At 47.3% G+C, this 70,882-nt stretch overlaps 3 protein-coding genes across 5 annotated transcripts; 2 read left to right on the forward strand and 1 right to left on the reverse strand.

Annotated features, from left to right (window-relative positions):
• Positions 1-6,821: 6,821 nt before the first annotated feature.
• Positions 6,822-8,875, forward strand: LOC136751903 (CD9 antigen-like). The gene is made up of 4 exons (XM_066707654.1): positions 6,822-6,941; positions 7,658-7,750; positions 8,087-8,170; positions 8,759-8,875. The coding sequence occupies exons 1-4, from the start codon at positions 6,849-6,851 to the stop codon at positions 8,873-8,875; spliced, it is 387 nt and encodes a 128-aa protein (XP_066563751.1). The 5' UTR covers positions 6,822-6,848.
• Positions 8,876-12,609: 3,734 nt separating this feature from the next.
• On the reverse strand, positions 12,610-17,667 carry LOC136751627 (uncharacterized). The gene is made up of 10 exons (XM_066707384.1): positions 15,249-17,667; positions 14,942-15,064; positions 14,670-14,839; positions 14,396-14,496; positions 14,153-14,277; positions 13,488-13,668; positions 13,250-13,385; positions 13,058-13,133; positions 12,775-12,886; positions 12,610-12,668 (listed from the first exon to the last, which is right to left on the reverse strand). The coding sequence occupies exons 1-9, from the start codon at positions 17,272-17,274 to the stop codon at positions 12,789-12,791; spliced, it is 3,036 nt and encodes a 1,011-aa protein (XP_066563481.1). The 5' UTR covers positions 17,275-17,667; the 3' UTR covers positions 12,610-12,668; positions 12,775-12,788.
• A 1,465-nt stretch (positions 17,668-19,132) lies between these two features.
• rbfox2 (RNA binding fox-1 homolog 2) lies at positions 19,133-44,312 on the forward strand. 3 transcript variants are annotated; one of them, XM_066707385.1, is made up of 13 exons: positions 19,133-20,723; positions 27,618-27,671; positions 33,273-33,482; positions 33,614-33,766; positions 33,881-33,934; positions 35,165-35,257; positions 42,453-42,540; positions 42,664-42,717; positions 42,818-42,941; positions 43,241-43,280; positions 43,382-43,491; positions 43,590-43,668; positions 43,786-44,312. In XM_066707385.1, exons 1-13 carry the CDS (start codon positions 20,493-20,495, stop codon positions 43,828-43,830), a joined length of 1,335 nt encoding a protein of 444 aa, XP_066563482.1. In that variant the 5' UTR covers positions 19,133-20,492; the 3' UTR covers positions 43,831-44,312. The 3 variants fall into 3 exon arrangements, with proteins under 3 accessions (XP_066563482.1, XP_066563484.1, XP_066563483.1); XM_066707387.1 differs by having other exon boundaries at positions 33,617-33,766; positions 43,400-43,491; XM_066707386.1 differs by having other exon boundaries at positions 19,134-20,723; positions 43,400-43,491.
• The last annotated feature ends 26,570 nt before the right edge of the window (positions 44,313-70,882 follow it).

Here is a 70,882-nt window from a genome sequence, read left to right on the forward strand (position 1 = left end):
TATTTTTCTCAGTTTCCCAATGAAGATCTACAGTCGATCGCTGCTTCCATAATGTTTCCACTATTACTTTCTTTCTCCCATTTTTTTCTTTAAAATAATTCTAACCTGTTAAAGGCTCTCTGGACTGTCTCTCTGCTTAGTTCCACCCTCAAGCAGAGGTAAATGATCCAATCAGTGAAGAGAGGTTTTGGAAAACAACTCTGTTAGGACAGAATTGGTCCAGGGGCAGAACGTATATGATGCTTCTGATTGGTTATTTGCCTTTAGTAGGCAGGACATACATGACGCTTCATCAAATAATTAACATGCAGTAGTTCAACATAAAAACTCTTGTTGCTGTGCATGTGATTCATCCATCTTCCAAAAACGTTTAATCCTATAGTGGAGTCACGGTGAGCTGGAGCTCAACCTGGGACACACGGCACAGAGCGAAACAACACTCTGAATGGAACACCAGTCATTGCTGCCCATGTTTGATTTTAGTATTAAAACAGGTTGTACATTTTTTATTTTCATACAGCTCATTGTCTTTCATGTGTTTCAGCTTCTCATTCAATATTTTAGATAAGGAATATATATAAGCCATAATAATACATGTATTGACCTTGCTAACTGTCAACATACACAAGTCAACATATAAAACGTAGCATGTCTACTATATATGTTGCATTTTATCTTGTATGTGACAATCGTATGTTTTATATTGTAGCGTAAGGTACACTTAAAAAAATTTAAATTAAAGAAGTGAATTTATAGTATCACCTTATCACGAATCCTGGAATCTTGTAGAACTCAATTTCTGTAATAATTGGACGCAGACACCAATTCCAAAGATATAAATTGTCAAATTTATTCAAAACAAAGACTAAATGTAGCACTACACTAATTATACAAAAAGGGAAAAACTAATTAAAATTCAACTCTAGATCAACAAATCAAAGACAAATCACTTCCGTGACCAAATCAAAGACCATGGGATCGCATATGATAACACAAATCGTTAAACAAAAAAGGTTATAAACACATTGACTACAATACCGGTTAGTAAGACGAAGGTGAGTCTCTCATTAGTATTGTTAGTCAGACATTAAATAACTACGCAGGTTAGTATTTATGTCAGGTAACTTCTCGTTATATATATATCAGTCTCATTTACGTTTAGGTGCCGAGAAAGATCCTATCATTACTTGTTACCACAATTTCCCTTAACTGATTATTATTCAATGATTAAGGATAGGCAGGGCCACCACTAATCTAATGTCTATTAACTTGTGTCAATTTCAGACTAAACAGTTAAACAGGAATGAGAAGATATTTCTCGGCGTTGACAGATTTTATTTCTAAAATTATCAACAAAACAGTTTAATGCAACACACATTTATATTTAAGAAAACTAAATGATATTACACATTCTAGAGTTATGAATCACAGATTAACATTTCTAATTGATTTCTCAAATGTCATGAATCATGAACTCCAAACTGTTAAACTTATCTGAACTTCGTCGCAGAGAGGCCTCTCTGTCTTCGGGCTCAGATAACAGCACACGGCACGAGGTCCGTGTGGTTGGAACAAAGGCAGTCCGGTTCGGCTTTGTCCAAGAACTTCCACTCAGTCGATGCACCTGGAAGTTGGGGTTTCGCGAAACAGAGTCTTTTCCAAACAGATTTTCCACTGGTTTGAAGGCTCCAAGGTTGTGCACAAAATCTTCTTTGTAAGCAGGTTTCCACCGTAGTTACTTGAAGACAAAGTCTTTGAGGAAAGCAGGGCCCTGTTTGTTCCAAGGGTCAAGTTTCTTAAGACTCAAATAGCTATTTAAATGACTGACACTTTCATATACAGTCGACTTAGTCAATTGTCCAGCTGTAAAACTCCACTGATCAGGTGGGCACAGGCGGGCAGCGCAGTCTGTAAAGTTCTTTATTTAATAAAGTCCTTTAAAAGAATTCTTCGTACGGCTCAATCTCCTTCTCCCAGTTTTACTCTTCTGTTGCCGGCAAAGACTTGGTTGGTTTCTGGTTCCGGTTCTGGCAACAGAGCTACAGGTTGAGCTGTGGCAGCGAGTTACTGGTTCAGGTGAGAGAGAGAGAGAGAGAGAGTGCGCTGTTCTTTATAGTCTGTCAGATCAATAGGTGATTGGTTCTTGAGTTTTTGAGATTGGATTTCGGTTTCAGCCCCCAGTGTCCTATTGGAGGGGGGCTTGATTTATGACTGATGTCAATCCATGCCATCTTTTGGAAATGCCGGTTGGCCCGGGTTCGTAGCTCTATGTCGGGATTTCGGCTCTCGTCCACTTCAAAGAGTTTTTATCACCTACAGGCCCCTTTCTCCAGACATCTCATAGCAGGATTCCAAACTATTTGGCCTCTTCTCGGTGCCATCCTCCCCAAAACTGTCACTTTGATGTAAACCAGTTCCAAGCTGATGAGTTAAGGAAATCTGATAACTTTGGGGGGGAGAGGTCTTCTTTAGATCAGTGCTTCAGCTCAGAGCTAAAATGCTCTTATCAAAATACACCCAACATAACGCTACAATATGTTACAATGACAGCATATATTTTCCATACATGGAGTTTTTTATATGGGATATACGGATGAAGTACAGAACGAATTCTGTGAATGCCATTCAATGCGATCATTGTCATCAAACCGACCACATGTGTGGTTTATGGGGACCAAACCCACTTTCACTCCAGTAAATCTGGTAAATATTCTTCTTGTCAAAATCATTGGTCATCTTCGATTATTACTACAGCTCCCACATCGTCTTTGATGCATCTTACAAAAGTGAACATCCTAAGTGACAAAACAGTCAAATTACCATTTTAACAATGATCTTTGGCAATGTTTAATTATTTTTAAATACCATTACATAGAGGTAAGATAACATACCTTAGTTTTAGTGGAGATGAACCAACCAGAAAATGTCACGATCTCTCGCGCAGCTGTTCAAATCTGTAAATTGTGGGAAAAGTAGCACACGCAGACACATGAGAAGGCAGCGGTTTTGGCACTTCAAGAAAGTATGTTTAACAAAATTAATGATTACATTTTTAACTAAAAAGTATAGGGTATTGTTTTAAAACGTAAATCCTTTAGCTTTATTTCATGCTATTTTAACTGTATAGTGTGATTTCTATTCACTATTGAGGATAAATTCATCACCATATGACACTTCAAAAGGAGGAATGTTAGTAATTACAAATTTGTTTTGGTAGTATTTCCTTTTTAATCTTGTTTTATTATATAATTATTATTATTGTTTTTCTTGTTATTGATGATTGTCCAGAGAATGTAAACACAAATATATATGTATCAGCAGAACTGAAAAATGGAAAGGCCTTCCAAATATAAATATTTAGAACCTGGAGCAGGTGGCACAGTTCCTGCATGATATTGCTTCTTCATCACAAGTGTATATGATATGCATTATATATTAATTGCTATTTACAAATTACAAATACATTAACCCACTGCCCCTAAATTAACAAATTGGATAATGTTATTAGTGTTATAGAAGTAATGTGTTTTGCACTTATTTGACAAGCTGAGGATGAAACTATCTGCGCAGGTAGTGGGAGATTCTGACAGACTCTCAGGAAACTGTTATTCTGCGGCAGTGGTTCTCAATCCTGGTCCTGGCAGGTCTTTGTTCCAACTGACCTCTCAATTACTTATTTGAACCCTTAATTGTTGTAATTTGATTACATTTGAATCTTTACAAGTTGGTTCCTTAATAATATAATAATTCCCTCATACACATTTAAACTTAACTTAAAACCCCTACTGTACATATTTTACACATACATGCTGGAACAGAAGACAGAACAACTTACAGCCACAATGAACGATTTGCTTATGAAGTAAACATACTGACCAATGAAATTATAATATTCTTGAAAATGTTTGATGTAGAGCAAAGACAAAATATTGCCAGCAGTGTCTCTCACATTAAGATGTGTTCAGAATTTGAAAGATCACAACTTGTACTGAGGGCAAAAGATATTGTTTGTACGTGTATTTTCAATTGTCTTTGACAAAATGCATATATCTGCAAATTCCCTAGTGTATATGAAAGGGACTAAAAAGTGGAACATATAAAAAGGGGCTGGGGGGAAGTTGGGGGGTCATTCGTTTAGGTATCTAGACTGAAGCTAGTATTAAATATAGGAATACAAAAAGGTTTGTTTTGGTATTTTTATTTACATTTTTAGATTTGTTTATGTTTGTTATGTTAACCAATCATAGACATAAGAGAAAGTGTACATTTAAAATTGTAATAATTTTATAATTAAATATTATATTGTGATATTAAATAGATACAATTCCACAACCTGTACACTGATTTGTATTTCATAATGGTGACCAGCTTTTATATATGTGTATATATATACACCGATCAGCCATAACATTATGAGCACTGACAAGTGAAGTGAATAACACTGATAATCTCGTTATCATGGCACCTATCAGTGGGTGGGATATATTAGGCAGCAAGTGAACATTTTGTCCTCAAAGTTGATGTGTTAGAAGCAGGAAAAATGGGCAGCGTAAGGATCTGAGCGACTTTGACAAGGGCCAAATTCTGATGGCTAGACAACTGGGTCAGAGCATCTCCAAAACTGCAGCTCTTGTGGGGTATTCCCAGTCTGCTGTGGTCAGTACCTATCAAAAGTGGTCCAAGGAAGGAAAAGCGGTGAACCGGCGACAGGGTCATGGGTGGCCAAGGCTCATTGATGTACGTGGGGAGCGAAGGCTGGCCCGTGTGATCCGATCCAACAGACGAGCTACTGTAGCTCAAATTGCTGAAAAAGTTAATGCTGGTTCTGATAGAAAGGTGTCAGAACACACAGTGCATCACAGTAGGTTGCGTTTGGGGCTGCGTAGCCGCAGACCGGTCAGGGTGCCCATGCTGACCCCTGTCCACTGCCGAAAGCACCTACAATGGGCACGTGAGCATCAGAACTGGACCACGGAGCAATGGAAGAAGGTGGCCTGGTCTGATGAATCACAAGTTCAAGGTGATGACTTGGCCTCCAAATTCCCCAGATCTCAATCCAATCGAGCATCTGTGGGATGTGCTGGATAAACAAGTCCGATCCATGGAGGCCCCACCTCGCAACTTACAGGACTTAAAGGATCTGCTGCTAACGTCTTGGTGCCAGATACCACAGCACACCTTCAGAGGTCTAGTGGAGTCCATGCCTCGACGGGTCAGGGCTGTTTTGGTGGCAAAAGGGGGACCTACAGAATATTAGGCAGGTGATCATAATCTTATGGCTGATCGGTGTATATGAATGTAACTTAAAAACATCCGTGCACTACAGCATCTGGTCTAAATAATTAATAAGTGAGAGTGTGGCTACAAAATTTAATTATCTTTATATTACAAAACGAACCCGCAACTACAGATGTCTACTACTGTACAGCTAACTCTGTTCGCCAACACAAATATTATAATTAGGCTTAAAAGGTTCTCAGTTGCTAAACATACAGAGCTTGAAGTAAGTTAGTTCCTAATTTGCCTTACCTTAACTTGATGTTATTTATTGTATGCCGTTTTAACATTTCAGTCGACTTCTGCAATTTAGACAACTACACAAACGTATTGGAATAACCAATCACAGCTCTGTGTTCAGCATAAAGCGTTCCCCCATAGGCCTAGGAGCCAATCACAACTCACATTCAACACAGAACTCACCCCCACGTGTTGCGTCAATCAAGACCAGAAGTCTATAAACAATATCGCGGGAGTCCTGCGGGCTTTGGGACATTAGTTTGGTAGTCCACCCCTGGCTCGTTACTTTCACTTTGGGTAGTGCGCCTCATTGTTGAGCGCACAGCAAGGATAGTAGTCATTGTAGCTGCAATCAGTTTTAGATTCATATATTTTAAGCTACAACGTATTGCAAACTTTTTTCCCCTGACCATGGAGGCCCCGGCCCAGTTTAACCCCTGGGGACAGTGTGTGGACGGCCTGAGGGACAGTGTGGGTCCACTGCTGCGGGGAAGATCAGCGAGATCTATGAGATCAGTGCATCAGTGCATTGCTGCCACATGAAGAAAACAAAATATAAGTTTTATTTTGGGGTGTGTTGTTGTCATGAAGCAACATGCCCCCACAATTCATGTGGCAGCAATACGCTTCTGTAATTTACTATGATGTATGTTACTTTTATTTATTGAAATGTACTTAATTATACTCACTGCTTAATTAGTATTTATTATTTGTATTACTACTTATGATCTATTATTCATGTATATTGTTGCACTCTTGCGAAATAACCAGTCAAGGGTGGATTCAAGGAAGCTGTATTTTAACAATTAAAAGCTGCAGCTGCAATCTGTAAGGAATAGAGAGCATGAACAAGAGCAGCGTACCTTAAGCCCGGCTCAGTTTCAGGAACAGAGTGTGCGCTGCTCTCTGCCTGGGTTTTTTATATCAGACACAACAAAGTAACAAACTGGGGTCACTGACACGGAAGGGAGCACTCAGACAGGAAGGGGAAAAACACAAACTCTGCCAGCCTAGGGCTCAAGTTGAAGAGTCTCTTTTGCCAGTTTGTTACAATATTATTAATTCATCTTTTGTTCTAGTGATGTTTAATATCTATATATTTTGTTAACACATTTATAGAAAATAAAGTAATCCTGTTTATACATCATATCATACATGCTTTGGCAATACAAACGTGTCATGCCAATGAAGCTTACTTTGAATTGAATTTGAGACAGAGGTGGAAGGCGAAGGAGAGGGGATAGGGAGATGAGGTGGGGGGGTGCAGTATCAATTCACAACCTGATGTCTTTGTGTCCCTCTCCTCTGACTCTCTGTAGGTGGGGAAGCAGATGTCTGGGTTCTACAGCACCGTCTACCTGCAGTACGTGAACAAGAACGGGGACGCCAGCATGGCCATCACCCTCAAGATCTTCCACAATGCGGTAGGGTGTCCTTAACGAGCCCCGTCCCTGTCTTAACGAGCCCTTACCCTGCCTTAATGAGTCCTTAACTTTACCAGGTAAAACATCATCCAGTGAATCTTCTTCTACTTTGCCTGAACCACCAGTTTCTTGAAAGGAAATGTCCAGAACATCCTGTTGATTTTTTTGTTCAAGTCTTTACAGATGTCAGTCATTTATGAACTACCAATAGCTGTTCAGAAAGGCTTAAAGTGGGCGAACCCTCTCACCATATCACAGTTCATGTTTGACACAATTTTAACAGATCTCTCCCTCCCTCCCTCTCTCTCTCTCTCTCTCTCTCTCTCTCTCTCTCTCTCAGATGGGGTGCTGTGGTGTGGCGGGGGGGGTGCTGGAGCCCTTTGTCCAGGAGACCTGCCCAGACCTGCCCTGGCGGCATTGATCACACTTCTCTCTCTGGAGACGACCATGGTCTCACTTTCTCTGTCTGAAAACTACCTCCCTCTGTCTCTGTCTCTCCGTCTCTCTCTCTGTCTGTCTCTCTCTGTCTCTGTCTGTCTCTCTCTCTCCATCTCTCTGTCTGTCTCTCTCTGTCTCTGTCTCTCTCTGTCTCTCTCTCTCTCTCTCTCTCTCTCTCTCTCTCTCTCTCTCTCTCTCTCTCTCTCTCTCTCTCTCTCTCTCTCTCTCTCTCTCTCTCTCTCTCTCTCTCTCTCTCTCTCTCTCTCTCTCTCCCTCAGATGGGGTGCTGTGGTGTGGCGGGGGGGGTGCTGGAGCCCTTTGTCCAGGAGACCTGCCCAGAGGCCAGCTTCTTTAAGAAGTTTGGTATCCCTGTGAGTCTCTCTCTGTCTATTTTCAGTTTTAATTTAAGAAGCTTTATTGGCATGACAAACAAATTGCTGTTGCCAAAGCAATTGAACATGCATACATGTATGGAAAATAATGAAAATAATAAACACAATGCCTTATAAAATCTATTAAAATACAGGAAAAAAGAAAAGGACAATATAAATGATATTTTATGCATAGAAAAAAAATAAGGAAGAGAGATAGTAATCTTACGATAGATAAACAATTCACTTTTCATTTTTTGTTTTCTCTCTCTCTCTCTGTGTCTCAGTGCACCATTAGTTGAGTGTGTGTATTAACCTCTCCCTCTCTCCTCTCAGCCCTGCCCTCCGGTCATTGAGAGTTTCTTCCAGGACAAGGCACCCCTGGTGATGGGCTGGTTCCTTGGCATCGCTGCACTCATGGTGAGAGAGAGGGAGGGAGGAGAGGGGAAGTAGGGAGAATGTGTGTGTCACTCTTTCTTGCACTCTTTCACTCTCTCCTACCTGCTCTCCTCCCCACCTCTCTCCCACTCTCCTCCTCCACTCCCATTACCACTACTGCTGGTATTATTATTATTATTATTTATTTATTAGCAGACACCCTTATCCAGGGTGACTTACAAAATATAACTGCAATATAAAGTTCAAAAATACAGTATTATTACCCCCCGCTGTCTGTCAGGCTCAGTGCTGTGACTGATTGTTTATTAACCTTTCTTTCTTTCTCTCAAATTCAAGACCCTCTATTGACATGACCAGTGAAAGTGTTGACAAAGCAGTGATGATGGCTGTCAAAAACAATACACCCAAATAACGACAATATAGTGATATTATCTCTTTTTCCCCCCCATCTCTCTCTAGGTGTGTGTCTATTAACCCCTCTCTCTCTAGGTGTGTGCGCTGTTGTGTATGGGGTGTGAGTGTGGGTCTGGCTGTATTAACCTCTCCCTCTCAACAGCTGTGCACTCTGTGTGTGTGTGTGTGTATTAATCCCTCTCCCTCTCCCCCCAGGTGTGTGCTGTGGTGTGCAGTTCAGTCCTGGCCTCTGTGATCAAGAAAGGTCGGGACACCCCACCTCCCACTCCAATGTCTAAAGAGACTCCTCTTCTCAGCCCTCCCCCGTCCTAAACACCGGTACATACTATATTTGTTCAACCTTGTCTGCTCTGTGTGCATGCCTGCCTGCCTCTCGCTCTCTTCCTCTATTTTGTGGAGCACCTATGGGAGCCCCTGACCATGAGACAGCTGTGTCAGAGTTCAGCTCCAATCTGCAGCACAGTACATTAGCAGAGAGCCTTGATCCCCCCAAAACAATCCTCCCCTCTAGGTACCAATTTAAGGGATCCATTAACCAATCAAGGGAGGCCAATTTAACCAATTAAATGGGGAAGCTGCCTGTAAGATATTCTATGGTACAGCATGAGCTCATCACACATGGAGATCGTGGTATAGAGGTGTTCAGTTGTTTAAGGATTGGCTGAAAACCAAGCTTTACAAAATCCTCTTACAAGTGGTGACTCATACGGGGAAAGACGGGTATAAGTCACAGGCTGCTCTAAGAATATTGATGTGCATGCATTAGACAGACAGAACAGACAGTACCCGCTGTAAACGCGACTTTTGAATTAAAAAGACGACCCTTGTGTAACGCTGTCGTCGGCATGCTCAGGATTGTATAAACTATCATTGACCTTAGGAATGTGTTTTATTGTGAATTCAGCTCTAGGGAGGTAAACCACATAAGGTGTGGGAGAGTAATTTAAGCGTCACCTTTTGTAAACAGACAGTTATGGAACATCTTCGATGAATCAAGACTGAATTAAACAAGTGTTATGCCTCCGCTCATTGTGATTGTTCTGAGGTGGTGATTCGTGTGGGTGGAGTTCTAGATGCACTGCAGCTGACAATCGATCCTTTGAGGGCTGAGCCTGCGTGGATGAAAAAGTTACATGTGCTCCACCTGTCTCAGAGCTCTTGGACTAAGAGAGCTCCCTCAAATGATGCCTAGACAATGTTTACAATGTTTGCAGTATTTTGCTCTTCTTGGAGAGTGCTTTTTTTGGTCGTAACATAAACGACAGCACTTTCACTATCTACTTCATTGCTACATTTAGAGTCCTGTTTACATAAGCTATCACAGGAGAAAGTTAAAAAGAAACCACTGAAATGATCTGCTCTTTGTGGGCTGGCTTGTGCGTTAACATCTTAAATCATTCTATAGAACTGGAACACAAAAATTGAAAATGAAGTGAAGAGAAGTCTGCGCTGCTTTTACAAAATGCAGAGATGAAAATTCAAATGCAGACAGTGTGCAATAATGCTGTTATCGCAACTGCTGCCTGTTTTGACAGAACAGTGCAAATCTGAGGAGGCTTTGAGGAACAAGAATTGCTTTCTACAAAAAAATCTAAATGATTGCCAAGCAGCCCTCAGACGCACTGCAACCAGTGTTTCTCTGAGTAGTCGTACACGATGCTAACAATTAGTCAAAAACTTAAATGCCTGTGCAGTGAAACACCTGTTGCAATCAAGCAGCACAGCCCCCCTCACTTATAAAATCTGGAAAGTATAGGGAGGGGGAGCGATGCTGACAATACACTCAGTGCTGTTGAACCTCAGACAACTAAGCGTCTGACTAAGGATTTGGGTCCAATTACTCTAGAAACAGACAAGAGGAATTAATTATTACACACTCTCTATGGGTTTCTGGATAACACAGTAGACATATGATGAACAGTTTAAGAAATCCCTTTCACAAAGATTATACCGTGATTTGAAAGCAATTTTGGGCATCTCAATTGATGTGACCCACGATTGACCAGATTTGTTCCCTAAAATTTGCAGAGCACAGGTTTTGATGAAAGAAGGGGCTTGGAAATCTATTCAAATTGATAACAAAGAGAAGGGAAGCCCATGAAAAGTTTAGGGTCCTCATGCTTTGTTCAACACAGCACCTGAGTATGGGCATAGTCCCACTCATGACCCTAAGTGGGAACAAAAACAAAACTCTGGTTTGAAGTGCAATGTAGAAATGGACACGCTGCAAACCAAGCCAATACTACACAGAATTTGAACATACAAGCAGACACCCCGAGGGGTGGCACCTGCCTTAACCCCTCCCTCATCCGATGAGCAAAAGGCAGCACCAACTCCTCGTCTGTTTCCCCAGATAGAGTTACAAAGCCTGCACAAAGTGCAGCAACTGCGCAGTGATCCCAGATGGAAAGCAGCCCCTGCGCAACAGGCAGCTCTACCAGGATGGATGGAACAGGCCGGCCTTAAGAGCTGTTGCTGACGGAGGCCCATAGCAATGCCACTCTACTGTCCCGTGTCCCAGCTGACAGTAAGGTGTTCACAGTGCTGGACATTTCCAATGCATTTTGGAGTGTTCCACTTGCTCAAGATTGCCAATACAAATTTGCTTTCACTTTTGACACTCCACAATACACATGGACTCGCCAAAACACAAGGCTATAGTATAATTCTCAGACCATTTTTGAAAGCAGATGGCTGAGGCTATAAAAGGTTTTTCCAGACCTGTGTGCCTTGTCCAGTACATGAATGATCTACTGCTTACTACAACTACAGAGGAAGAATATGTTCAGCTCTTTGATACTTTTAAGCTTCATTTGCCAAGCAGGTTTGAAAATCAATATGTGATGTTACTGGATCTGTAATTATTAAACCTGATTTGTGAATTATTAGCAGGGGGCCCCCAACTGTTACATTAGTCCAGTAGTGTGGCTTCGATCGACCGCCTTCCCTGCCATCGCACTCTGAATCATCAGAAGAGGGGTTGGGTTAATAGGGCTTTTCCTTGATTGGGCTGATCTGCCCCCACGTTTGGGCTGGGCCATTCTGCCCTCAATGTGGGGTATAAACACCACGGATCAAGTGACCATTGCCTCAGTTTTAGCCTGAAGGTAGTCAGCATTTCTCTCATAGCACAGGGTTGCTAGGGGAAGGGTTCCCTCATCCCCTCTGTCAAGATTACACTGCATTCTGATTGGATGGGGGACAGGGAGATCGCAGCATGCAGGCTGGTGCCACCTTGCCAGAGACCATGTGATCACTGCAAACGAGGTGTCATTAGGTCACACCAGCAGCGGAGAGAATTGGTTTGGAATGCAGGTCACTGTATCAAACCCCCACAATGCTCAAGAGTCTGAACCACCTCCAATCTGAGGGTTTGAGAGGAGACCGATTTGCACATAGTGCAGAATAGAGACAGAGGCTTACAGATTGCAAAGTTTGAAGTCACTATTCTTCTTTATACAAACACATACATCTCCACTTCCTAAAATATTGCCTTTTGCCCTTTGTTATATAAACCAATCACTGTCACAGTTGCAGACGTGTAGGCTTTACTTGATCACCATCCCTTGGATCATTACACAACCACATCCCTAGATGTATAAATAGGAAAGACACATTGACTATATCCAGGCTATGAAATGTAGACTGCACTTAGGTAGTTGCATTTATTGGATGTTGGTACTTAGCATGAGATACAATAGTCATCATGGAAAGATTACTGCCTCCCATAAAATTCAACATCCCATCTTGAGTCTCTATATTGATCACAAAGCTAAACCATCACAGGTTACTTACACATTCATGACAAAGCAATACTTATGACACGTTTGTGGACGGGTTAAATTTGTATATTCCCTCCCCAATGTTGAGGACTGCTGCCATTCCAGTCACAACACCATTATTAACCAGCAGATGTCATCAAGGAGAGCATGCATCAAGCACTGTGAAGCAATTGTACAAGGGGGAAAAATAAAAATAAAACTGGTTTTAAAGTAGACCCACCCTGGGGTCACAGCAGTGATGGATACAGGCAGAGACACCAGGAGCAGAGTTTCAAGCTTTTATTTAGTACATTTTCAGATCTCAGACAAGACCCCTGGCTGACCTGCAGAGAGAGAAGCACAGCCCATTAGACTGGACACTACAGTCCCACACCATGGGCACAGTACTGCACTGCACAAACTAGGAGGCCATGGGGTTTTAAACTGTACCTCTGACACAGATGCTATTGAGGTGGGGTGCCCACAGGCATGAGGAAGGGGCCCTGGTGCACTGCGATGTCCCCCGGCAGCAGCTTGGAGCCTGGCACAGCTATTCTCGATCCTACACACAAAGCACAGCGGCGGACAGTTACTGCACGGACAGGAGATGCCAGCCCCATTAACTGCATGGACTAGTTCCGCAGCCTGTCCACCAGAGGGCAGGCCAAGGCCACATCCAGACCCAGATCATTCTTTTAATAAAGTAACACACACAATCAGGGTGGAGACTCACGCTGGGGGTTGAAGCACTTGGCGTCACAGCTCTTCATGCTGGGGGAGCACACCTCTGTGGAGCACATGATGTACATCTGGGAGGGAGGGGGGGAAAGGGGGTTAATGCACAGCACACACACTGGCCTGTACAGTGAGTGTTTGCCCCAGAGACACCGGGTCAGTCCAGCTCCTGTGTCGGGTCAAACCCCACCTGTTCCTGCAGGTAGGCTCCCGTGTCGGGGTTGATGAACTGGAAGGTCTCCACTTTGAAGCGCTTGTAGAACTGAGGCCGGTCCCAGGCCTGGGCCAGAGGCTGCACCGCGGAGGGGTCCAGGTCATTGGGACAGCTGGACAGCAGGGGAGGGCGGGGGGCAGGTCAGTACTGGGCAGGTCCAGGTTCAGCAAGCGACGAGTACTGGGTTGTGTGTAGGAGTACGGAACAAACTCACCCGTCATACAGCAGGACCCAGGCTGCCTGCGCAGAGGGGGGGTAGGCCAGGCAGTAGTGCACCAGCAGCACCAGGCTGGGCTCGGGGGGGGCCACCAAGTGCACCTCCATGTACAGGGGGCTCTTCAGGCTGAGGCGCAGGGGCAGGGCTGACTGGGGGTAGTAGGCACTGTAACTGCAGTCTGTCAGGGGGGGGGGGGGGAGGAAGCAGAGATGGAAGAGCCCAGTTTAATATTGCCCCCCCTCAAATATAAAAATCAGTAACTGAAGGCCAGTGTGCCAGCAGAGACCAAACACTTCCCCCCCCCCCCCCCCCCAACTAACGAACCTGGAGCAGCACCTGAAATGCAGCCCAGAGGCTCAGCCTGCAGTGGGAATCAATGTTTTAGGAGTCCAACATTCTGCACAGCTGCCTTTTAAAATGTCAAGAGTTTAAGTGCGGGTCTCCCAATTACTGTAGCTCAACCTCAGTCACCAGAGTAGTGAGCAAAATCAGTCTGGTGGTTTAACCCTTAAGAGAAGCTGGGGGGTGGTCCAGAACCAGGATGTATGCGTCGATTAGCTTAATTACAAAAGTTGGAGTTCTGCATCAAGGTGCATTACTGAACTTCTATAATGCCTGTGTAACCTTGGCAGACCCCATATCCAGGGGGACAAATACTGCACCTGTGGCCACCCGGAGCTGGACGCGCAGGCTGCCAGTGGCAACGGCCTTGGGGGGGGGCAGGTCTTTGACCAGGAAGGCAGCGGAGGAGAGGGAGCCATGGTGATGAGAGCATTGCACCTCTGAGCTGAGAGGGGAAGGGGTGAACACTGGAGTCAGTACAGACTGCAAGGGGGACGGGGAGAGATTGGGGTAGAAGTTCACACCCCTGAGCCACAATAATGTCCAGCAGCAGTCCGTCTTACCTGTAGGGCTGGTCTCTGCTGATGAGGCCATAGCGGGCCCGGGAGGTGACCAGCGTCTTGCTGCGCACACTCAGGGAGTAGGTCCTAGTCTGGCCGGACAACTGGAGGGACAATTTAGGGTCAGTCAAAGTGTGCACAAAGATCGGCTTCAAACCGAGCCATCATTAGTCCGGTTCCAACAAACTGGTCAACCTGACAGTCCTCAACCTCTAGCCCAGCACATCCGCATCCCCCCCCCCCCCCAATCCAACCCCACCCCAGGACCCCGGCTCACCGTGACATTGGCTCCGCAGTCCTTCATGTTGATGTGAAACAGGGCGAAGGATGACGTGACCTTGGCAGGTGAGCAGCCCCTGGGTCCAGCCACCAGCGAGCGGGGGTCCACTGCAGGGACCACATCGTCCCACCGAACCAGGAACACAGCTCGTCCGTCCCTCGTACACGCTGAGGGAGAGCACGCATGGATCAACTGCAGCTTCTTGTACAGCAGCCCCACCCATTACAGCCCCCCCAGCCCTGAACCCCCTGCCCCTCCAAACTGCTCACTCTCCAGGGGGAAGTAGCAGCCTCCGGTGGTTCGGTCCACACAGCAACGGCGGGTCAGGCAGTGGGTCGGGGAGATGTCCGGCCCCCCACAGGGCAGTTGCAGGGCAACACTGATGTTACAGCCTGTCGGGGTTGGGGAGGAGGTTGAGCACCATTCAGTCACCATTCCTTAAACTCGGTGCCCTCCACCCCACAAAAAAAAAAAAAAAAAAAAAAGAAGCAGCCTCATACTATGAGTGCCTTTTAGTGGGGAAGGGGTCATATACAGCAGGCATACGCATATTGGAGAGATTTCTACTCTACTCACCCTTCACTGGGGGGTCAGGCGAGGACTCCGGGAGGACAACCACAGGGCAGCGTTCTGTGGGCAGGCTGCCAGCCCCCACGGGGGGGACGGAGTCAGGGAAGGGGGGCTTGAACTGGGAGGCCAGGGATTTCTTGGGCAGCCAGGGTCTTTGAGCTCTGTGGGTGGGTTGGTGCTTAGGGCGGGCCGGGCGAGAGGGCCCCCTTCTCCCACCCCTCCTCTCCTCTCTCATTCCCTGGGAAGGGTGCTGCTGCAGCTTGGGACGTCTCTCCATGACCTTTGCTGCCCCCAGCTTCCTGCCCTCCCCCTCCATGCTCTCTGGCACCGGCTCCAGGGCAGGGTAATAGGCTGGATTAGCCTCACCCACACCATCCCTCCAATGGGAAACATCCAGAGAAGAGTCCGACACCAGCTGGGAGCCGCCCTCACTCGGCCTCATCACCCCGCCAGCTACCCCACTTGCCTTGCTGTGCGCCACCTCCTCGCTCACTTCTCCACTGGGCTGGACTGCCATATACCCCCTTGCCCTCTCACTACCTCCATCCTTTTCAACCTCTGCCTCTCTGAGCTGGGATACATACATCACTCCATCCATACTCTGGGGCTCAGGCAGGATTCGGGGAGGTGCGGGACGGTGGTGGAGGCTGCTGGGAGTGGAGGCGAGAGTCACAGCCGGGCCAGTGGCATTGTGGTCATCCCCCTGGCCAGGGAGACTAGGATTGATGATCAGGGTGATGTTTGGGGTGGAGATTGCCTCCTCCCTTAAACTCTCCTCTACCTCCACCATCCAGTGCTCCCTCTCCAATGGCATGGTTTCCATTTCAACCAGTTTTTCATAGGTGGGCATTTCCCGGGAGATTATGGGGGGTGGGCCGAGCTCTGGCTGCTGCTCAAACTCCGGCTTCAGTGGAGTGGAGGTGGGGAGGATGGTGGGATTGTGGTTGGGGGTGCTGGGAACAAGGGATGGGGATACAGGAGGAGTGGAGGCAGCAGCAAGGGTCAGCATGTGGGTGGTGTCCCTTTGGGGGGGCCAATGATCAATGGCATCTGGGCCGTTGCTGGGGCTGATGGGGGGAGCCAGAGTGAGGGTGGCTGAATTCAGTAGTTTCTTAGCGCACTTCTTCCCAGATCGCCTGCGAAGACTGGCCACCAGCCCCGCCGCTTGCATCTTCTCCGCAGACTCCCCCGATGCCTCCATGCCTCCCTTCTCCTCAGAGATGTCCAGCGGGGCACTGACCCCGGACAGGGCCGGAGCAGCAGTGGGCAGGACCGGGGTCAGCGCTGCCGGAGCCTCGTCGCCTTGGAAGCTGGCAGCATCATCCCAATAGTAGCTGTAGTCCAGGTCGTCTTCTGCGCCGCGGCTGCGGAGAGACGGCTCATCCCGCAGCAGCGCCTCGGCCCCGGGCACCCCCGAGGACGGCAAGAGGGCGTCCAGCTCGTAGTCACTGACCAGCTCTGCGTCGCCCAAGAGCAGGCCGGGCTCAGCCACTGCGCCTCCCCCCTCCTCAGGGAGTCTAGTCATCCGTCCCCCCACCGCCGTCCCCTGTGCCTCCGCCGGCGGAGTGGCCTCCCCGACATCGCGGTCCTCTGGATGGTCGTACTCGTAGTCGTCGGGGTACTCGTCTCCCTCCCACGGCCGCAGCGCCTCCCGCTCCTCGGCTGTCGTGGATTCGGGCGAGACCCCCGCCGCCCCCCGGCCTCTCCCAGGCGTCGCGGGCCGCCCTGCGCCGCCAGGGGGGAAGTTTGTCGCCGAATCCGCCTCTAAAGCCGCGGCGCTGCTGCTCCGGCCCCGCAGAGGAGGGGGTGAGGCGGGGAGAGACCGCGGGAAGGACGGAGAAAACACGCCCCTCGCGTCCTCCTGGTAGCCGGTCCTCTCCGCCCGCGGCGGCTCTCCTGCCCCTCTCCCCGCTCCCTCTGCCGGGAGGGAGTTGTCCGGCAGCGGGAGGCCGCGGGCTGTCCCGGGGTCCAGGCGGGAGAGCAGGCACAGCAGACACGGCCACAGCCACACTCGAGAGCGGGGCTCCACCATCTCGGCCGCAGCAACCCGCCCCGACACTGTACTAAACCAATGGTAACCAACAATAGTAGCTCTCGCTTTTTTTTGTGGTTTCCTCCTTCTTCTCCCGCCTACGCTAAATAACCAAGAGGTACTACTGTTGCTTATAGAAGACCAGTGTCCCCAGCCGTGTATTTATAGCTCCGGTGTGTCTTTCTTATTTAATGAGTTAATTGGATAATTGGCCCGCGTCGCAGAACAGCGCTGTCCTCGGCGCGACAGACGCGTCACATGCCCGGGACAAGCAGGGCGCTAATGTAGCCACGGTGGTGATTATTATTAAGTAGTAGTGTTTGTCTGAAGGTTAGTATTAGTATTAGTACTGTAGATTTATTAGTAGTACTGTATTATTATCATTATTATGAGTAGTGTAATATTAGTAATATTATTATTATTAGTAGTAGTAGTAGTAGTAGTAGTAGTAGTAGTAGTAGTAGTGTAGTATTGGTATTAGTAGTAGTATTAGTAGTAGTATGCGCCCATTCCCTTGGCCCTTGACTGTGACTTAACATCTTGTCTGCACTGATCAGCTTTTACAATCCAGGATGTAAGACCCCACACATTGTTTGCTGTATATCTCATATACACTTGTGTAAATTGGAATTTGTAAAATGTATTACGCCTTGAATTGCACTGTATTATTGCACTTTGTATTGCTCTTATGTTTTGTAAGTCGCCCTGGACAATGGCGTCTGCTAAGAAATAAATCAATAATAGCAGGGGCTTGTACTATAATAGTATATTGCAGTAGTATTTGCAAGGCTTCTCACTACTACAGCCAAAGCGAAAACTAGAGACAGCGGAGAGTGAAGACGAGGCAGTGCGGCAATTCGCAAAATACTGGAAATCACAAAGATAAAGACATAAATAAAAAGAATAAGTACAAAAAAAAGCTACTGCTATTTCGTTTCTCCATCTGGGGCCGCTCGAACATTACAGCCTCTTCTCCATTATTATTATTATTATTATTATTATTATTATTATTATTATTATTATTACTGTTTGGCAAAACAACGACTGCCCTCCTCCTCCCTCTTGTCGTTTAGCACAACCCTCCTCTTTCGTATTCTCTCTTTTTCCTTTCTCTCCTCCTTGTCCACCCCTGCTCTTCCTCCTCCTCCTCCCTCCCCCTCTCCTCTCCTCTGCACTCCAGTCCAGTCCACATCCACACTAATAGCCACTTCGTCAGATCCGGTTTTTCCAAAACGGAAAATCCCGAAGTTTGGCCGCCCCCCCTCCTTTGTCCCTTCCCTTCCTCCTTCGGCTTTCCCTCGGACCCCCCCCCCCATACACGCACACGCAGACACACCGCCGCCCCTCCCCCTCCCCCTCCTCCTCCTCCTCCTCGCTGCTGTACAATAATTACCCATCATTATGACCCCCCACCAAAGCCTGCCTGAGCGGGTAATCGGTTTGGTGACTTTTTAATACGAAAGCCACACGGGGGGTGAAAGTGTGCGCTACACTACACAGCTGTGCGGGTTTCTGACACGACTGCGGCTCCAGCAGTTACATTGTTACACGACATGAAGAAGAGCAGGTTTGATTGAAGCAGAAGCGCCCGCAGCGCAGAGTGCGTTAATAAGCATCACTGCGCCGCAGATCCAGGTATCAGCTTACAAGCCATAACAGTAAGAAAACACCAAATACATACTAATATCGATACCCAGTCTGCACATCGTCGGTTACATAAGAAAAACAGACCGGATTTCTTACAGTAAAGCGAACTGAGCTGCCCGTTCAGATACACTGAGCAAAACATTGTAACAGACTGAGAGAGAGAGAGAGAGGAGGGGGGAGGAGGAGGAGGAGGAGGAGGAGGAGGGGACGGAGAACCGAGCGGATATCGTCTAGTTCGCCAGGAAAGCGGACGAGGAGAGGGATCGTCTGCAGAAGACAGAGAGGAAAAGAGGACGAGCGACTGAGCAGAAGTGAGAGAAAGAGGCGGAGGAGAAGAAGAAGAAGAAGAAAGGGAGAAGAGAAGAAGATTCCCCTTTGTTCCTCCGCGTTTGAAAGGATATACGGTCAACATTTATTTATTTTTTTCCGATAGGGAGAGAAAAGGGATCTGGGAGAGAGAGAGAAAAACACAAGGACGTTTTTATTACTCCTTCATTCGGGGCTCTTGCTGGATTTATTTGACTCTTTATTTTTTAATTATCATCTATTATTATGATTATGGTTATTTATTGACACGGTTTTGGCTCCTGTTGGAAAGGGAAAGCGAGAGAGAGGGAAAGGCGAGCAACCTAAGAGAAAACCCATCGAGCGACTATACAGCTACACACACACATTTGAAAGCTGATTTCCGAGGCCCTGTCCAGGCCGGGCGGGGGGCTGTAGGTGCAGGAGGTGAGCGGGCGCTTTGTGCCGCAGAGACGCGGTCTGTGCGGCGGCTGCTGATTAGCGCTATTGTGTGAGGGAGAGAGGGAGACCCAGACTGTTATCTAGGGGGCATTTTTTTTTTAGCTTTCTAATTTTGAGGGAATCCGTAGTCTTACACGCCAGGCAACCCCCGCCCCCCTTTTCCTCCCTCTGTAGGATAATAACCACCCCCTCACAAACGCACTAAACAACGCATTGCCCCCCGTGTCTTATTCCTCGGAGCACACGCACACACCCGCACACACAGGCCTGCATGTGTACATGTATGTGTCTGAACGTCGACCTCTGATCTCCCTTCCCCTCGTCGTCGAGCCTTTTGTCTGGGTCCCGGGGATCGATCCTGCGATACCGTGCCGCACAAAGGGGCCATTTGGACTGGAGGACGACCCCGGCTGCCCCGGCCTGCTGCGGGTATATAGGCGACAGTGCAGCGCACAGGGAGCACATCTCCTCCGAGCTACCGCACAATTACTCTGAGAATCGGAGTCAGTGTGGATGAGTGTGAAGCCATTATTGCTGTTACTATAATGAAGACGACGATCCGGATTGAAGCGATGACGTATTGAAAGGTTGACATCTGGGCATTGTGCTGTGGTTGGTTCTGGCAGATGTTTCTACAGCCCTTATGAAACGGCAGCAGTGCACCGCGTTACACTGAGCAGCTCATTGATTTATAACGCGCTATATTATTGATATTGGATTATATTTTTGGATAAACACGTTTTTGTAGAGGGATAGGGAGAGAGAGAGAGGGAGAGAGAGTGTGACAGACGGAAAAGGAGGTAAAGACGGAGAGAGCCCCGTTGATGTCTGCGGAGGTGGTGACCATGATGATGCCCGTGTCTCGGGGGATCCTGGAGCGGGACAGAGACCTGGAGCCCCTCGCCTCCGGGACCCCCGGCTCGACCCGGGGCATGAAGCGAGGCGACCCGGAGCCCGACGCCTCCGTAGCGCCCAGCCTGACGGACGGTGCCGGGGCAGAGTGCAAGAGAGCCCGCATAGACGGGGCGGTGGGGGCCGGCGGCGAGCTCGGACAGGTGAGATGGAGCCACTATTATTATTATTATTATTATTATTATTATTATTATTATTATTATTATTATTATTCCTACGGCCTTCCTGGCCTGTGCCCGGCTGCAGGCTGTGCACGACACCGCGAGGGCTTCATCGGGAAGTGCGCGCCGGTGGCTGCGGTTTTCGGGCTGTCTTTGCCCGTCTGCTGTGTGGGTCTGAGAGAGTCCGCCTTCCGCCACACAAGCCGTGTTCAGGACCTATACATGTGTGTTTAAACAATACCTGCACCGTGTCTGTCTGATAAGGTTACACACACACCCCACGAAATAGGCTAATTTGCTGGTAAATACGCGTTGGCAATACTAATAAGTAACGGTGTTCACACGCCGCTAAGCGCAGCGCAGTGCTGCCGGACACATGGCTGCACCCCAGCGAGGCTGTGTGCCTGCCATGTAGTGACAATGTGACAAGAGCAACATACATGCACATACATGCACACACAGGCACACACAGGCACGCACGTTGACTTGGGCCGGTGTTACAATGACGGCCACCTCCACTGTCTAACGGGGTTGAGCCCGTGATAGGCCTGAACTGACAGACGGGCCGATGCGTTAAAAAAGACCCCGATATTAGCAGTGCGAGTTAACGGGCCCGGCCGGCCCGCCGCAGCCCGGCTCAGCGCAGCGCTCTGCCCTTTGTTGTTGTTTGCTTTGCAATGTGAAATACAGCCGCTTAAAAATAATACACAAAACGTTGCTTTTGCTCATAACTTAAGCGATTTCTTGTGGATTTCTACAAAATCCAGTGGTGTGATATATGATTGTGTCCACAGTCGTAACCCAATCGGTGTGTGTGTATAGGTGAGTCAGAGGGAGAGAAAGATGAGAGGAGACGAGGGGGAGGGGCGACTGTTGGGAAAGACAAAGACCCGACCTATCTCGGCTACTCATATGGGGAGAAGAGAGCTGGGGGGTGAATTGTGGGAGAATCCTGTCGCCCACGCCCCCTCCCCCTCATGTTTACATGTACCTTCTTAAAATGTAAAATGTAAAAAAGATCAATCTGTGATTAGTGGAAACTGCCCTGAGGACGAGTGGGGGGGGGGGGGGGTGACCTTATTTTGAATTCCAGACAGAAACTCGCTAATGATAGATAGATTGACATGCACTCCATTTCTCTCTCCCTCCCTCTTTCTCCCTCTCTGTTTAATCTTGTTGTGGATCATGTGGGATAATGTCTGGCTTTAACAAGCTGATCTCGTTAGCAGCTCACAAAGCCTCTTTACTGCCATTGAGAGCAGGAATCCAGAGAGAGAGAGAGAGAGGGGTTACTACACAACCACTGTGCACTACTGCAGTGAGAGAGAGAGAGGGGTTACTACACAACCACTGTGCACTACTGCAGTGAGAGAGAGAGAGAGAGAGAGAGAGAGAGAGAGAGAGAGAGGGGTTACTACACAACCACTGTGCACTACTGCAGTGAGAGAGAGAGAGGGGTTACTACACAACCACTGTGCACTACTGCAGTGAGAGAGAGAGAGGGGTTACTACACAACCACTGTGCACTACTGCAGTGAGAGAGAGAGAGAGAGAGAGAGAGAGAGAGAGAGAGAGAGAGAGAGAGGGGTTACTACACAACCACTGTGCACTACTGCAGTGAGAGAGAGAGGGGTTACTACACAACCACTGTGCACTACTGCAGTGAGAGAGAGAGGGGTTACTACACAACCACTGTGCACTACTGCAGAGAGAGAGAGAGAGAGAGAGAGAGAGTGAGAGAGAGAGTGAGAGAGAGAGAGAGAGAGAGAGAGAGAGAGAGGGGGGTTACTACACAACCACTGTGCACTACTGCAGTGAGAGAGAGAGGGGTTACTACACAACCACTGTGCACTACTGCAGAGAGAGAGAGAGAGAGAGAGAGAGAGGGGTTAATACACACTGCACTACTGCACACTGACACTGCAGAGACAGTGAGTGAAGCCCAAAAGAGCGACAGATGGAGAGGGTGAGATGGAGCGACAGATGGCAAAATGAGCATGGATATCTCCAGCCCCTATTCTTCCTGTTTGTTTTTTTTGTTATCCCTCATTCATTTCGAACAAGTTAAACTGCAGTGTCTGTGTCTAGAGAGACGGATGCACAGATGGACTGTGCTGATATACATGCATATATATATATATATATATATATATATATATATATACATACATATGTATGTACACTCATGGCTAGGTATGTACAGAGAGGTGAGTTGCAATGATTGCTGCGAGTTCAGAACAAACTCTCCCCCTCCTCTGAACATTGAACCCACATGTGGCTTGGTGGGCATTGACCTTTGACCCCAGGTGAATTCATGGGTGCTTTATTGGCATGACAAACAGGTCTGCAGTGTTGCCAAAGCAATTAATATTGCATACATATATGGAAAAAAATTAAAGATAAGAAAAATTATCAGTATTTTTATTAAATATATTACAGGACAAATCAAACTTAAAAAGTATGATAATTTATAAATGAAATCTTAATATACATAACCCCAAAAAAGTAAACGGTTTTAAATCAAACATGGAACTAACAAGAAAATACATCACAATAATAAGTGTCTGCAGTTCTTCCCCGGGACTGTGCTCATGCCACTCGGGCTGTGACAGGCGGCTACGTATTGGGCAAACCAGGGGTGCTGTGTCTCCCTCCCCCAGGAGGATAGCTAGGACAGCGCCAGTTCTCTCTGTGTCCACCTCTCCTGTCTCAGTGACCGCAGCGCCGCTCCTCTCTGTGTCCACCACTCCTGTCTCAGTGACCGCAGCGCCGCTCCTCTCTGTGTCCACCTCTCCTGTCTCAGTGACCGCAGCGCCGCTCCTCTCTGTGTCCACTTCTCCTGTCTCAGTGACCGCAGCGCCGCTCCTCTCTGGGAAGCCAACTCTGCCTGTGTCGGCCTGTTTCTCTGGCCAGGCTGTGGTCACTGAGCCGGTATCTGGTCAGGATCTGCCTCTGCTTTGTGTTTCTGACAGTCACCAGGTGTTCTGCCAGGCTGTAGTTTCTATTTAGAGTCCAATAGCACTCCAGTGTGTTCTGTGTTTTAGTGTTGGTTTCCCAATGGGCCAGATAGGAGCGTTTGAGGTGTTGTATTATTTGGTTCAGTCGAATGGGCATTGTTAGTGCAGTGCTGTGCTGCAGATGACTGAGCGCAGTGTGGCTCTGCTCAGTGAGCCTCCGGACCAGCTGGCTGAGGGGACTCCTCTGGGCTGAGCTCCTGCTATTGCAAGGCTTTGAAATGGAGTGAGTTTGAGTCGCTATCACAATATTTCAGTGCTCAATGAATGTTAATAATTAGTGGCTAAAGGCCTAATTCAGCTCACTCTCTGAAAATAAGGCTTGTTTTTAATTACATTGACAGTCAGTGCGTTGCAGTGCAGCACAGTGCAGTCAGTCGGTGTGTCAGTGCGTTGCAGTGCAGTCAGTTGGTGTGTCAGTGCGTTGCAGTGCAGCGCAGTGCAGTCAGTTGGTGTGTCGGTGCGTTGCAGTGCAGCGCAGCGCAGTCAGTTGGTGTGTCAGTGCGTTGCAGTGCAGCGCAGCGCAGTCAGTTGGTGTGTCAGTGCGTTGCAGTGCAGCGCAGCGCAGTCAGTTGGTGTGTCAGTGCGTTGCAGTGCAGTCAGTTGGTGTGTCAGTGCGTTGCAGTGCAGCGCAGCGCAGTCAGTTGGTGTGTCAGTGCGTTGCAGTGCAGTCAGTTGGTGTGTCAGTGCGTTGCAGTGCAGCGCAGCGCAGTCAGTTGGTGTGTCAGTGCGTTGCAGTGCAGCGCAGTGCAGTCAGTTGGTGTGTCGGTGCGTTGCAGTGCAGCGCAGCGCAGTCAGTTGGTGTGTCAGTGCGTTGCAGTGCAGCGCAGCGCAGTCAGTTGGTGTGTCAGTGCGTTGCAGTCCAGCGCAGTGCAGTCAGTTGGTGTGTCGGTGCGTTGCAGTGCAGCGCAGCGCAGTCAGTTGGTGTGTCAGTGCGTTGCAGTGCAGCGCAGCGCAGTCAGTTGGTGTGTCAGTGCGTTGCAGTGCAGTCAGTTGGTGTGTCAGTGCGTTGCAGTGCAGCGCAGCGCAGTCAGTTGGTGTGTCAGTGCGTTGCAGTGCAGTCAGTTGGTGTGTCAGTGCGTTGCAGTGCAGCGCAGCGCAGTCAGTTGGTGTGTCAGTGCGTTGCAGTGCAGCGCAGTGCAGTCAGTTGGTGTGTCAGTGTGTTGCAGTGCAGTCAGTTGGTGTGTCAGTGCGTTGCAGCGCAGCGCAGTCAGTTGGTGTGTCAGTGCGTTGCAGTGCAGCGCAGCGCAGTCAGTTGGTGTGTCAGTGCGTTGCAGTGCAGTCAGTTGGTGTGTCAGTGCGTTGCAGTGCAGCGCAGCGCAGTCAGTTGGTGTGTCAGTGCGTTGCAGTGCAGTCAGTTGGTGTGTCAGTGCGTTGCAGTGCAGCGCAGCGCAGTCAGTTGGTGTGTCAGTGCGTTGCAGTGCAGCGCAGTGCAGTCAGTTGGTGTGTCAGTGTGTTGCAGTGCAGTCAGTTGGTGTGTCAGTGCGTTGCAGTGCAGCGCAGCGCAGTCAGTTGGTGTGTCAGTGCGTTGCAGTGCAGTCAGTTGGTGTGTCAGTGCGTTGCAGTGCAGCGCAGCGCAGTCAGTTGGTGTGTCAGTGCGTTGCAGTGCAGCACAGTGCAGTCAGTTGGTGTGTCAGTGTGTTGCAGTGCAGTCAGTTGGTGTGTCAGTGCGTTGCAGTGCAGCGCAGTGCAGTCAGTTGGTGTGTCGGTGCGTTGCAGTGCAGCGCAGCGCAGTCAGTTGGTGTGTCAGTGCGTTGCAGTGCAGCGCAGCGCAGTCAGTCGATCTGTCAGTGTGTCAGACAGTCTGGATTCCTCTATTCCCCTGGGCCTGTCTGCTTACCTTCAAACTCTCCCTTTCCCTCGATCCATCCCTCTCCCCGTAAGTGAGTTTCAGTAGGAATGCTGCCACAACCCTGTAACTGTACTTCCCTGAGAGAGAGAATATGGCCCCCTGCCCCCCCTATCCAGGAGACCACATGACATTCCCAATGGGTGACTCATTTCCTCTCTCCTCTCCTTCTCTCTCTCCTTCTTGCTGACAGATTGGACCCAGATGTGCAGCCACTCTCCTCCTCCCCCTCCCCCACCTCTCCCCTCTCTTTTTTTTTCTTTTTCTTTTTCCTCCTTCTTAGTTACCCCCTCTCTCTCCCTCAAATTTAAATAAAAAGCTGTATTGTCAGGACAGAGACATCAGTTTGGCCACAGCAGTGACAGACAGGCCCAGTGCAGGAACAGCACACAGCTCAGACTTCAGTCTTGTTTCCTCTCTCTCTTTACATTGTGTTTATCCTAAAAGTACTGAACTTTACATTTACACAAAAATAAATCTGTGCACAGTTGTAGTGCAGTGTTACAGTGTGTGGGGGGTTGTAGTGCAGTGTTTTGTTCTGCAGTAATTGGGTAATGAGAGTATTGTGCATTAATTAGTGTGCTTTGTGTTGTGTCATTTGGGCATGCATGGGGGGGCAGGGGCACAGGCGGGTATTAAAATAATGAGGGGATGAGAGGACAATGGGGGGAGGGAGAGAGAGATTGAGTTAAACAGGCCTTATCTGGCACACGGCGGAGTGACTGTCTTCTGTCTGCTTTCTATATAGACTTATTTTTTCCCCGTTTTCATTTTTTTTTTCCTTCTCTCCTCCACCCCCCATCTGTCTTTTGCCATCGTTGGTCTCTGAACTCTACCCCTCTTCACCTTTCCCTCTTCTTTTGCCCCCTCCCACTTTTTTCTCTGCCTGTCTTCCTCCCTCTCTTGTTACTGTTATGATTATTATTATTGTTACTGAAAACTGTCCTATTCTTTCCCAGTCATGTTTGATAAAGGTAGGCTGGGCTGGGGGTTTCTCCATAGCCTGTGGGTAGCAAAAAGTTGCCAAATAAGGGCACCATTTTGGCTCTACTGTTCCCACCTAGGGTCGGACTGAGCCAGGAGCCAAGATGGCCGCTGCCGGGAGCAGTTTCCTGGCCTAGCTTGGCCTGGTTCCCGCGCTCAGGGAAACTATTCCCCTGGGGGAACGAGGGGAACAGCCCAAATTAATTCCAGATGAGGCAGGAAGTCTTCCAACACAAAGAGAGGCTCTATGTCTCAGGGCAGGACTCTCTCTCTCTTTCCTTCTCCCCCCCTCTTTTTTCCCTCCATTTCTTTGCTGCTCTCTCTTCCTTCCCTCCATTTTCTCCAATCTCATTCCTTCACCTTTCTCTCTGTGTTCGGCTCTTCACCCTCTCTGTGGTTGAATCGTAGTATTGGTCTAATTGAGTCTCGCTAAAATACTCCATTCATGACACCCCTCGCTCATTCTCTCCATCTCTCCTGCCTCATGACTGCATCTCCACGGCAACGCCTGTTTCTTCCATCCTGATTGGTGGAATTGGGAGGAACCAAAATAGAGATTCCCCCTGGGGGGAGACCGAGAGAGAGAGAGACACTCTGACTCTCTCTCTCTCTCTCTCTCTCTCTCTCGCTGTCTCTCGGCCTAGCTAATGTAATAATATAAGGCAGGACTAAGGTCAGGCTTCGTTAATCAGAGAGCGAGAGACAGAGTCCAGTCCAGGCAGGGACTTGGCAGCGGTCCAGTCCAGTCTCTGTACTGTTAGTTGGTTTATTTAAGGGAACTTGCATTTTTTTAAGAATTGTGTTGTATAAGAACCATCTTCTGTATGCAGACTGGCTGAGCCAGAGTACTGGCCAGAGGTCTATCCCGTGACTCGATTCAGGCTGCCGTGGCCAGGGGTCTGTTGTGGGTGACATGGTTGCTACACGGTCAGTGTTCCGCTGACATCATGGCTCGGCCAGGATGACTGCAATTGACATTTGCCAGCACCACTCAACGACTCTCTTTCTCTCTCTCCCTCTCTCCCTCAGAACAATGACCCCCTGACCTCTGGTTACCATGGATACCAGCCCCTGCACAGCCAGGTAAGGAAACCCCATTTGTTTATTTTTGTGTATTTTATTTGGTTGTTTTGGCTTGAAGGAGAGTGAGGGAGACACGGTAAAAGAGCGAGAGAGAGAGGGGGTATGATGATTGAGGACAGATTGAGAGGTGAAGGGATGGAGGCGGAGAGAGAAGAGGGCCGAGGTGAGAGGGGAGATAGACTGAAAGTTGCACATGCAGAAGCGTTGCCCTCAGTGCAGTCCGACTGACCTGTGCTGATCTGGGGTGCTGAGTGGAGCTGCTTCCTGCTGCACGTGGCTGGGCCCTTCAGTAGGGGGCAGGGCGGGGCTGCTGATAAGTGTATTGTGTGCGAAGGGAGAGATGGCTGTGTCTATACTGTGATACTGACAGTCTGACTGACGGACCGGAGGTTGTAGTAATACACTGCTCCCACAGGAGGGCAGTAAAACACATTCAGCTCCAGTACAGCACAGAGCTGACAATCTTACCCCCCCCCACCAGGCTCCTCCTGTGCCCCTCCTCTCTCAGGAATGCAGTGCACACCCTGCCAAGAGAGAGACTGGGAGTGTGGACGAGAGTGTGGGGACAGTGTGGACGAGAGTCCAGTGTGCCGGTGTGAGTGGGTGTATCGGTGTGTTAATCAGAGATCATCCCCACTCATCCCCTCTACTCACACTGCCTAATCCCTTTATCTCTCTCTATCCCTCTATCCCTGCCTCTGTCTCGCTGTTCCTCGCACCCCCCTCTCTCTCTCTCTCTCTCTCCTGTGTTCCCTCTCTCTCTCTCTGTCCCTTGTTCTCTCTCTCTCTCCCTCCAGCTGTCTGTCTCTCACTCAGATACACAGACAGACAGGTGGTGGCACAGCTGTGTCACAATGTGTGTGTGCACGAGTGTGCGTGTTTGTGTCTCAGGCATGTGTCTCGGTGGTTTGTGTGTGTGTTGATAGCTCTGTTTAAATGTATCAATCGTGTTTTTAATCATTTCTGTATTGCTTTGGCAATACCAATAAACTGTTGCCATGCCAATAAAGCAAATTGAATTTAAATAAGTTTGAGCAAAAGCTACTGTACTGCAAACAGATTGAGAGGGAGGGAAAGTTTTGAAGGAGAGTCTCAGATAGATAGAGAGGGAGGGAGGGAGGGAACATTTTGAAGGAGAGTCACAGATGGAGGGAGGGAGAGAGAGAGGGAGGGAAAGTTTTGAAGGAGAGTCACAGATGGAGGGAGGGAGGAAGACAGGTTGAGCCTGTGAGACACATGGTCAGAGGGAGGCAAGGAGAGAGAGAGAGCACAGAACAACAATCGGAATGACTGGAAGAGAAGAACACAGCACATAAAGAAAGAAAGGCAGAGAGTGAGACACGGAACGGGGAGAGAAGCAAGACGTGAGAGAAACCGAGAGAGATGCAGAGTAACGGCTTTGGCAGCTCCTGTGTAAACTCATCATGCTAATGAAGCTGGTTTTCAACTGAGCGCGAGAAGCAGACAGAGGGAGAGAGGGCACAGGGAGAGATAGACAGAGCGGACAAGCGTATTTGGACGACTGTGGGACACCATGATGGCTCGGTACTGTGTGGACTACCCCAGCCTGCTCCGGGTGAGTTGGGCCCTTCCAATCAATACTCCATAATCCATCGGAGTGAGTGATCGGTCAGCCTCTTCATCTGGCCTGTACTGTGGCCTGCAGTGGTATATACAGTGTGTGTGTGTGTCTCTCTCTCTGCCTCTGTCTGCCTCTGAGTGTGTGTCTCTCTGTCTCTGCCTCTAAATGTCTTTCTCTGCCTGTGTGCGTCTCTCTCTGCCTCAGAGTGTGTGTCTTTCTCAAGTTATACAGTCCCTGCAGTGTTGGAGCATGCTCATTTTTTGTGCTTACCAAGACACCGATGGATAGAGACTGCTCCAGTCAGTGAGACAATGGGGGGGGTGCCCGCAGACAGACAGATGGACACAGCTGCTGCAGGGACTCCAGAATTACCCTCCCCCTTTTTCTCACACTGGAGTTGGAAAACAGAAAGGTTAATTGCCCCACTCCCCCTGGCCTGTCCTTACAGCTGCTCCTGTAGAGACTGTTGTTTCTTTGGGGTGGAGAGGGGGAGGGGGGGTGTGAACAGCCATGTCCTAATGTCCACAACCCCCCCTCACTGTTTCCCTAACACATGGAGAGGGAGCAAGACAGGGAGGGGGTTAATACAGACACGACTGAGAGAGACTGTACAGCTCAGAGGCACAGTTCACAATACACCCTATTGCCTGGTACAGGTATGGTACCACCCTGTACACACCCTGTGCAGACAGTGTACACGAGCAATATAAACACGCCACACAACTGAGATACTGCGGCCGCGCACACACACACACACACACACACATACTGCGCACAGCACTATGCACACAGTACTATGCGTAAACTACATTCTCACACAATCCTGTGCATACACACACAATACTATACATACATGCACACACTGGGCACAACACTGTACACAAAGTACACAATAAAGATCCTACACATTTCTATATAATCACACTGTACACAACACCATATCTACACACACACTCTCTGTAGCTGTGTCAGTGTGCTTGTCTGTGCATGTTGCATTTTTATCCTGCGTGTGCTCTCTCTCTCCCTCCCCCTTGAAGACAAGAATTTTGCTGTCAGGGATCAAACTAGACAAACTTGTTTTTAATTATTTTCTCTGACTCCCTCTCTCTCCCCTAGTGTAGTGCACTGCAGTGTAGTGAGGGGTGAGTGTGTGGAGTGGCAGTGTAACGCAGTCTTTACACATGATTGCTGTTATGTACAGTGTGCAGGGTGTGCAGCTCTCGCCGGCGGTGTAAGACACTTGTGAACTGTGATGTTGGGGGAGGGGCGGTGCTGACGAATTGTCGACTGGGGGTTACAACGCGAGGGTGGGGGGGCACTTTCTGGGTGGCAGAGCAAAGGGGCAGGGGCCGGGGCCGGGGCACTTTCACCCCCCCACCCGTGCATGGTGTGCAGTGCAGGGCAGTGTGGAGCAGCTCGGGCCCGACCAGCAACGCGCGTCTCTGAAGCGGCGCCATGTGTTCCGGCGCTGGCAGCTGCGGAGCACCGGGGCGGGCGGGCGTCCACGCCTCTTTGCCTACATATGGAGGGGTGGGCGGGCCGGAGGAAGATTGACGTGCTGGGGGAATACGGGGCGTGTTTTCGGGGCAGCCGCTTTGATGCCTGTCCGGGGGGCGGGGCCGAGCCGAGAGTCCTCTGGAAGACATCAGCGGAGAGAGCGGAGCAGGAGACGGGAGAGGAAGCACAGGCACAGCGGGCAGAGAAGCAGGGGAGTCCGGGAGGGTAGAGGCAGGATAGGGCAGCATGAGGCCGCGCAGGACGGGGGAGGACTGGTGACGGAGCAGGAGAGAGAGACGCAACATCCACCGGAGACACCCGCAGGAGTAGACCGCGCTCGGGCTGCGTTTCAGCCGCAGTAGGAGTGAACACAGTCGGACACGCAACACACGACACACCCTGACGCACAACACACCCTGACACACGACACACCCTGACGCACAACACACCCTGACACACGACACACCCTGACACACGACACACACAGCGTGGAAGGACGGCTCTCGTCCCCTCTATGGACAGGATGGTGTCTCAGGTAACAACCGCAGAACAGCACGAATATGGAGGTGTGTGTGTGTGTATGTATGTGTATGTATGTGTATGTATGTGTATGAGTGTGTGTATCTGTCTGTGTGTATGTATGTGTGTGTGTGTGTGTGTGTGTGTGTGTGTGTGAGTGTGTATGGGTGTGTGTGAGTGTGTGTGTGTGTGTGTGTGTGTGTGTATGTATGTATGTGTATGTGTCTGTGTGTGTGTGTGTATGTATGTGTATGAGTGTGAGTGTGTGTGTGTGTATGTATGTGTATGAGTGTGTGTATGTGTCTGTGTGTGTGTGTGTATGTATGTGTATGAGTGTGAGTGTGAGTGTGTGTGTGTGTATGTATGTGTATGTGTATGAGTGTGAGTGTGTGTGTGTGTGTGTGTGTGTATGTATGTGTATGTGTATGTGTATGAGTGTGAGTGTGTGTATGTGTGTGTGTCGTGGCGGTCAGCAGCTCCAGTTCCAGTAACAGCCCCACGGCGGGTCTGGACCCCAGCAGCTGTGACGTCGCTGCGCTCACGTGTGTTTAGACGGACCGCAGTGACGGCCACTTAGGAAGAGCCGACAGCATTATTTACACGTGTGTGTGTATAATAACTTAGGTGCATTGATGATACTATTACAATAAGCAAAACTATTGACTGAGAAATTATAATAAACATGTTAACTGAAATTAAAGGACATTGTTATTAATTATGTAACGGTTCACTGTGTGTCGATCTGTCTATAATTTTAGGATGTCAGTTTATTTTACAATGCATATTAAACCAACTGTTACAATCACAACTTCATCATGCTAATTGGTACTTCTAATAATTATAATTCATATTAACTTTAATACTAAATACTAAAGAAATTAGCAGCTCTCTGCCTCTTTCTCTCCCTCTCCCCCCCTCTCCTGCCTCCCATCCCTCTCTCTCTCCATCTCTCTCTCCCTCTCTCACTGCAGTGCCCATGTAGGGTATTCAGAGCTCGGCCTGGAATGTGTATCTGATAATTCTCAAACCACAGAACAGGCAGACAGACCGACAGACTCCAGAGTACTGGACTGAAAAGAGGGGAAGAGGTTGGACTGGGCTGGTGCAGCGTCACTGACTGGGCTGGGCTGGGCTGGTGCAGAGTCACTGACTGGGCTGGGCTGGGCTGGTGCAGAGTCACTGACTGGGCTGGACTGGGCTGGTGCAGAGTCACTGACTGGGCTGGTGCAGCGTCACTGACTGGGCTGGGCTGGTGCAGAGTCACTGACTGGGCTGGGCTGGGCTGGTGCAGCGTCACTGACTGGGCTGGGCTGGGCTGGTGCAGAGTCACTGACTGGGCTGGACTGGGCTGGTGCAGCGTCACTGACTGGGCTGGGCTGGTGCAGAGTCACTGACTGGACTGGACTGGGCTGGTGCAGCATCACTGACTGGGCTGGGCTGGGCTGGTGCAGAGTCACTGACTGGACTGGACTGGGCTGGTGCAGCGTCACTGACTGGGCTGGGCTGGTGCAGAGTCACTGACTGGACTGGACTTCCCCTCTGTGGCTGTGACACAGTGCCACACACTATGCTGCCAGCTGTGCTGTCTCTCTCTTCTTTCCCCTCCCCCCTTATTTGTTTTGCTTTGCTTCTTAGTCAGTATGAGTCACTGTGAGACACACCCAGCCCAGCAGCACCCAGTCAGTGTGATCTAGAGTGCTGGTGTGTGTGTGTGTGTGTGTGTGTGTGTGTGTGTGTGTGTGTGTGTGTGTGTGTGTAACTGTGCCAGGGTACAGTGTCAATAATAGATGTGTTGTCAATATTTGATGGGAGCTGCACACTGACTGTCACACTGATACCCAGAGAGAGATAGAGACAGACGGATAGTGAACGAGCGAGTGTCTTAACCTCCCTCTGCAATATTGGTATAGGATAGTGTACTGTATGAATATTAATTGTCCTCTGCTTTAGTGTAGTATTCATTTACAGTGCTATTCAGTCAAAGTGTTAATTCTGTCTCACAGGACTCATCGGGCAGTTCGGAGGGTCTGGTGGCACCCCCCACCTTCCCCACATTTCCTCCCCCACCCCCCTCTCAGAATGGCTTGTCCTCAGAATTTGGGGGGCCACAGGGGGGGTTGCCACTGTACGGGGCAGGGGCAGTAGGTGGACAGGGGGTGCCGACAGAGACGGGCACCGGAGCCAGCGGCCCTGCCAGCAACAGTAACACAGCGGTCAGTGTCTGTCTGTCTCTGTCTATTGGCTAGTCTCTGCCTGCCTGCCTGTCGGTCAGGCAGTGTCTCTGTCTGTCTGCCTGCCTGCCTGTCTGTCTGCCTGTCTGTGTTGACCCCTCTCCCTCTCTCAGCAGTCGGACGGGTCAGTGCAAACAGAAGGTCAGTGCGTCCAGCCCGCAGGCGGGGGCAGCGAGTCCCCCGACTCCAAGAGCACACCCAAGAGACTCCATGTGTCCAACATCCCCTTCCGCTTCAGGGATCCAGACCTCAGGCAGATGTTTGGGGTGAGTGAGGCTCTCTCGCGCTGTCCCCCTCTCTCGCGCTGTCCCCCTCTCTCGCGCTGTCCCCCTCTCTCGCGCTGTCCTCCCTCTCTGAATTTTTCTTTTCTTGTCCCTCAGCAATTTGGGAAGATCTTGGATGTGGAGATAATCTTCAATGAGAGAGGGTCAAAGGTAAGAGGGGTCATAATACTTGGGGCCAGTGTCAGGGGTCAGGACACATTAAATAAAATGTACTGTGTCTCTTCAGGCTCATACCCAGCTGTACTGAACTGTAGCTCTCTACAGAATGCATTTAAGAAATAAATAAATGAAGTTATCACCAATTGGCAACCAAATTACCAGGCAGTGCCCTCTGCAGGATCAACTAATTTAAGTGGTTGAGGGAAGGAGGGAGGGAGCAAGGGCATTTATTTATTTATTTATTTATTTATTTATTTATTTATTTATATATATATATATATATATATATATATATATATATATATATATATAATGCACAATGTATAGATTTTATTTATTTCAACTTAAGAATAATGTGTAGTGTTTATTTTCTGTCCTGTTTAAACAGTGTCCTGGAGAATGTGAGTATCGCATCGAGCAGAGGGGGTTAGGATGGGGGGGCGGGGTACACTGACGGTTGTATGGGGGCATGTGGTACCTGTCAATCAATCATTTTGCCAATTAATTAATATTAGTGTCATGCTCTTGTGTTCGAGATTTGTTTTTTCCTAGATTCTCGTTTGGGGTCGATCTTTGTTTTATTTTCAAACTCATTAATGTGTTTGTTTTTTTTTTTAAATAGATTTTTTAAATTTGTTTTGTTTTTTCTTTGCTAACAATCTGCATGTTCTATTTCTCTCTCTCCACCTTCCCTCTCTCCCTCCCTCTCCCCCTCTCTCTGTGCATGTCTGGATGTGTGTCTGTCTGTGTGTCTAAACACCCCTCTCTCCCCTTTACCTCTCCATCTGTGTGTCTCCCTTTCACCTGCATGCTCTTCTCTCCCACGGTCTCCCTCTCTCTGTGTCTGTGCGTTTCTGTGTGCATCTCTCCCCTCGCTCTCTGCATCTGCGCCTCTGTCTGCGTGTGTCTCCCCTCTCCCCCTGCTCTCCCTCTCTGTGTCTGCATGCGTCTCCCCTCTGCCTCTGGTCTTCCTCTGTGTCTGTGTCCATGTCTCCCCTCTCTCCCCCTGCTCTCCCTCTCTGTCTGCATGCGTCTCCCCTCTGCCTCTGGTCTTCCTCTGTGTCTGTGTCCGTGTCTCCCCTCTCTCCCCCTGCTCTCCCTCTCTATGTCTGCATGCGTCTCCCCTCTGCCTCTGGTCTTCCTCTGTGTCTGTGTCCATGTCTCCCCTCTCTCCCCCTGCTCTCCCTCTGCATCTGCGCGTGCGCGTCTGCGTCTGCGCAGGGTTTTGGGTTCGTGACGTTCGAGTCCAGTGGGGACGCCGAGCGTGCCCGGGAGAGACTGCACGGGACGCTGGTGGAGGGACGAAAAATTGAGGTGCATGTCCACCCCCCCCCGCCCCCCCCCCCCCTTCTGTCACTGTTCCCTCCTCCTCCTCCTCCTCCCCACCCCCCCATCTCATGAGACTGGCACCTGGACTGCACTATCTGGTCTCAGCATTAGTCTGAATGGTATCAAGGTTACTGCAACTGTGCATGTATTGCCAATGGAGACTCAGCTACTCCTGCTACTGCTACTGTTCCTGCCCACCCACTCCTTCCCCCCTCTATTGCTGCTGCTGCTGCGTTTTGTGTGTTATTTTGGGGGTGATGTTGTGTTGCTGACTGTGCATGTGTGTGACATTCCAGAGATCCAAGAGTTTTGTGCATTTTGTTTTTTTCCGTTATATATGTGTATACGTGTTTTTAAAGATTGTGGCTGTTTACCTGTGTTTAATTTGTTTTGGTAATTTCTCTAACACAAAGGTATTTGTGGTTTTCTGTTTGTTGGTAGAGTGAGAGAGAGAGAGAGAGGGGGGTGTGTGAGAGTAGGAGAGATGGACAGATGGAGATAGGGAGTGTGAGATGCATTGAGAGTGAGTGCTGTTTATTAATGAGTGAGGGTGAGAGAGAGTGATTGGGAGTGAGAGTGCTGTTATTAATGACAGGACGTGAGAGTGGAAGAGTGCTGTTAATGACAGTGGGAGAGAGTCTTGCTTATTAATGACAGAGGGAGTGAGAGAGTGAGTGTGCTGTTTATTAATGATTGCATTGTCATTAGCACTCTAGTTGAGCATGGGCTGGGGCTGCTGGTCTCTGCATGTGGGGCCGATGGCATCGTGGGTTTAGTGAGGAGCACTGTAGTCGTGCATGGGCTCAGAGAGACGGGCCGTGGCTGCTGTGCACTCTGCATGCGTGGGGCTGAGAGAGAGAGAGAGAGAGAGAGAGAGAGAGAGAGAGAGAGAGAGAGAGAGAGAGAGAGAGAGAGAGAGAGAGAGAGAGAGAGAGAGATGGCTGCTCAGTGACGCTGGCATCGTTCCTCTGTCCTGCATGGGCCGGTCGCTGCGGGGCTGCTGTCAGGCTGTGCATGTGTGGGGTCGACAGAGCGAGACCGTGTCGAGGACCGGGTGCATCCGTGTCACCATCATTGATCCACATCACTGCTTTCATTGTCACACATCTGCATGGGTGCGCTGGTCTCTGAACAGCTGGATTTGATCTGCTCTTGATTTCCTTGTTGACCCTTCTATCCTGCATGGGCTTCGAGAGAGGTGCCGTCATCAATACCTGGTTGCATTATTAAGACTGTTGTGGTGGTGGTGGTTGTTATAAGTGTGCATAGGGGCATTGGTCCTAAAACCAGCTGGAGGAGAGAGGGAGAACCATTGTCAGCTTTCTGTCGATACCATTATTCTTTCTTCTGCACGGGCTTAGAGAGAGCGAGCCGCCACTGGGGAATAACTGCAAGGAAGTACTTTGAGGGAATGGAGGAGGAGGAAGGTCGGTGCTGCTGGTGCTGGGCACGGCCCCTGCACTGTCCCAGCTGCTGTCTGACTCCTGTAGGCCCTGCATGCCTCGCCACTGTCCCCTGCTCTACTGCCCTGAACTCTACCGCACTGACTGGAGGCTGCATGCTGTCTGAATGGGGCTGTCTGTTCTTGAACTATATTATGATTTATTGTATTATCATTATTGCATTATTTTCCTTGCATGGGTGAGTCGGTGTGTGGTTGCCTATTGCTCTGGTTTGTGATTGCAGTTGTGCATGCTGTCCACTAGGTGGTGACAGTGTGGCGGTGCTCTCTGGCTCTGGGCAGGGCTGCATTTGGGGCAGTGTAGTGCAGTCCAGCGCAGCGTGGTTTAGAGCAGTGCAGTGTAGTCTAGTGTAGAGACTGATGGGTTGACCCATATACCTGCTGGACTGGGGAGAAACAAACTGACTACTTCCTCCTCACACCATCCTCCACTCCATCCCTCCCTCTTTCTCTGCATCTCACTGTCAACCCCTCACAGCGTACTCTCTCTCCTCTCTCCATCCCTCACAGCATACTCTCTCCTCTCTCCATTGATTTCTCTTCCCCTTCACACACTCTCCATCTCTTTCCTCACTCCCTCCATCCTGCCTGCTTCTGGTCCTGTACCTGTCGTTCATTTTGTCAACCCCCTCTCTCCTCTAGCTGTCACTCATCTGTCTGTTCCTCTTGATCACTATTGGCATCCAAACAGACGCTCAAAGACAGACGCTATTGTTATTATTATTATCATTATTACTTAAACTGTTGGTTCTTGAGGCGTTTTTGTCCTAAAGTCTCTCTCCCTCTTTCTCTAATATTGTGCATCTTTCCCTCCTGTCTCTTTCCCCAGCTTTCTCTCTCTCTCACCTTGGCTCCACTTCTCTTCTCAAAATTGGAGTATCATCTAAAATGGAGAATGTAAAAATTCTCCTCTTCCCTCCATCCCTCCGATTACTCCTCTTTTGAATGGGTGGAGAAAAGAGAAGGTGGGGGGGGTCTGGTTTGTTCTGTTCTGATTTATTCATTTATTTCTAAAGACTAAATTTGATTGCTTTCTGAATAGTAAAATAAATTTAAATTTACATTACAGACCTGGCTCTGTGAGTGTACTGTACTAGTCTGTACTAGACTAGACCAGGCAGTGGACTGGGCTATAGGGACTGGGCTGTGGCAGTGGACTGGGCTATAGGGACCAGGCTGTGGCAGTGGACTGGGCTATAGGGACCGGGCTGTGGCAGTGGACTGGGCTATAGGGACCGGGCTATAGGGACTGGGCTATAGGGACTGGGCTGTGGCAGTGAACTGGGCTATAGGGACTGGGCTATGGCAGTGGACTGGGCTGTGGCAGTGGACTGGGCTATAGGGACTGGGCTATGGCAGTGGACTGGGCTATAGGGACTGGGCTATGGCAGTGGACTGGGCTGTGGCAGTGGACTGGGCTATAGGGACCGGGCTGTGGCAGTGGACTGGGCTATAGGGACCGGGCTGTGGCAGTGGACTGGGCTATAGGGACTGGGCTGTGGCAGTGGACTGGGCTATAGGGACCGGGCTGTGGCAGTGGACTGGGCTGTGGCAGTGGACTGGGCTATAGGGACCGGGCTGTGGCAGTGGACTGGGCTATAGGGACTGGGCTGTGGCAGTGGACTGGGCTATAGGGACTGGGCTATAGGGACTGGGCTGTGGCAGTGAACTGGGCTATAGGGACTGGGCTATGGCAGTGGACTGGGCTGTGGCAGTGGACTGGGCTATAGGGACTGGGCTATGGCAGTGGACTGGGCTGTGGCAGTGGACTGGGCTATAGGGACTGGGCTATGGCAGTGGACTGGGCTGTGGCAGTGGACTGGGCTATAGGGACCGGGCTGTGGCAGTGGACTGGGCTATAGGGACTGGGCTGTGGCAGTGGACTGGGCTATAGGGACTGGGCTGTGGCAGTGGACTGGGCTATAGGGACTGGGCTATAGGGACTGGGCTATAGGGACTGGGCTGTGGCAGTGAACTGGGCTATAGGGCCTGGGCTATGGCAGTGGACTGGGCTGTGGCAGTGAACTGGGCTATAGGGCCTGGGCTATGGCAGTGGACTGGGCTGTGGCAGTGGACTGGGCTATAGGGACTGGGCTGTGGCAGTGGACTGGGCTATAGGGACTGGGCTGTGGCAGTGGACTGAGGTGCATAGGGACTATCTAGTGAGAGGAGGGACAGGAGAGCTGTGGGTGTGGAGTACCCTCTTGTGGACAAGTGGAATAACATCAGCCCTGATTGAAAATTGAATAAATGGAAATACAGATCAGGTCTAATTGAACTCTTCAGATCAGACCCCTTCTCTGTACAAAGACGCTGTTTATATATTGATTAACACAATGGTTTGAATCCCAAAAATGTTTTGTATAAGTTATGTATTTTATTCATTTTTTTTTACTTTGTTTCTTTATTTAAACAGTCAGTTCTCAAGCTGATATAAGAGGGTCTGGGGCAGAGTCTTATTAAACACTTCACACATTTTAGGGTTTATTCACTTTATATCAAAATGCCTATTTTTTGCTAGAATTTAGGATGACATACATTTTTTTTTTTTTTTTAACGCATTAATCTCAAAACCAAAGCACTCTATTCTCTTCTTTCTCTTTCTTTCCCTCCCTCCCTCTTTCTCTTTCGCTCTCTCAAGGAATATTGAACCTTCTTCCATTTTTCTTTCTTTGCAATTCTTCTATTTTGGTTTTTATTTATTTATTTTGTTTGTCCTCCTCCCCCCTTCCCCCCCCCCGCCCCCCCTCCTCCAATCCCCACCCCCCCACCCCCCCGTGCGTTGTCGTGGCAGCGCTGGGGTTGTTGTCCGTCTCCATGGTAACGCGCGACGTCGTTTGGGGGACGCGGTAAGTGTCAGTTTCGCATGATGTCATTTGCCGACTTAACCAGCCAATCACAGCACAGCCAACTGACTGATCTCTTGCCATCACTATTATTATTGAATGTATTTACTTGTTTTATTGATTCATTTAGACCATTATAGGGTTTGTGTGGGTTAGAAATGCAGGAGAGAAGGAGACAGAGAAAGGGAAGGATAGAGGGACAGAGACAGAGGGACAAGGAAAGACTGAAAGGCAGGGAGGGAGGGAGAGAGGGGGAAGATGAGTGTAGAGAGAACAGGAAGGGTGTGAAAGGGAGGGAGGAGAAGTGTGTAGGGGAGAGAGAGGAAGGAAGGTGTAAGTCCTGTACAGCCACATAGAGGGAGGGAGGGTGGACTGTAGGTTAGATCGAGAGACTCCCTCTGTAGCAGGCAGGGGTCTCCAGCCCTGGTCCAGGAACCTGACACTATATAACACTAATTGGTAACTGATCAATCAGCCCTTGTACTGTTCCTCTCCAGGACGAGAGCTGGAGACCCTGCTGTACTCTATCCAATTAACCAATCTGAATAGAATAAACCAAGCAGAATCAAATGGATTCAGACCCAGTCACTGTTTATTATTAGTTCCTTTCCCTCCACCACACCCCCCTCCCCCTTCCCTCCATCATCTCGCATTCATATTGCTGGGAATGCCCTCATAGTATAGAGGTCTTTGATTTGATTGACTTGGCTGAAATTTTCTTCTCTCCCTGCACCCCCCCCCCCCCCCCCCGTTCAGTATTAATCCATTAGCCCCTCCCATTAATGAACTGGCTTTTGATTGGTTACACATTGATTTGGTTGACTTGTAGTAATTTGTCATTGATTACTTAATTTTTCCATAAAATTAATGTTTTTTTTCTGCAATCTTGTGCTTTTTATTGTATGTCTCTTACTCACTGGTCTGGGTGTGGTTTATTTTCAGTTTCAACGTCAATGTGTTGAGCCTCTTGTATCTGTGTCCCTGCTGTGCGGGGAGAGAGACTGAGTGAGTGACTTACCCCCTCCCTCCCAGTCCAAGGCTCAGTGGCCCAGTCCGGCCCAGAATCTCCTCTGGACTCGCGGGCCGCAGGTCCGTGGGCAGCACACACTCTAACTGTGCTGTACTGTGTTGTCTGCAACTCCCAGTGCAGCCTGGACTGGGAACAGTGCGTCATGGACCGGGAGTCTCTCTCTCCCCCTCCCCTTATATTATGGTCGTCTCTTCTGTTGTCACTGTCTGCTTGTTTCAGGGAAGGGTGAATGGCCTGTACTCCCCCTCTTTTCTTTTTATCTTTCTTTCTCTCCCCCCCCCTCTCCATTTTTCTCTTGAATGATGTGTTGTGATGTCTGCCTGGCCTGTGTCCAGTCTCCTGATCCTTTAAATCTTTTACTTTAATGTAATATTGCATTCAAATTTTTTTGGGGGGGGGTAATGACAGCATCTCTCTCTCTCTCTCTCTCTCTCTCTCTCTCTCACCATCCTTCCCTCTCTTGCCTCCCCCCACCTTGGTCAGTGCTCTTTGCGTGTCATTGATACTGACTGGTCTGATCACGTGTTCAGTGGCTGGAATGATGCACCCTTCAATCTTCTAATTTGTTTATTGATCGTTCAATTGGACTGATTATTTTGTATTATTTTTGGTCTGTTTGGTGTCGCTTATAGTAGAGGAGTGCGCTCGCTCTCGCTCTCTCACTCTTTCTCTCTCTGTCCCCCCCGTTGTTTTTGTGTTTAATTCCATATGAATGTTGACTTGCTCTCATTCTCTACTCTCCTGCCCGCACCCCCACCCCAAATCTGTTCACCTCCATACTCTTAATCTCTTCCTGGTAATGATGGTCTTGATGCTGATTGGTTGCATTGGTTGCTGTGCTGCGTATACTAGCTTGTGATTGGTTCTCTCTCTTTCTCTCACTCCCACACCCACTCCCTTCCCTGGTCACGTGATGTGTGTCATGGCGGAGGGCACAGTGGGGACATTGGCTCGGTGCCTCCCCTCCCCGCCCGGGCTGGTCATGTTGCTCGTTATTGATTGCATTGGTTTTGGTTTATTTTATTTTTTTACTTGTTTTTTGATTGGAATGAACTGCTCAGGAATGGATATTCTTTTTCTCGCTCTCTCTCTCCCTCTCGTTCTTTTTCCCTCCCTCTCATGCTTCCCCCTCTCGCCCTCATGCTTTCTGGGTTGATATTCTAGCCTCTTTAGGGGAAACCAGACTTTTATATTGATCATTTTTTATATTTGTTTTTCGCTTATTGTTTTGCACTTTCTTGCCACCTTTTTTTTGGGGGGGGGGGGGGGGGAGTAGTCTTTGTTTTGCATGTTGGGTCTCTCTCTCTCTCAGTGGGTTGTGTAGGATGGCTCAGTGTATTTGCAGTGGCTGAGCATGTTGCAGTCTCCACACTAACCCAACACCACAACTCTACCCTCCCCTCCCCTCCCCCCTCCCCCCCCCCCCCCCGCTTCCCCAATCGCCGAGGGAAATAGGGAGGGTGGGGGAGTTCGGGTGATGAAACTAGTCACACATACGAGTTTACTCTGAGATTACTATTATAATCTGTGATTACTATTACTATATTTGTACTGTGTAATTTACTGTATAATTATTATAACATTGGTTACTATAACATTATTATATTGTTGCTGTAGGACTATGACTTGCTGTACTGTTGCTGTGATGTGTTGATGTCTGTTCAGTGTGTGAGTGAAGTGTTTTCCCAGCAGTACAGGGCGACTGCTTAGTGTAGCCAGAGGAATAGGGCAGTGCTTTTGTTTCCCCGTCTCCCTGTGTGTCCATGTGTGTTTCTGTGTCCCTGTGGTACTCTGTGTTCTGTCCGGTGTCAGTGTGTCCTGACTCTCTGTCCGTGTATGCAGGTGAACAATGCCACGGCCAGAGTGATGACCAATAAGAAGCTGGTCAGCCCCTACTCCAACGGAGAGGCTCTCAGCTCCCTGCCCTACGGTACACCGCTGTGCCGACACGCAACACACTGCCGACACGCAACACACTCGACACTCGCAGGCCGTCCACTGTCCACCACACTGACTACTTCCTGTGACCCAGTCTCTGTCTCTGTCTGTGCAGGCTGGAAGCTCAGTCCAGTTGTGGGTGCCATGTATGGACCGGAGCTGTATGCAGGTAATGTTTGTTTGTTTGTTTGTTTGTCTATCTAGCTCTGTCTGTGTCTCCAATTTGACCAATAATAACTTAAATAACTCGCCCTCTCTCTCCCTCTCAGTTCCTGGGTTCCCGTACCCCTCCACCGCAGCTGCATTTCGGGGGGCCCTGCGGGGGAGGGGGCGCCCTGTCTACAGCGCCGTCAGGGCCGCTGTGCCCCAGCCTGCCCTGCCCACCTACCCTGGGTAACTGGACTGGACTTCACTGTAGTACACTGCACTGTAGTACCCTTGTGCTGTAATGTGCTGCACAGTGGTACCGTTGCACTGTAGTACCGCTGCGCTGTGATGCGCTGGACTGTGGTACCGCTGCGCTGGACCGCAGTGCTCTTGCACTGTGATGCGCTGGACCGTAGTACTGTTGCTCTGTAGTACCGTTGTGCTGTGATGCTCTGGACTATAGTACCGTTGCGCTGTAGTAGAATGGACTGTCTGAACACGGCTTGTACTCCAAATAACCAACGACTCCTCTCCCTCTCCCTCAGGGTCGTCTACCAAGATGGCTTCTATGGCGCTGACCTCTATGTAAGTATGCTCTCTCGCTCTCCCCGTCTCTCGCTCTCTCGCTCTCCCCGTCTCTCGCTCTCCCCGTCTCTGAACATGGTATCAGTTGGTCAGTCTCTCAGTGCGTCTCTCCCTCTCAGGGTGGCTACACCGCGTATCGCTATGCCCAGCCCACCGCTGCTGTTACCGGGGCAACTGCTGCAGCTGCCGCCGCCGCTGCGTACAGTGACAGGTGAGACGTGCGCCCCCTCCCCACACACACCCTCTCCCTCTCTGTGCAGTGGGGTGTATGCAGTGTGTAGTAACCTCCTCTCTCTCCCTCTGTGTCAGTTATGGGCGAGTCTACACCACCGACCCGTACCACGCCCTGGCCCCTGCCGCCGCCGCCGCGTATGGAGTCGGAGCCATGGTAACCACTGTCTCTGTGTCTCTGTGTCTCTGGGAGCCCTGCTGTTCTGCACTGCACTGCACTGGGCTGCTGCTCTCCAGCAATGACAGTATCCTCTCTGCCTCTGTTCTCTCACAGGCCAGTCTGTACCGAGGGGGATACAGCCGGTTTGCCCCATACTGAAGCCATGCGTAGTTCCTGGGAGGAGGATGTAGCGCCCCCTAGCCCACAGCCTGGGGTCGGCACCCGTGGCCCCAACAATCACAACCGACGACAACGACGACACAAACTGCAACAGACACCACCAACCCCCCCTCCCCCCCTCCACACACACCTGCATGCCTGCCGCTGCGCAGAGGGAGGACATCCCAGACTGAGGACAAACAGAGCTGGAGCGCAAGCCAGGGCTACACCTCGGCCGCCGCAGGGACTACACAACACAGGAACTGAAGAAAGGATGGAGGAACGAGGGGATTGTGAAGGGGGGGTGGATACAATGCTGAGAAGAGGAGGAATACAAGCCACAGTGAGAGGAGGACAGGAGCGGAAACAGGCCCAGGAGGGAGGGAGGGAGGGAGGGAGGGACAATGCAGACTGTATAACTTGTTATTATGATGATTATTGTAATTTGGGGGGGGGGGATTTTTCTCCTTTATTTTCCGTTATACACTACATATTGTTATTGCTGTTATTATTATTATTATTGCAGTTTGCTGGTATTATGATGCTCATATATATCGATACTGGTCTGTATGGTTTGCTGTTAGTGGTCCTTGTCAACTCATTGTATTGGACTGGGACTGCACTGCCCCCGCACCTCCACCTGCTTACTGGACAATTACTTATATACAATTTTTAATCAATTTAGACGGGATGTTTTCTTGTCAGGTGCCAGACACTACAGCACAGTACAGCCCCCCCCTGTCCAGTCCAGTATTATGGGGGCGTCCCCTCCCCGCTACAGAGCGCCTGGTTGGCCTGTGCTGCACTGCACTGATCTTGTCCAGTTGATCCCAGAGGTGTTTAGTCTGAGGGCGGTGCATCGGGGCCTACACTGTACCCCAGTGACCTGAATTATACTACACGACAGTGGACTGTACTCCACTGTGTTATACCATCCTCTAATATACTGTGCTCCACTACACTCTGCTGTGCCAGAGCCCTACTCACACTGCAGCAGCTCGCACAATCTTGTCACCGAGTGGGAGGGGACAGGGAGGCGTGTGTCCCAGTGCGTTCGGTGACTGTACAGAATTTAAGTTTTTACTTTTTTAATTTCATTTTGAGTTGTTCCAAAGACGAGGCAGAAGCGCATGTGTGTTTCTGTGTAGGCGAGTGTGAGAGAGATTGTGTTTGTGTGTTGTGTTCCGTGTGCTTGAGTTTTGTTTGTATGTTTGTTTGTTTCTGATTTTAATGAATTCTATTGATTTTTTTCCTGTGGTTTCAAACCAAAAAGTTTCTGCCCCAGATTCTACCCCCAGTGCCGACCCAGTCTGAGAGGGAGAGACGTGCAGAGACAGACCGATGGGGAAGGGGAGGTGGTGGGGGCAGACAAATGTGGCCGTGGGAAGATGGAGGCAGAGTAACCCCAGCCCCGTCTGAAAGGGGCTTCTGCAGCAGCAGTGTTGGACGGGTCAGTCGGTCAGTCTCTCACCTGCGTCCTCCAGCTTCAGACCGGGCCGGGCTCGGGTCGGCACTCCGCAAGCCCACAACATGGACCCTGTGTCACTCTGGGATTGTGACAGGGAGAGGGGAGGGTGGTAACAGACCTATAGGCATGCTGTATTTTGTATTTTTCTTTGTAGTGGGGGGGTGGAGAGGGTTGAGAGGTTATTCTTTTTAGGGGGGGGGGTGGCGGAGTGCTGTATCATTAGATCAGTAGGTGTGTTTCAATCATGACCAATATAAATCATGTACCCATCTCTGTCCTCTACTGTGGGTTTGTGCGTGTTGTGTTCTGTTTGCACCCGTCCCTGATTTCTGCCCCGCTGCTGCTGTGTGCCCCTTTTTCAGGGGGTGGAGAAAACCAGGGGTGGGGGGGCACTGCCTGATAGTCAAATACGTAGAGGACTGAGCCATTTCAATGATTGTTAATCATGGGGGGGTGCATGGGTTCAAGGAGGACTGATTGTTCAACAGGAGCTGGGGGATCGTACGATTACTTTTTTTTTTTTTTTTTCTTCCTCTTTCATGTGGACTGAACCATCTTCCAAATCAGGGGTAGCATTATGAGCCTTGGGTGAGGTGGGAGGGAGAGGGAAAGGATCGAACCATGTTTTGCAAGAGGGTAGTTGTGAGGAAGCCTGTTCAGTTTGAGATTGTTTTAATAAACCACTGAATCTGGGAAGGGGTGTTTGGCTGGGAGGATTGGACTGAACCAGGACTGAGGAATTACAGGGAGGATTACAGTGTGTCTCTCTCTCTCTCTCTCTCTCTCTCTCTCAGTTGATCTGTGTGTGAGTCTGCCAGAGGAAATGAAACCATGGGTTATGAGTGGATGGGGGCAGGGCTGGACCATGTTTGATGTTTTGGGGGGAGGGGGGTGGTGGGCTTAGATTCTGAATGGTGGAACGGTGCAGACCTCCGAACACAGAGAAAACAACCATATAAATTGGAAGGAAAAAAATGTCATGAAAAATAAACTTTTTTTTAAGTTTCCCGAGTGGAAAGAATAATAATAACCTTGAGAATCCTGATGTGTTAATCTCATCCATTGTCATTGTTATTGTTCTTATTGAGTTGTTCTCGTCACTGCCCCTCTGAAGGGCCGCCGCCAGGGTGGGAGTGTGGTGTTTGGTGTTGGGGGGCAGTAACACTGACTCCCATGTTGCACTGCGCTGCCCTCTGACCTCGGATGAATTGTCACTGCCTCAATCAACAAAGACCTTGGAAGCCCTATATTTGTCTATTCTGTCATTGTTATCGCTGTTTTATCATTCCTAGTATTCTTGCTGTCATTATTATGATTATGATTTTGTCCTCACTGTTTCCCATGAATACAACCCCATCTGTCCCCATGCTGCGCTGGGGTTGCACCCGACACTTGCTCTGTTGTGGATCTGAGACACTTGTTCCAATTTGCTGTGTAAGTTGATCTTTTTTTGGCAATTCAATATGTGTGTGTGTGTGTGTGTGTGTGTGTGTATATATATATATATATATAAACACCTTACCTTGTTTTTTTATCTCTTCCCCATTGTCTGTTGCATTTTTATTACTTATTATTATTATTATTACTTATTGTTTCATATTATCATTATTACCATTATTATTAATTTTGTTATCATTATTGGTACTATTAGTTATTCTGCTTGGAGAAACAGTTCTTGCAGTGCACACACTCAACCCTCACACAGTGGTTCACCATGATACCACTTTCACTGCTTGTCCTTTCTGAATGGAAATGATCGATAATTATCTATTGATAAAGAATCAAATACCCCAACAATCCCATTGACAGCAAGAGTGGAAGTAACAATCCCTCACCTGACAGCGCATGGTGTCCCTGTGTGGTCAACAGCCAATCAGCAGTGAATCCTACATTTGATAGTCAATCAGTAGTGAGGATTTACAGCTGTTTGTACAGATGGCTCTCCTTTAAATTACCCCCATTTTGGCTTCTGGTGAGGCAAAACTATTAATTTGAAATAACATTTGATATATGGGGCTGTAGTACAAATTATTATTATTTTCCTTATCACTGTCATTATTATCATCAATATAGTGGCAGTGCTGAAAGACAGCCTTCACTCTAGCACTGTGTTCAGTTGTGTTGTTCTGCCACCTGCTGGGCTTCTCAGGTATTGTGTTTAAGGGCCCATGTGCTGTGGGTTGAGGAGAGTGAAGGGCAGTTTGATTTGTGGCAGGACAGGACACTGACCGCACAGCGGGCCGGCCTGGTGCAGCAGGACAGGCAGCCAGAGATTACAGGCACATAAACATACAAAACCAGGAAGAATGTTGCCGTGCAAGCGATGGCAATAACTTGTGCTTCTTTCGTTGAGGGGGGCAGAGGGACAGTGGGGTGACAGTGACAGCTGGGGGGACAGAGTGTGATGGTTCAAACTGTGGTGTCCGTGGATCAGAGGAAGCTCAGTGTGAGGAATGCGTCAAGTTAGAGCTCCTTGTTCAAAAGCACTCTATATGAATGATTCTTGTGCTGGTTGGCTGTAACTCGGGCTGCTGGTCTGTCTTCGCTTCTGGACTGAGGCGATTCCAGCAGCTTCTTGAGTGTTTGACTCTGTTGGGCCTTCCTTGGAGATACAGAGTACAGCGCGGAGGAAGAGGGAGGTCAGAAGCCAATGTCTGATGAGGAGCAAGTTCAGCAAACACTTTACTTCTGCAGATCCTGTCCCGAGAAGGTTGGGTCTCTGAGCTCAGACACCTGGGGACCTGGGCCACCTTGGGAAGCTTCTCGGTACATTTTGACTCCACTTTCTGCCCCTTATCCTTTTCCTTTCTTAATCATCTCCTGTCCTGCCAGAGCAGTGAGCGCGCTGTTCCACACTGCTCATCTGTGGTGATTATTCATTCATGGCACTGATCTGAGACCGTGTTTTGTGAATTGAATGTCTGTTCATTTAAAACAAAACTGTGTGACGGGGGAGCAGACACTTACAGTCTACATACTGGGACTGTCACAGACGGACACTGCTTTCCCTGCTGGTGCACTACCTGGCCCCTCTAGAGTCGGGCGCTTTCAGAATGCCTGCTTGGTTTGGTGATCGTCTAAACTAGGCATCCCTGAATAGTGCTGGTTCTGTGCTGGGCATTATTCTCCGCTGCTGTTTGGCCTGGGCACCTCACACTAAACTACACTAACAGGAAACACAATGAACCCAGTGAAGAGCCCTGGTCTGTGCTCAATATGAAAGGCAATGCCCTGCCGTGGGGTCGGGGCACTCTGAGTCTGTTATTTTTTGTGTGTATTTTGTTGCTTACGGTAATAGAAATTACTTTTCTTCTTCAAAGGGGGTGTATGTGTCAGGGCAGAGAGGGCCTATACTTTATGCAGTTGTGTTATTCTGCCACGTGCTGGTCCTCTGAGGTGTTGTTTAAGCGTTCTGCTGTATGAGGGAGAGCAGGAAACGGGGAAAGAGCAGACCCGTGTGTAGCTGCCGCTCAGTGTGCACTACTGTACATCATTGCCTCATCTGCTCACAGCCACAACATTATTATTCTGTTCCACCATCACTCCTCTCGCAGCTCTTTCCAGGAACTGTCATCAGAAACACAGGGTCTATCCGGTGCCCATTTCCTGTCAGTTTGCCTACCTTATATTCACATGTATTTTTTCACGTTATCACTATTTAGTACTACTACCAACAGTCCCGAAGCTTATTGTTTTAATCGTCATTAATATTTACTACCACTACTCATAATAAATGCTCTTAAACCTCATTGTAGTGGCACTGATCTTATGTCCAAGGCTAGAGGGACATCGTGCACACCAAGGACATGTGAATGGTCATTAGGATTCTACAACCCCCCTCAATGAAATGAGCGAGCAGACAGCAGTGCAGCTGTAAAAGGATTTATTACAGCAATCACATAAAGCACGTGTATGTAGAACAAGAGCAAGGTGGACGCAGTACTGGAAGCTGCCATATGGTGGCTCCTGCTTGAATGCCAAAGGCTCTGCTGATGTGATAGAGAGACTGGAGTAACTGAAGTCTCAAAAATACAGAAGATTTAAAAGCGCTGGTCTGACCCCAAGAGAGAGGGGTGAGCTAAAGCTAAAGCAAGGAGAAGAGTGTGTGTAAGGAAACATCTTTTGCACAATCAGAAAACAATCAGTCCTGTGAGGTTAAATAAAGTGCACACAACACAACGAGTTCACAGCCGAGGAACCAGATAATCACGGCAAACAAAGCAGATCTCAGCCCTCCTAGATATCTGACAGCACTGGGGCGATTGCTATTGAGACCAGAGCTTCAGAGGGCCAGTCTTCCCCAACTCCACCAGGGTTAGACCAGGGTTCGACAGGTGTTCAAACACAGATTGGGACAGACAGCTCCACGTCAGGCCTGGCAGACAGCGGGTTTCAACAGGAAGTGACATCACATGTCTGCTGTCCATCATCCTGGACTGAGGCCAAAGAGTCGTTTGAGATCTAGGAAAGAGGTCAGCTGATATCACAGATGCCACAGTGGACACAGTCAGACAGGTGAGGAGCGGCGTGTGGAGCGTGATCCTGCCTGGGGAGCGGAGGTGTACTGTACCCTGCCTGTACTGGGGAGAGTCAGGGAGGCTGTGTCTGTGTACTGCGCCCTGCATCGATACACACACACTCACTCACACACACAATGTAATCAAAGCTTTAACTCTGTTTCTTGATCTAAACTTGACACTGGTCCCTAACTCCACACCCGGTATGTAACACACTCACACATGCAGGTCTAAGTCACCAGCTTCGTCAGCGTGCCGTGCATCCTGCCCACCCTCCCCTCGAGCCCCTCGACCACGCCGGCCGCCTCCCTCAGCAGCTGGACGATGTGCAGCTTATCTGTGTCCTGCTGCCCCGCGGCCGTGAATAGCACCTGCAGTGAGTGGGCCGGCCCTGACCACAGCTCGTCCCGCATGGCGTCCACCACCTCTGTCCCCACCAGCGCCACTGCCCCCACCGCGTACGTCTCCTCCCTCAGCTCCCTCACCCCCACGTCTGTCTTGAACACCGTGGCACTGGTGTCCTCGGCCCCGAGCAGAGTCGCCCATTCCAGCAGCCCCTCACAGGCCAGGGCGGCCAGGGCAGAGGCGGCGGTCAGTTCCTCGGTGACCCTCCCTTGGATGACCTCCACACTGTGCTGGTGGGAGGGCAGCAGGACGGTGGCCTGGGACAGATGGTCAGCGGTGTCCCTCAGCTCCCCTACGGCTGCCAGGAGCTGGCGCTGGTGCTCTGGGAAGCGCCGCACAAACTCACTGACAGCGCCCATCGCCTGCTCCCCCCTCTCCCTCCTCTTCCTGCCAGGACAGAGACATTGTGCTGAGCTGCAGTACCTACTGCCGCCACAGGAGGCCACTGTTGACTGTTGTGCTTGCGTAGCTGTGTGTGAATGTGTGAGGGTGACTGTATGAGTATGTATGACAGAGGTGCAGTCAGTTCAGTTTACCTCTCTCTGTCCATCTCCTCTGTCAGGCCAGGGGCTTCCTGGGAGATTTCTGTCCTACTGGGCTTCTCCATTGCTCCCAGGTGTCCACTGCAGTGTAGTGTCTCCTCTGTCCTCTCTGCTTCAACTCACTGTAGCCTGAGAGACACAGCGAGAGAGAGAGATAGAGGATACTCACTGTCTCCCCTCTCACTGCCTACCCTTCCACCCAGAGTGACACTGGTCTGATTCAGTGATACAGATGGAACACCATTAAAGAGCTGCCGACCCCCCTCTGCTGTTATGAGCAACAAGACACTAAAGAAACATAGAAATATATGAAGACCCCACACTCACACTCACAAAATCATTCACACTCACACAATCACAAATACAGACACACACATACCTAAACACAAACGCACGTTTTCTCTCAGACTTACCAGTTCAGCCCTTGCGACACATTAGCTGAGCTGTGGAGCTGCTGTGTTTACTGTTGGGGGTTTAAACTGTGTGTTTGTGTGTGTCTGCCCCTGTCAGAGGCCTCCCAGGACCCTTATCAGTCAGGGCTTGTCTGGGGCGCGGCCCTCTCCCTGGGCATATCACTGACACACCAGCCTCGGTCCCACCCAGAGATACACAGAGAGACCCACAAACAGACACACACTGAGAGAAATGCACACAGAAAAGGCACAGAGATGCAGAGCCAGTGGCCCTCACACAGCCACAACAGATGGACAGAAGGACATGTCTCCTATTTCAGCTCTGGGGGAGAAACTAATTCAGATACTAAGGTTATCAAGATATCCTTCCTGTGGGTTCAGTCTCAGAGAGAGAGAGGAGATCAGTGCAGGAACACCTGGAGCTCCTCAGTGAGAGAGTCTGGAGACACACTATAGTGCTGTTCACCTGGGGGGAGAGACTGGGAGACACAACCATTGAGCAGCACATTGAGAGAGGAGGGGAGGAGCTCCAGTGGCTTGTGGAGAAATGTGGGAACAGGTATCATGTTCTCAACAACAGCAACAGGGGCAACGGCACTGAGAGACACAGTGGGACCCAGCCGGCCACCCATGGGTGAGTTCATACTGTGTGTGACTGGCCTCAAGCCTCAGGCCTGTGTTTGTTGAGTAATGCTAATGTTTGGTCTGTCGGGGCCAAGCTGCTTAATTACCAACTTGTCTTGTAATTGTAGTCATTCAAATTTTGTTTTTTTAAGGAAACTCTACACCCACACAGCAGGCATAGCTGCATTGATCACCATCTTTACAGGCGCCTAACCGTGTGGACTGACACAAGAGACCGGTACAGGGCTCAGAGTTGTGGAGTGTGAAGGGCAGATGCTTGGCTGCCCCTACAAGCCTCTATTAGCGCTGCCTGCAGTTCCCATATTTTACCACAAGGCACCATAATAAACCTGCCTGCTGGAGTGGGGCGCTGCGATCCCCTGCCCCAAATATTGCACAATCGCTGGATTGAGACCGAATCGCTAAAATTGTGACTTTAACTCTGAAATATGGTCACAGTACAGACACTGGGTAATATTTATTACAATATAATGTCTTATGTATTGATGTGTAATGAGTTTATGAGGAAGAACTATGTTTTGGGGTGGATTATTTTTTCAGAGGGGCTCTATCCTACCTGCCCATATGAATGAGCCGCACCTGATTTGAAGTCGAGACAATGGGCCATGCACCGCGGAACCAGGGGGCCACCCACGCTACTTTTAGCGCAATACATGACCTGCTCATAATGAGCAGTCTGGAAATTCGAGGGCAAAAGATCCTTAAAAACACAGAACTTAAAGTAACCTGTTAAATAAAAATAAGTAATGTATTAATGCCAACATGTGATAATAAACTGCTCAAAAAAATTAAGGGAACTCTTAACATTGATTTCTGAATTTGTAGTGTTCCCTTAACTTTTTTGAGCAGTATATATATGTAGGGTTATCCATACCAAATTTAAAAAATAAATCAATAAAATATTACATAAATGAATACAATATGAAACAAATATCTAAATTAATACAGATTAATAAAAAAGGAGGAGAAATAAAAATATACATATTTATTTACCTATTTAGTAATTACATTTATTCCATATTTTATTGATTCATTCTTTTATTTATTTTGTATTTTATTAATTAAGTTAATTAATTAATTAATTTCCTATTTTAATTTTGGCACAATCTTTTCATTCTTGTATTTCCTCCAAGTCAATCAGTCTTGGAGGGCAGGACAAGATGTGAATCAATGATCTGCTAACTTTGGTGTTGGAGTGGAGAGCCATCAATTTGCCCAGCCGCCCCATCATATGCGCTGCACAGAGCATTTCAAACCCAGAGTGCATTCATGTTAAAGAGCCACAGAACATAATAATATCTTATTTTCTTAATGTATTTGAGACTAAATCCAATATTACAGTCATATTCACCTAATTAGGACAGTTGTTTATATATATATATATATATATATATATATATATATAATTATATACAGATGGGTGGCAAATTAAAGGAAAAACCTGAGTTAATGGGTGGAGGAACATAACGAATGCAGATGCCTCCAAACAGGTGTGCTGCATGATACAATTAAGCAATTAACATCCTATAATGCTCTGTGGGATGTATAAAAATGCTGAGCAGGGCCAGTGGATCTCAATTTTGTATCAAGATGGCAGTAGATTACAAAGACAAATGCACATGTGAGAGTTCAGTGGTGCAAAAAGCATAGGCACTGGTCTACAGAGATGATAGTGATCTGGTCAGATGAGTCATCATTCACCATATTCTGGACAAGTGGGCGAGTGCATGTGTGGGACACCAAGAGATCGGTACAGGCCTGACTGCTGGACCCGTACAGTGAGGGGGTCTGGAGGCTCTGTTATGCTGTGGGGGGCATTTTCCTGGAATGGTTTGGGTCCACTTGTCCCCTTAGAGGGAAGGGTCACTGCAAATCATGACTAAGTTATTCTGAATGATCACCTTTATCCTATGGTGACACATTTCTCTCCTGATGGGAGTGTCTCTTCCAGGATGACAATGCCCCATCCACAGGGCACGAGGGTCACTGAATGGTGTGATGAGTATGAAAATTGTGACTTGTATGCTATGGCCTTCGCAGTCACCAGATCTCAACCCAGTCGAACACCTATGGCAGATTCTGGACTGACGTGTTAGACAGCGCTCTCCACCACCATCATCAAAACCCCAAATGAGAGAATATCTTTTGGAAGAATTGTGATCATCCCTCCAGTAGAGTTCCAGATTTATATTTAAACAACCTGTAAATTGATGCAAATAACCTATGTAGCGCCCCCTACCCTTAACCTTCAGTAGGGCGAAGCACCAGGTTATGACAGTGTGTCTCCCGACTATAAATTAATATGCCTCCTGTAGCGTAAGGTACACTTATACATTTCAATTAAAGAAGTGAATTTATATTATCACCATATCACGAATCCTGGAATCTTGTAGAACTCAATAACTTCTCGTTATATATATATATATATTAGTCTCATTCACGCTTAGGTGCCGAGAAAGATCCTATCATTACTTGTTACCACAATTTCCCTTAACTGATTATTATTCAATGATTAAGGATAGGCAGGGCCACCAATAATCTAATGTCTATTAACTTGTGTCAATTTCAGACTAAACAGTTACACAGGAATGAGAAGATATTTCTCGACGTTGACAGGTTTTACTTCTAAAATTGTCAACAAAACAGTTTAATAAACACACATTTATATTTAAGAAAACTAAATGATATTACACATTCTAGAGTTATGAATCACAGATTAACATTTCTAATTGATTTCTCAAATGTCATGAATCATGAACTCCAAACTGTTAAACTTATCTGAACTTCGTCGCAGAGAGGCCTCTCTGTCTTCGGGCTCAGATAACAGCACACGGCACGAGGTCCGTGTGGTTGGAACAAAGGCAGTCCGGTTCGGCTTTGTCCAAGAACTTCCACTCAGTCGATGCACCTGGAAGTTGGGGTTTCGCGAATGAAGTGTCTTTTCCAAACAGATTTTCCACTGGTTTGAAGGCTCCAAGGTTGTGCACAAAATCTTCTTTGTAAGCAGTGTCTCTCACCATACTTATTTGAAGACAAAGTCTTTGAGGAAAGCAGGGCCCTGTTTGGTTCCAAGGGTCAAGTTTCTTAAGACTCAATAGCTATTTAAATGACTGACACTTTCGTATACAGTCGACTTAGTCAATTGTCCAGCTGTAAAACTCCACTGATCAGGTGGGCACAGGCGGGCAGCGCAGTCTGTAAAGTTCTTTATTTAATAAAGTCCTTTAAAAGAATTCTTCGTACGGCTCAATCTCCTTCTCCCAGTTTAACTCTTCTGTTGCCGGCAAAGACTTGGTTGGTTCTGGTTCCGGTTCTGGCAACAGAGCTACAGGTTGAGCTGTGGCAGCGAGTTACTGGTTCAGGTGAGAGAGAGAGAGAGAGAGACCGTGCGCTGTTTCTTATAGTCTGTCAGATCAATAGGTGATTGGTTCTTGAATTTTTGAGATTGGATTTCGGTTTCAGCCCCCAGTGTCCTATTGGAGGGGGGCTTGATTTATGACTGATGTCAATCCATGCCATGTTTTGGAAATGCCGGTTGGCCCGGGTTCGTAGCTCTGTGTCTGGATTTCGGCTCTCGTCCACTTCAAAGAGTTTTTATCACCTACAGACCCCCTTCCCCAGACATCTCACAGCAGGATTCCAAACTATTTGGCCTCTTCTCGGTGCCATCCTCCCCAAAACTGTCACTTTGATGTAAACCAGTTCCAAGCTGATGAGTTAAGGAAATCTGATAACTTTGGGGGGGAGAGGTCTTCTTTAGATCAGTGCTTCAGCTCAGAGCTAATATGCTCTTATCAAAATACACCCAACATAACGCTACACTCCTATTACCCTATTTGATCACTGTAACCCTGATTAAATTTATTTATACTCTTACAGTAATGTTCCTATACAAAGTGAAAATTAAACCAACCGGTTAAAAAAAATCTCAAACAACAAAAAAAGTAAGTTTAAAGAAGTTAACAATTTGATTTATTTAAGAACCAAAAAGGAGAAATGTAAGAAATTAATAAAATGTTGGAATAAAGGAAATATCAGAAGGTCTATGGTGTATTTTAACTTTTGATAAATAACCTTGTCTCAAATAAATGACATACAACCCGAATTACTGAATTTCACCTTAAATGGTCCTCAATTACCAAAAGAAATAACTCACCAAACGTCACTTACTGCATGAAAGTAGAATGTAAAAGTTTAGTTTAACACTTAATGGACAATTGTGGGCCCACACACTCACACACACACTCACACACACACACACACTCACACACACACACACACACACTCACACACACACACTCACTCACACACACACACACACACACACTCACACACACACACACACACACACACACACTCACACACACACACACACACACACACACACTCACACACACACACACACTCACACACACACACACACTCACACACACACTCACACACACACACACACACACACACACACTCACACACACACACACACTCACACACACACACACACTCACACACACACACACACACACACACACTCACACACACACACACACTCACACACACACTCACACACACTCACACACTCACACACACACACACACACACACACACACTCACACACACACACTCACTCACACACACACACACACACACACACACTCACACACACACTCACTCACACACACTCACACTAAACTGCAGTTTTAAGATTATATAATGTGGTCTGCCTAAGGATAATTCCAAGTGTCTGGGTTTGCCTTCCTTAAAAAAAGGAACCACTGCATTATAGTGCCATTCTTGTACACATTGACAGTGAGCTTGGTGCCGGCTGTATCGCTGTCCTCAAACACGCTCCACTGTCGGCCTTTGCTGATGCCCCTCTTTCGGATGTTGCAGTAAGTGTCGCACAGGGCCGTGTGCCAGGTGGCGGGGTGCCAGGTGTAGAGGAGCAGGTTGCACTTCACCCTGCTGGTGCCCGCTGTGGAGGAGTCTGTGATCAGAGTCTCATGGAGATTCCTGCAGGACTTTGTCATGGTGGTTTTTCTTGGCCTGTACAGAGCGCAGCTCCTGTGGGAATTTAATTCCCCTGCTGCTGCTGTCTGAAGTTGTTACATTTTCAAATGTATCCTTTTCACTGGCAGTTGGGAGGCTCTCTTCAACTGTCACATCACTCGGCATCTTTTACATTTCTTACAGCAGTTTGAAGAGAACTATATTAATTTTTAATACAGATTATAATTATTAATACTTGGTATTTGTTGTTCTGTGGTATTAGTTTATTGTGGTTTTATAGTTTTATATAGTCTTATATAGGCTTACCTCCTGCCTGTTTCTTTAATCTTTGTCTTCCAATTGTGTCTTTAAATTTCCTTTGTCTTTTTATTCATTTTTTCCTTCTAAACTGTTCTCCTTGTTTTCAGTGAAATATATATATATATATATATATATATATATATATATATATATATATATATACACTCACCTAAAGGATTATTAGGAACACCATACTAATACTGTGTTTGACCCCCTTTCGCCTTCAGAACTGCCTTAATTCTACGTGGCATTGATTCAACAAGGTGCTGAAAGCATTCTTTAGAAATGTTGGCCCATATTGATAGGATAGCATCTTGCAGTTGATGGAGATTTGTGGGATGCACATCCAGGGCACGAAGCTCCCGTTCCACCACATCCCAAAGATGCTCTATTGGGTTGAGATCTGGTGACTGTGGGGGCCAGTTTAGTACAGTGAACTCATTGTCATGTTCAAGAAACCAATTTGAAATGATTCGACCTTTGTGACATGGTGCATTATCCTGCTGGAAGTAGCCATCAGAGGATGGGTACATGGTGGTCATAAAGGGATGGACATGGTCAGAAACAATGCTCAGGTAGGCCGTGGCATTTAAACGATGCCCAATTGGCACTAAGGGGCCTAAAGTGTGCCAAGAAAACATCCCCCACACCATTACACCACCACCACCAGCCTGCACAGTGGTAACAAGGCATGATGGATCCATGTTCTCATTCTGTTTACGCCAAATTCTGACTCTACCATCTGAATGTCTCAACAGAAATCGAGACTCATCAGACCAGGCAACATTTTTCCAGTCTTCAACTGTCCAGTTTTGGTGAGCTTGTGCAAATTGTAGCCTCTTTTTCCTATTTGTAGTGGAGATGAGTGGTACCCGGTGGGGTCTTCTGCTGTTGTAGCCCATCCGCCTCAAGGTTGTACGTGTTGTGGCTTCACAAATGCTTTGCTGCATACCTCGGTTGTAACGAGTGGTTATTTCAGTCAAAGTTGCTCTTCTATCAGCTTGAATCAGTCGGCCCATTCTCCTCTGACCTCTAGCATCAACAAGGCATTTTCGCCCACAGGACTGCCGCATACTGGATGTTTTTCCCTTTTCACACCATTCTTTGTAAACCCTAGAAATGGTTGTGCATGAAAATCCCAGTAACTGAGCAGATTGTGAAATACCAGGCCGGCCCGTCCGGCACCAACAACCATGCCACGCTCAAAATTGCTTAAATCACCTTTCTTTCCCATTCAGACATTCAGTTTGGAGTTCAGGAGATTGTCTTGACCAGGACCACACCCCTAAATGCATTGAAGCAACTGCCATGTGATTGGTTGGTTAGATAATTGCATTAATGAGAAATTGAACAGGTGTTCCTAATAATCCTTTAGGTGAGTGTATATATATATATATATATATATATATATATTCTCTATCTATCCCAGAGCATCACCAGGGAAGAAACCCAGCATCTGCTGATGTCTATGGGTTCAGACTTCAGGCAGTCATTGACTGCAAAGGATTTGCCACCACGTATTGAAACTCGCAATTTAATTCATGATTATGTTAGTTTGTCCAATTACTTTTGAGACCCTCAAATTAAAGATTAAAGTCTACACTTAAAGCACACATTGTTTCATTTCAAACCCATTGTGGTGGCGTACAGAACCAAAATGATGACAATTGTGTCATTGTCCAAATATTTATGGACACGTATATATAATGTAACCGTTTTCGACCTTATTATAAGCAGGGGTTCAGAAACGTGCACACTAATGAGTCTGGGCTGCTCCTGCGCCCTGGTGGCCTTTACAATATATATAAACGTTGTCCATATCTACTATATATTTAATTATTATGGCAAACAAGCAAACTCTCGATCTCTGACTATAAACAGGGTGTGACGTCATATACCTCTGACAGCTACGGCCCAATCAAAACTGTTCTGTGGTTCCAACCCGAAAACCCGACCGTCGCCACACCTCCGCTAATTACTGCAGCAGCTGGACCTGGAGGCGAGAACTGGCGAGATTGAGGGAGATGGGAATAAAGCCTCTTGCCCAGTCTGACCTGCGACGACCCGCACAGACACACCCGGGCCACGGAGCCGGACCCGCGTAAGTGCCCCCGCTGCCCCGGGACTTCAGCGCCGCGACCTCGACCCTGAGCCGGGCGGCTGCACGGAGATGCATTAATCTGGTTTGGGAGGCTGTTCATGTTTCTAATATAATTCGTGACTGGGTGGGAACTGGGAAGAGGATCTATTTACTTTCGATTTCGGCGATTTATCCATAAATATCCTATTTTTCCTGGTATTTCCATTTTAAGTTCACTTGCGTTTAATATTAAAGTGGCTTCTACTTTAACTATTTAACTTTGTTTATTAAATCACAATTGTTTCGCTATTCAAGTGGTTTATATTTTAACTATTTAACTTTGATTTCTAAATCACACTTGTTTCTGTTTGTTTGTTTAGGACATCATCTAAACGATAGGCTAACTAGACAGTCTATATGAAGGGAGTTTTTAATGGCGGTTTTAAAACAATTTTCATAACACACAATCAGATTTAACAGACACGTGACTTGTTATGTCAGTGATGTTATGATCTGTTTGTAAACTTTGGTAGGAAATGATGAATATCAATAAACATTCAATACACATTACATGTACTATATCTGATAATACAATACTAGTCTGAAAGAAAGGTTCAGATAATTTAAAGCTGGGCTGGAACAAATAAACACACAGGTACATACAGACTAATGATAACTAGTCCCCAATCCTGAGATCCAGAAGCTGTGTCCTGGGACTGAAATATCACTCAGGGTTATAGTGAAGGATGCAGTTTCTGACTGTACTCTGGACATGTGATCGGAGCACATGTTGCTGACACACACACACACACACAGGGCAGTGGAGACAGTCACACAGTGTGTCCCAGTTTATAGCTGTTCAGTGTGAGCTCCCTGACCACATTGTTAGAAGTTTGGTGTTTGATGTCTGAGGTTGTGTGTGTCTATTGTAATAAACCTGTATGCTATGTAGACAGTGTGCTTGCGTGGGGTAACCAGTACAGATCAGGGGGGCCCTTGAGCCATTGAGCAGCACATTGAGAGAGGAGGGGAGGAGCTCCAGTGGCTTGTGGGGAAATGTGGGAACAGGTATCATGTTCTCAACAACAGGAACAGGGGCGACGGCACTCGGGTCACAGAGCTGCTGGACAAGATAGAAGAGATGGCAGAGAACAGAGGAGACATGTTTGTCAGTGAGGAGAACCTGCAGGAGCTGAAACAGAGGAGTCGGGAGAGTCTGAGAGAGAGAGGAGAGGAGCAGCCTATGAAGAGGAGGAACAGAATTGACAGCTATGATCACATCCCTCCCAACAGTGAGTGTCCTTTATGCTCTCTCTGAGTCTGTGTCTCTGAGTCTCTGTATCTCTGTCTCTCTGAGTCTGTCTCTCTGGCTCTACACTCACAGCAGTACAGAGCTGAGCTGTGTCTTCAGAGCCTCCACACTGTGAGCCCCTTGCTGTGCTGTGCTGTCCAGTGTCAGTGGTGTCCAGACAGTGTCTCAGTGCTGTTGTGTTGTCTTGTGTTGCAGTGAGTGGAGGAGCAGCTGCAGAGGGAAGCCCAGGTGAGACTGCAGCCCAGCCTGAGGCCTCCAGCTCTGAGGAGAAGACTGTGGAGAGGCCTGGAGCCCCGTGAGCACCGAGGAGGACCAGAGTCTGGGGGGACACTGCAGTCTGGACACACACCCTCAGGGGAAGTGAGCGAAGATGAGAGAAAACATCTGTTCCAAATGACTGAGTTTTCAAGTTTTTTCTATATTCAGATTTTTTTTTTTTTAAATAATATTAGATGTATTTGAAAAGTTGTGAATATATAAATTCATACATTTATATTGCATCTGGACAAAGTCAGCCCTTATTGTGTTTATTCATAACCTATAATACATATTTCCTGTTTGTCACAGTATTGACAGGTTATGGGTGTGATTATGGTTTTAGTTGTTCATTTTATTTAAATACAAAAACTATGTTGACATAAATGTGAGGGACAGATAAGAGTGGAAACGGACACCATTGTGGCTCAGCAAGAGATTATAACCCTACAGTGAGTCAGTTACAGGAGATGGTGCCCACAGGCACCCAGTTTCCTCCAGCCTTTATGACACTGTTATTGCACCATGGAGCCACAGAGGGGCGCTGCAGCCCACAGAGAGACTGAGACTGAAACAGCTGCAGCAGCAACACAGTCTCAAACAGAGTGAGAGAGAAGTACCATATTTCTGAGTTTATTTACAATTATTGAGGTTGTCTAAAAATGCTACCTGCAATTATCACAGTCAAATTCACTCAAGGAAAGGACAGTGCCACAGGATGTAAACAGGATGCTCAGGATGCTAATTGTCACAACTGTCTACAAACAGCCATAGAAGAGATGGACTCAAGCACGGGAAGAAGCAAGTGTGTCACACCATTGTGCCAAAATCATTCTTTAAAAATCTTCTTTCATAAAACGTTATAAATAATCAAAATCTTATTTGTTAAAAAATAATGAAAGGAAAATTTTTTATTTAACTTTTGTTTAGCATTTTAAATGAGTTCAACAATGTATTTTATTATATCAAGTGATTGCATATGAACTGCTCACCCTCTGAGAATACTCTAATGCCCTGTTTCCACTGGCTAAGCGTCCCGCCGCATCTGTTTTTTGTGGCCGGTTAACTATCTGGTGCCAGACGTGGCCGTAAGCATCCGTCACCCACTGAGGAAATGATTCACTTTCAGAAGTGGAGATGTGAGCTTGACTTATAGACACAGGGAAGAGATCAGCTACATTGTGTCGGAAAATACAGTGAGGGAAAAAAGTATTTGATCCCCTGCTGATTTTGTATGTTTGCCCACTGACAAAGAAATGATCAGTCTATAATTTTAATGGTAGGTGTATTTTAACAGTGAGAGACAGAATAACAACAAAAAAATCCAGAAAAACGCATTTCAAAAAAGTTATACATTGATTTGCATGTTAATGAGGGAAATAAGTATTTGACCCCTTCGACTTAGTACTTGGTGGCAAAACCCTTGTTGGCAATCACAGAGGTCAGACGTTTCTTGTAGTTGGCCACCAGGTTTGCACACATCTCAGGAGGGATTTTGTCCCACTCCTCTTTGCAGATCCTCTCCAAGTCATTAAGGTTGCGAGGCTGACGTTTGGCAACTCGAACCTTCAGCTCCCTCCACAGATTTTCTATGGGATTAAGGTCTGGAGACTGGCTAGGCCACTCCAGGACCTTAATGTGCTTCTTCTTGAGCCACTCCTTTGTTGCCTTGGCTGTGTATTTTGGGTCGTTGTCATGCTGGAATACCCATCCACGACCCATTTTCAATGCCCTGGCTGAGGGAAGGAGGTTCTCACCCAAGATTTGACAGTACATGGCCCCGTCCATCGTCCCTTTGATGCGGTGCAGTTGTCCTGTCCCCTTAGCAGAAAAACACCCCCAAAGCATAATGTTTCCACCTCCATGTTTGACGGTGGGGATGGTGTTCTTGGGGTCATTCCTCCTCCTCCAAATACGGCAAGTTGAGTTGATGCCAAAGAGCTCGATTTTGGTCTCATCTGACCACAACACTTTCACCCAGTTCTCCTCTGAATCATTCAGATGTTCATTGGCAAACTTCAGACGGGCCTGTACATGTGCTTTCTTGAGCAGGGGGACCTTGCGGGCACTGCAGGATTTCAGTCCTTCACGGCGTAGTGTGTTACCAATTGTTTTCTTGGTGACTATGGTCTCAGCTGCCTTGAGATCATTAACAAGATCCTCCCGTGTAGTTCGGGGCTGATTCCTCACCGTTCTCATGATCATTGAAACTCCACGAGGTGAGATCTTGCATGGAGCCCCAGACCGAGGGAGACTGACAGTTATTTTGTGTTTCTTCCATTTACGAATAATCGCAGCAACTGTTGTCACCTTCTCACCAAGCTGCTTGGCGATGGTCTTGTAGCCCATTCCAGCCTTGTGTAGGTCTACAGTCTTGTCCCTGACATCCTTGGACAGCTCTTTGGTCTTGGCCATGGTGGCGAGTTTGGAATCTGATTGATTGATTGCTTCTGTGGACAGGTGTCTTTTATACAGGTAACGAGCTGAGATTAGGAGAGTCCCTTTAAGAGAGTGCTCCTAATCTCAGCTCATTACCTGTATAAAAGACACCTGGGAGCCAGAAATCTTGCTGATTGATAGGGGATCAAATACTTATTTACCTCATTAACATGCAAATCAATTTATAACTTTTTTGAAATGCCCTAAAGCCCAGTGCTCTGAAACTTTGCATGTATTACATAGACACTGCATTCATAGACTGTGCATGAATGCAAAACACACATATTAACAAAAGCATGATATTGACCCCAGAATTCAGCCAAATTCAAAAACTCACCAAATTCTGTTACATTATGTCACTTATGACAGCAAATATCTTCAGAACTATAGCCTAATGAACTTAAATTGTCAGTGATTAAACTAGAAGAAAGATCTGTCTAAGTTGATGAAGCCAAGCCAACACAAAATATTGCCGCTGTACACCAACCAAAATGAAAGCTTCGCATGTCAGCCACATCATGTCATTCCTTATGTAGAATGTATGTAAACTTCAGAATTGCAGTCTGCATCTTGAATGACACAATTAAAACTTCACATATATGCTAGAATTAAGTGAAAAATACAATAGCACCTTTCAAAATTGATGCATGCAATAAATAAATTAATATTATACTTCACTGACATTGAAATACACACTTCAAGTGACAAAATATTGAAAAACTCAAATCTGTACTACATTGGCTTATAATTGAAAAGTACACATTTAATAACACATGCATTTAAACTACAAATGCCTGTTCAAATCTGAAACCTACTGATACAACATGGAAGACTTAAAAGTTGCATGCAACTTCTAGTTATTATTATTATTTTTCCGCCATTTTTTTCAGAAGCCTATAAAACCCAAACCACTCAACGAAAACTCATGAAACTTCATACAGTGAAAGATGGCTATGCCATATGCAATATGGAGGCCATATGTCACATGGTCTGGTGGCCGTAGTGGCTTAAGTGACACATTTTGGAAAATCTATAAAAATCTTCTTCTCCGAAACTGCAGATGGTACAGATGTGAAACTTGATGTGTGATGTTATGTTATAGCCTATATTCAGATTTGTTCAAGACAAGTCGATAGGTCATATGGTTTGGCAGCCATATTGGAATGGCCAAGAATCTTCAAAGATCTTCTTCTCCGAAACGGTTGGTCCGATTGATACGAAATTTTCTACACATGACCTTGGCTAGCTCCTCTATCAGGTTTGTTCAAGGCAAGTTGATTGAAGAAACAAGTTGGCCGCCATGAGCCAATCAAATTTCAGAGATGGTCAAGTTGGAAATAAATGCATATGGTGCAGTATGGAAGTATTTTAGAATATATTGGACTGTTTAATACTTGGCAGGATTGATCCCATGAGCAATATGGTGGTCAATGGTCATTATTATTATTATTATACTTATTTTTTCTTCTCTTCCACCAGAATATGTTCAAATGCCTATAACTTTTGAACCGATGTCTAAAAAGTCTCCAAACTTGGCATGGATGTAGGAGTCTATGGCATGGTCACTCGACCACAAAATCATGTAACACGGTTTGGCAGCCATCTTGATTGTAGTCCAAAAAAGAAATGTCAGTTTTCAAACATTGTTTTCTCAGGAACGGTAAAGAGTTGAGATATGAGACGTATAGTACATACTGCGCTTATGGTAGTACTTGATTTGGCTATTTCCAAAAATGTATAAGTCACACGGTATGGCAACCATTTTGGATTATGCTGAAAACAGCCTCGATTTCTTATAAACCCTTAAACTGGCTGATGTGTGCTTTGGTATACAGTATCTTTGGACTGTGTTCTATACATATTCTGAATGAAAAGATCCTACATAAAAAAACATGGCAGTAATGAACAAAAGATTTTGACTTATTGTATATTTTGTTCAATTTTAAGCCTGCAATGACACACTGTCACCACTAGTAGCAGCATATACCACAAAGAGCACTGAGAAAAAGAAACGAAGCGGCCATCTTGGGCATGTACATCGTAGCAACAAAGCACTATCAGTCACTTGCGACAGTATTAGAGTGGAAACTATTGTTTTAAACACAGAGACACTTCTGCATGCAAATACAAATAGTGTGAACTGAGATGTGTTTGTAGTGAGGGTTGTTTCAGCTGTAGAGACCGTGAAGGAAAGCGAGGGAGAAACAGAAAGTGAAAGTAAAGAATATTCTTAAATGTGATTCTCAACACGCAGTAATGTAAGGTATTAAAATAAATACATGAACATGAACAGAGGCACAACAGCAACGACGCTGCTGGATCTGTAGTGGTGGGTTATTGCCTTCAAATTAAAGTCATTTCAAACTGAGATCACGAGTGCGTGACTCCTGTTTTTATCATGTTACTGATGCAACACAGGGCAGGACTTTGCTCTTCTCTCTCTCTCAGTGAAATCTAACTTATGGTGACATTATATACTGATCTGTGCAGAATCGCTTGGGCTTTGCAGGAGAGTTGAAAGGGTGAACATGAGACGTGTACTGTGTGAGCTACACCCGAAAAAACGGACCTACTCGGTCAGGCGCAATAGTAAAAACTAATTGCTGCTGTTTGCCCCTTAGTGATATAATTTGCTTTTCCAGGTGTAAGTATGTGTAACTTGGCCCCCTGCATTGCTGCTTGCAGCTATATTTATTATTATTATTATTATTATTATTATTATTATTATTATTATTATTATTATTATTAAATAAAGACAGATGACAAGAAAAGACTGCATAGGTACTTTTTCGGTCAAAGGCAAAGAGGCTGAATGCTGGCGCTGAAGTGTGTCCCATTGAGCGCTTTTAGCTTCACCTGCACCATCCTCACTCAAGTGCTCACTCTGTGACGTCAGCACTACGTCACGCAAAGTGTACACTTGTCGAAGGGTGTCGGAGCACTAGAAACTCGTCCATCAGCGGCGGACACGGCGGGTTTCAGCAGCGACACGTCAGAGCTGCTCCTCCCCGTGTCCATCAGACCCGCCGGCACAGATCTGTGACTGAGCAGCACCGGCACCGCGTCCAGGTTGCGTGTATAATGTTGCTTGATATGGGATTTTCCGCTGGTGATGTGTGGTTCTGAAGATGTGTTTGAGTCCAAATCTGCCTGATTTCATGGAGATTTTGAGCTGTTTTTTGACTTCGAAATGACTCAGAATCGCGCATTTCAGGTCTCCAGTTGTTAAAATCTTCCCCAGACCCCCAGAACCCGCACCCTGAATTACTCAATCGTCTTCGCCCTCATTTTTCAACATTAATTTTGTGCAGTGCACAGTGGGACAAAGGGAAATGGTACAGACTTTAATCTAATAAGACACAAAATGCTTGAAAGTTTCTATTAGGTTTATCTATATGACTACAATAATCTTTAACAAATTAAAATGTAAGTGGTCTGAAACCGTTTTAATACAAATATATTTGATCATTTTATGTCACTTGTTTCTTTAATACTATTTTTATACTGTTTGTGTGGGGTTTTTGTTTCTAAAATAAAGAAAATCTCAAAGACATAAAGCTATGCAGTCTGTGTGAGTGTATGCACACAATGATCTGTGGTGGAATTGACTGCGATGCAGGGGGCACCAGTTAAAATCTTGCCTAGGGCACCAAATTGGTCAGGGCCGGCCCTGTGCACAGCAACTGACATTATGCACTCATAGCAAAATCTCTGAGGCCAACGACATCCAGCTGGATAGTGAGTATGGGGCGAAAAGAGCAAGAGAGACGGAAGAGAAAGCAGGCAACAGGGTCATTGTCGCAGAATATTGAACATATGTTCAAAAACACTGCCAAACAGGGTAAGGTTGTTATATTTACTACCTAATCTAACAGTTGAGATGGCTAACGCTAACTACGTGCTAGCAAACAGTCGTCAACCCCACAGGAGCAGAAGGTAGCTAATGTTTTTACTCGTATGTGTCTGTGTCTGTCAGGATTTTGCAAAAACTACAAGACCGATTTTCACAAAACTCAGTGGAGGGGTGTAGCATGGGTCAAGGAACAACACAGTCAATTCTGACCATTATCCGTCCAGTGGAACTAGCTAGCTACAGTGACCGATTCGGAAGGTTTTTACCCTGAATATGTGTGATGTGTGTTCCTCTGTGTTGGTGCTCCATTCATGTGTGTGTGTGTGTATGTTTGGACTGAAAAAGGTGGAACATTATCTTGGAAAGCAATTTCACAACAGTAGTGAAGATGGCGGCATCACTTACTATTTTGACAGCCGGAAGTCCCGCCCTCCCTAGTACCATAGACCGGAAGGCCCACCTAACCTTCCGGTTACCCCCACTTTTGAACCGGAACTTCTCTTTCCTTCCCAGCAACCCCCTGGGTTACCCATTGACCCTCCCTTGTCAGCTATCTTGGATGATATCGGCCATATTGGATGTCAGCCATCTTGGATGATATCGGCCATTTGTAAGGTCATAGGTCATCTGGTCAGATGGTAGCCATTTTGTTAGGGTGACATCCATCAAGGGTACCTCACCCTGCTGGTGTGGAGGTGTAATGTTTAATAGCATAAACTGTGTTTTTTTAAGGTTATATTGTTTTATGATACTGTTTTAGTAAAATAAAAAATAAGAAAAGTTTTAAATACACACATATATATTAGGTTAAAATGTTTTATGAAACTGTTTAAGTAAATTAAAAAAGAAAAACAAGACTCAGTAAAATATGTGTCAATGTCAGTCTTTTATTGTGACCGATCTAAACATGACAACCTGGTATCAGGTCAGAAGTAGACAGTGAGCTTAGATACTGACACGGGTGACCAGTGATCTCCCATGCACAACTCCTACAGCAGACAGAATAAGAAAAAATAACATTTAACCAGATCGGTATTCAAACCCATACGGCTATATGTCCATTGGATCTTAAGCCCAACACCTTAACCACTTGACCCCCTGGTGTGTTACTACTTAGTATAAGTTGTTAAGGGCAATAGGTATTTTTTTAATCATTAGAGGATGAGCTATGTAAAAAGATTAAAAGAGATATATTATACACCCGGTGAAGCAGGAAGTTTTGGAGGAATCGATACACTACTGAGAAGTGCCAGAGCAAAGGGATGTCCAAAAAGAGAACGTTTCACAATGGTTATCGGATCAATACACATATTCAGTGCACAAACCAGCGGGTGAGGTTTAAGAGGAACTTGACACTGGTACAAGACATTGACTGGCAATGGCAGGCAGACCTGGTGGAAATGGGGCAGTTCTCAAAGTTCAATAACGGTATGAAATACATTCTAACCTGTATAGACGTGTTGTCCAAATATGCCTGGGCAGTACCGTTAAAAAACAAAATGGGTCAGCAAGTGTGCACAGCCCTTAAAATAATATTCACCCAAGGGCGCGTTCCAAAGAAACTGCAGACAGATCAGGGGAATGAATTCCTCAATCAGGGTTTTCAAAGTCTTCTCAAGCAACACCAAATTGCACATTTTGTGACAAACAGTAAAGTGAAAGCCAGCGTGGTAGAGAGGTTCAATAGGACTATAAAATCGAAAATGTGGAAGTACTTTACAACAGTGAACACTTTTAGATATGTGGATGTCTTTCCAGACCTGGTTCGCAGTTACAATCACACATTCCATAGAACTGTCAAGGAACATATAAAAAGTATAAAAGATTATGCTGGTGGTCAGTTTTACACAGAATAGTTATAAAAGATAAACCCGAATGTTGACAGAGTATATCGTATACAAAACATTTTAGACTCGAGAGGTCGTGGCAGAAATAAACAAGTTTTAGTCAAATGGCTGGGATGGGGGGTTAAATTTAATAGTTGGATCAAAGCTTCGGAGGTGAAAGACATAGCCCCGGGGTTGTGAGAGGCTCAGAAAATGAGTGAAAACGGATTTTACCTAATTTTAACCAGCAACGCCTCACAGGATCTATTTCCTAATAACAAGAGCTCCAACTTTACTGATCATCTAGCCAAATCCATCAATCTATCAGGTAAATGGGAGGTAGGGATGGTGGAGATGCACTACCCCATGACTGTCAATACGTTTGACAGGAAACAGAGCTTTGAATTGCATTCTGAGACAACTGACACAAACTGGTATTATGAAATATCACAAGGCTACTATAAAAACATTTATGTATTGTTAACAGCCATGAATAATGCTGTCAAGGCTGTCCCCACATCGCCCAAGGTATACTTTCAATACAACTATATTAGTAGAAGTGTGTGCATTTTCGGGGATTCGACTATATTGTTTTTTACCAGGAGCCAGCTAGCACACGTCTTGGGGTTCAAAAATTGCCCCATCCTGCGGATATTACTGGGGGTTTTAACCACATGTATGTTTATACCAATATAATTGAACACCAATTAGTGGGTGACACTTATGCCCCACTTCTGCGCTGTGTACCTAAAAAAGGTGAAGAAGGCAAGTTTGTTACGCTGTTATATGATAAGCCCCACTATGTCTCCCTGAGCATGGATCAATTTGACACCATAAGCATTGAAATAAAGACTGACCAGAACGAACATGTCACATTCGCATACGGCAAGGTGATATTGAAGTTGCATTTCCGACCTGTTAGATACAACCACTTTTAAAATCATGGTGATTGTTAAAAACTATGGAGACCCGCACATGTATAGGAACTACTACAAGTATCAGGCGGGTAACGGCCTCCCCGGTTTCGCCGGGATGCCTGTGCAATATGGGGCGGGGGTAGCAGGTATGTTAGATCGGCTGCCACAAACATAGCTAAAGATGTGGTCGGGCAGGTTACAAGTGTGGTGGCCAGTAGAATAAATGCTCTGAAACAGGAGGGCTCAGGACTAATGTATATCAGGAGAGGCATTAAAAGGAAAAGAACGACACCACTGGGGCTCACAGCACCCCCGGCCCCTGTTAAAAGATGTGCCGTACGGAAGAAACACAATCATAAGAGAAATGGGGCCGGTAAGAAGAAGAGCTCCAGGCGACAACATCGCGGGGATATATTTTAAACATGGCTTTCGTTCACTGTAGCACTGGGGAGTGCACCAAATCTGAACTGGACCTTTTTCAGCTTGTGCCCACACAGACCAGCATCGAAAAGAGCTTCTATGTGGAGGTGCCCCCTCTCACAGCACTCTCTGACAATGCCCCCCTGGAATTACATCACTGGAAACGGTGAAGACTATCTAGATCTGAATAACACCGTGATCTACCTGACTTGTAAAATAACTAGGCTAGATGGCACCGATCTGGCCCTGGATGATCGGGTGGGCCTGGTCAATTACCCCATGGCCTCCCTTTTCAGTCAAGTCGACATCACAATCGGGGACAGACTTATTAGCCAGAGCAACAACTGTTATCCGTACAGGGCTATTATAGAATCCATTCTCAACTACAGTGAAAGCACTTTGAACACACAGTACTCTGCAGGCCTTTTTGTCAAGGACACAGCCGGCCAGCATGAAGTAACCGCGCTGAACGGGGCAAACCTGGGGTTCAAAAATAGAGCTGCCTATACAGCAGGAAGCCGAAAACTAGAATTGTTGGGTTGTATTCATGCAGACATGTTTTTTCAAGACAAATGAATGCTGAACGGCGTTGATATAAAAATGAAACTCATCCGTAACAGAGAAGCGTTCTGTCTCATGAGCAACGCTGAGGA

This window comes from Amia ocellicauda, chromosome 6 (genome assembly GCF_036373705.1).
Source record: "Amia ocellicauda isolate fAmiCal2 chromosome 6, fAmiCal2.hap1, whole genome shotgun sequence".
NCBI classification, from domain to species: Eukaryota; Metazoa; Chordata; class Actinopteri; order Amiiformes; family Amiidae; genus Amia; species Amia ocellicauda.

Excerpts from the sequence above, each read along its gene's own strand:
- LOC136751903 (XM_066707654.1), top strand. The coding sequence starts at position 6,849 with ATGTCTGGGTTCTACAGCACCGTCTACCTGCAGTACGTGAACAAGAAC. Across the intron at positions 6,942-7,657 it reads TCAAGATCTTCCACAATGCG|ATGGGGTGCTGTGGTGTGGC; the intron begins GTAGGGTGTCCT and ends TCTCTCCCTCAG. Across the intron at positions 7,751-8,086 it reads TTAAGAAGTTTGGTATCCCT|CCCTGCCCTCCGGTCATTGA; the intron begins GTGAGTCTCTCT and ends CTCTCCTCTCAG.
- LOC136751627 (XM_066707384.1), bottom strand. The coding sequence starts at position 17,274 with ATGGTGGAGCCCCGCTCTCGAGTGTGGCTGTGGCCGTGTCTGCTGTGC. Across the intron at positions 14,497-14,669 it reads ACTGCGGAGCCAATGTCACG|TTGTCCGGCCAGACTAGGAC; the intron begins GTGAGCCGGGGT and ends TTGTCCCTCCAG. Across the intron at positions 14,278-14,395 it reads AGCAGAGACCAGCCCTACAG|CTCAGAGGTGCAATGCTCTC; the intron begins GTAAGACGGACT and ends TTCCCCTCTCAG.
- rbfox2 (XM_066707385.1), top strand. The coding sequence starts at position 20,493 with ATGTCTGCGGAGGTGGTGACCATGATGATGCCCGTGTCTCGGGGGATC. Across the intron at positions 33,935-35,164 it reads TCAATGAGAGAGGGTCAAAG|GGTTTTGGGTTCGTGACGTT; the intron begins GTAAGAGGGGTC and ends GCGTCTGCGCAG. Across the intron at positions 42,942-43,240 it reads GCCCTGCCCACCTACCCTGG|GGTCGTCTACCAAGATGGCT; the intron begins GTAACTGGACTG and ends CCTCTCCCTCAG.